The following is a 72089-nucleotide window of genomic DNA, read 5'->3' as shown; positions in this document are numbered from 1 at the left end:
GATGTCATTCACTTTGAAATACACCTTTGGGGAAGGAGTAGCCCATTAATCTCTGTGGCATGTCTTATAACTGCATAGGTTCATAGGTTCATAGGTTCGTACTAGGCTATCTGCCCTAGAGCATTTATAAGCCTAGCCAGAGTGTGTGTGGCTTTCACCACCCCTGGCCTCACACCCCTTAGGATGAGAATACTACACCCTTTAGGGTTTAGTTTACTGTGCCTCTGTCCAGTAGTGACACAGAGATGACCCCGTAAAACCTACGATCTCCCATCCACTCGTCAAGATTTCTCTTGAATAGAGTTAGTGAGGGGCTCTGCCTAACATGGATTGGGATTCTGTTCCAGAGTGTAGGGAGCCTCTGGGTTATGAATCTGTCCCTCCAGCACGTCCTATTTATTTCTGTGTTGAGGTTTAAGTCTCTTGCTGTCGTGGCTTTGATGGATTTGGATTTTCTGAAGTGGAGCATGTCCATTAATTCCGGATTGGACATGGCCTTGTACGTCAGGCACAGATCACCTCTGAGTAGGCGTATGCGACTGAATAGAGCTGGAGTTTTTCAGTCGGGCAGCATATGACATATGTTTAAGACCCTTTATCCTCTTGGTGAGGAACTTTTGGGGTCTTTCCAACTGCTGCAGGTGTCGGGTAAGATACATCCCAAATGGGGCATTGTACTCAATCATTGGCCTGATAAGAGAAGAGTACAGGAGCACAATGACCTCTCTTGATCTAGATGTGAAACCCTTCACGATAAGGTGGGCAATATAGAAGGTCTTCCTAACCACTTTGGCAATGTGAGTGTCAAATGAGAGGTTACTGTCAACCTGGGTCCCTAGGTCCCTGATTACCTCTTCCATACTTAATGGATTACCACCTATGTGATAATTTGTGGGTACCTTGTTTTTCCCAAAGGGTATGACTATACATTTTTTGGCGTTCAGCTTAAGGCCATGGCTCTGGCACCAGTTATCTGTTTCTATGAGGCCTCTCTGAAGGATGTTTGTGTCCGCTGGAGTATCAATTATGGCACCCAGTTTGCAGTCATCTGCGAACTTTGTCAGCCACAATCCTCCTATGTTTGCCTGTACCTCAGAAAAATAAATGCCGAACAAGAGGGGTCCCAGGACTGAGCCCTGTGGGACACCGCCTGACAGGCTTAGAGTCTGACATAGCTCCAGCAACTCTGACCCTGTGGGTTCTGTCCTTGAGCCAGTTTGCAACCCATCTTGTGACATATGGGTTTACATTTAAGCTGGTGAGTTTGTCTATGATGCCCGAGTGGGGTATTGTGTCGAAGGCTTTTGCAAGGTCAAGGTAGGCTGTGTGAACTGCCTTACCCTCATCAATGGCCTTAGTGACTGTTTCAAAACGACCAAGTTCAAAAGGCAGGATCTGCCCTTGACAAAGCCAAATTGGTAGGATCCAATGTCTGTAGGTCCCCAATGTCTTTGTTTATGAGTTCCATAATGATCCTCTCCATAGCTTTGCAGACCAGGCTCGTCAGCTTTATGGGCGGTAATTTCCAGGGTCTGTAGAAGCACCGCCTTTGTGAAGTGGGACCACTGTGCCGTGACGCCACTCTTTGGTAATGGTATCCTGTAGTAAGGCTAAGATTAAACAGCAGCCTTATGTGTGGGTTTAGTTCCTCTTGAGTTCATGTAGCACACAGCCTGGGACACCGTCCGGACCCTTTGATGCTGTGTTTTTAGCTTTAGAGAGGGCTCTCACCTGGGCATCTGAGATGTTAGGGAGGCTACACTCTGCTGGGATAGTTATTTCTCCTTTTGGGGGAGGGTAGAATTTGCACTGAGAATTTGCACTGAACCTGTCTGCCAGAATGTTGGCAATGTCAGTGGGTTCAGTGTATTTTGTGTCATTTTGGACTAACTCTGAGCATATCTGGGAGTTTCCACCCAGGTTTCTAACATAGCTAAAGAAGGCCTTGTGATTGTCTTTTGTGTCTTTTGAGATTTTTCTCTCAAAGTTGGCCTTGGATGATTTTATGAGTGATCGTAGTTTTTTGCTAGTACTGATCAGAGATGCCTTCCCTTTTAGGGATTTTGCTCTGTCATGTAGTAGCTTCCTCCTCCTGTTGTAAAGTTTGTTTATGGCTGGGGTCCACCAGACCGGACACCTGCCTTTGGGGGAATGGGTCTTGGTTTTATTTGGGATTGCATGATCCATGCATTCTTGAATGTGCCTGTAGAAGGCATTTGCAAAGGATTCAGCAGTGTGGGTTGTGGTTTCCACTGGCCCAGGGCCCTTCAAGGCTACCACCTTAGTCTTAAGAAGTGTGAAGTTGGCTTTTGAGAAGTTCTTCACTGTGGTCTTTTGTGCAGGGGTGGGATGTGGATTTCCAGTGAGATTAATTTATGGTCTGATCTTACCAAAGAGGGATATACTTCCAGTGTGGAGCATTTTGTCCCCATGTTTGTGATAATCAGGTCTAGTATATTGTCTCCTCTTGTGGGAATGGTGACTAGTTGTTCCATTGCATTTGAGTTTATGAATTCTAGGAACCTTTGGGCTAGGGTGTTGGGGCTTGAGTAATGTTCCCAGTCTATGTTTGGGTAGTTGAAGTCTCCCAATATGATGGTATTTGGAGAGACATTCATACTATCCAGTGTCTTCAGGAAGGCTGTGTGGGGTTCCTGGGTTTGAGAGGGTGGTCTGTAGCATGCTACAAACTGTAAGGCAGTTTTGCCTATGGTTAGTTGCACCTGGATGGTCTCCGAGCTCGATGCATTGCCACTAACCTGGAGGTGTGGGTATCTTTGATGAATATGGATACTCCTCCTTGTTTTGTGGTTCGTAAGTTTTGGGGCCGGAAAGCATGATATGAGGTAAAACCTGATAGTGCTGGGGTGCTCTCAGGAGCATTGAACCAGGTTTCAGTCACTGCACAGACATCAATGTTCTCCATACTGAGGAGGTGCATCTTGAGGTTTAGACTTCTGGCATTGAGCAGCATTACCCTTACTTTTTTCCACTTGTGTTTTCTAGGAGGTAGGTTTGTCATTTGAGCCTTGCCTAAAAGGCACTATGGGGTTAAGGCAGAGCCTTGGCCAATATCCGAAGCCCAGGGTGACAGGTGCAAGCCATCCTGCATGGCAGCGTGGCTTGTCAAGCATGTCATCCCAAGCAGACAGATATTGGATCCTTAGAATGACACCAGTAATTAAGCCAATTGTTAAAACTGATCATTTTGTCTTTGTACTGTGGCATCATTCTTGGTGAGGGTAAGATGCTGCTCAGGGTCAGGGTCATACCAGCCTGGGCTACATAATCAGAGAGCTCCTCTATGTCTCTTTTCATGTAGTCCAGGGAGTGCGTCTCAGGTCGTTTCACACGGCATGTACAATGACTGAGTCATATTTGTACTTGCTGTGGAGTGACCTGAGTGCTTGTGTTATGTGATTCTAGCTCCTGACAGGCAGCTTACTGTGACCTTTCCTTGTTCAGTCTGGGTGAGGGGACGCCAGTGTGTCTGACTATGGAGTCACCTATTACAAGTGTGTCTGGCATGTTGTTTGGCCTTAAGGGCTGTGACTGTTTAGCACACTGACTTTGTGAACTATGTGTTGCATGTGCTATGTCTTGAGGTGGTGTCTGCTTTGGAGGCCTCTGTTGTTTTGGTAGATTTTTAATCAGCCTCGAGCCCGAGTATGTTTTTGTGTGTTTATGTGTTTGGTTTGCAGTTATGATAGTTCTATGTGAGACTGGGTTTGTGGTGTGCGTGGTTACCTTCTCCTCCTGACTGGTCTTGCCAGTACTGAATTGAAAGAGCTCAGCCTCCAGTTTGGCTATATAGTTGCATCTCTCGCATATATTTGTATTTGTTGGGAGGAGGAGAGGGTTGTCTGTGTACATGAGACAACTGTAACATTGCCTCAAGATTCCCAGATTCACCAGCTGAACAGGAGAGGACGCCAGCAACTGACCCTTCGACATGCTAGAAATAGTGAAAAAGATTGCTGTGTAACTGAGTCAGAAAAGACCTATAGGGAAATGGGTACTCAAGGGAATTTAGGTGAATGAAGTACTTTCTTTTGTTTAAGAGTGCTTTACCTGTATAAAAATGCTTTAGGAGCAAGTGCTGAGCTTTTCAGACAGAGTATAGGCTGTTTAGATTGCAAGTAGAACAGTTCTAAGGGAAAAATTGAAGAGCAGACTTTACGGAGCCAGAAATAGTTTAAACTTGATTAACCGCTGCCTATGCTGCTCTATGAGCAATTTAATCTAGTCAAGCTAAAAAACTCGCTAAAAGCGGCAAAAAGCGGGCTCTATAGCAGGGGGTTGAAAAGAGCCAGAATTGACCCAAAATGGCCAATAAACTACAAGTTGCTGGGCTGGAACCAATCCTCTAGGGACAAATAGGTTGCTCAGTGCTCCCCACTCCCACTGGTGAACAAAGAAGCTTCCTCTTATCCAAATAAGGATATGGATAGCACAGGAACTAAGACAAAGCCCAGAGATCAGCAAAATCTGAAGACTGGACTATTCTAGTTCAGAAAAGCGGGAAAACAAGGATATTTTTTTGTTTTTTTTTCTTTTTTTACAGAGAAAGGAGAAAAAGATACAATAACAAACAGTAATGCGGTAGTGTGATAAACTAGTTAGGTAGGAGTTCTAATCCCAGACATGGAAATTGTGCGTGTTTGTCTGTGTAGGGAGCAATGCTTTTTAGGCTAGTCACACCCACTACAATTCAAATGCCCTACTTTGGCAAGCCTGCTGATGTCATTCACTTTCAAATACACCTTTGGGGAATGAGTATCCCAGTAATCTCTGTGGCGCATCCTATAACTGTGTAATGCTGTAGTATGATAAACTTGTTAGGTAGGAGTTCTATTCCCAGACATGACAAGTGTGGATGTTTGTGTTTGTTTGTCTGTGTAGGGAGCAATGCTTTTGAGGCCATTCACAGTCACTACAACCTCCATTGCCCTTCTTGGGCAAGCCTGCTGATGTCATTGTCAGTGAAATACACCTTTGGGGGAGGAGTAGTCCAGTAATCTCCGTGGCGCATCCTATAACTACGTATTGCTGTAGTGTGATAAATTAGTTAGGCAGGAGTTTTAATCCCAGACATAGTAACTGTGTGTATGTGTGTCTGTGTTTGCCATTTGTATTCTGTGTGGAGGTGGTTGTGAGTGTAACAACTGCACTCATTGTGGAATGGGTTTTGCAAATTTCTTATATGGTGGGCTTATTATATGTCACAATGTCCACCTTACAAGGATAACAGATGTCAAATAGCCAAGAGGCTGGGGTGCCAATCCATACCCCTACATGTGAAATCAAGGCCTGGCAAACAAAGTAAGCAACCCTTGTATTACCCAGAGAATACTCTCACCCCACATCTCATATACAAACACACTTGCCTAGTCAACAACCGCTTTGTTGGTAGTATCCTGCATATTGCCCACAGATAGTAACCATGGTGTGATTGTGGTGGACTACATAGGGCATAGCACCCTGTCCCATCATTATAATAGGCACATAATTGCAGACAGTGTGCCTTCACTATGTTCCCCACTGAACGCCTGAAACAACTGTGTTGCCATTAAATGTGACCCTCAAAGGACATACCAATGCCTTAAACACATGCCCTGTATGGACAGATGCCACCTGACGCCACGGAATACCTGTATCATGCTATCAATGTAGGCACAGGGTTTAAATTTTTAAACTTTTAAATCCCTTTAAATATTTTAAAATCATAATCAGCGTAACATCAGCTGACTAGCACAAAGCTATTTGAAAGGTTTGCTTATGTAATTAATTGATCCTCGCCTGGCGTTCGCATACAGTGCATTTAAAAGCTATTTGGAGTGCTTAAGGAATAAAGTGTTTTTTTACTGACTGCAGTTGCCGTTTTGTCTTCTAGCAACAGTTTCAGTTGTTTTATATTTTTTAACAGTATGTCGAGTCAAGGCAACTTTGGCAGTCCTGTAGAAGAACTACCAGCTTCCCTTCAGGCGGAAGGGAATGTGGAATCAAACGCTAATACCAACGATTCCAGTATATTAAACATTATTCAGAAACTTGCTCAGCAAGTGAACAAACTTACTGAGAAAGTAGATAAACTATGTGAACCAGCATCTCTTGGCCAGCATTATCGGCAACTATCCGGTAACCAACAAAATCAATCAGCGCTTGGTTTTAATAGCGCTAATGAAGGGAATAACAACAGTAACTCTTCTTCTTCCTTTTCTAACTTTCGCGCCACTACTTCCAGCGTACTCGGAGTCCTGCCAGTTACTGGAAATTCACCTCCTAGCCCTGCAGCAAGTATACCATGCGGACAAAGGTCTAGGAGCTCTCCGGCACACAATATACAGAGAAAGGTCTAAGAGAAAGGTCTGTTTGTTCTGATTCTATCACCAGTTCTGAACGGAATAATATGCCTGTACAATCGGTTGGTCTTACTGCTAACATCCCAGGGCTTATTGGATTACCTAACTTAACAGACTGCTGCGCTGCAAATAAAATAACCTGAATAATGCAATGCAACGCCAGGAAATGTGGAGTCCGGCTGGAAGATAATGGTATCTTAAATCTTTTGAATGACTTTGACCATGTTTTGCTTAAATATAAAAAGTATGCACTTGAAATTGATTATTTCAACGGATGCCTTAGACTGCAAATAGTACCTAAAGGGTTAAGAATATGGCAGTATCCAACAGGACTAGTCCCTAATTCCAATTTTCATCTAGAACTGATTAAACTATTTAACAAACAGGGTTTGGAGCTAATTGAATTAATGAAAACCCATTATGCTCTGTTTAATGAAGAATTGATAACATCATTTTTTATTGGATACATATCAATCAAATCCACATCTTTCTTCTCTTAGTTTGGTTTGAACATGAAAAAAAAAAAAAACAACGCTACTAAATAAAAAGAAAGCCAAACTAAAAAAAAAAAAAGATACAAGAGACTGTACACAGTATGATGAAGGGACAGCATACCTAGTTCCCCACCGGCTCAGAGTGGGAATAACCAAAAATAAATGGTTTACCCAGGGTGGGGTACTAACTTCCCTAGTGTCCACCTGTCCAATACTTAATATAGTATTAACATTGTAAACGGAACACAGATGTACCATCTAGACGCTCAATGATCTAACTTGATCAACCTACCCCTCTACATCCTATGCAAGCATCCTACAGGACAATCTGGATGGGCTTAGGAGGTCATTTAATAGTGGGCCATCTAATAACATAACAACAAGCAGTCAAATTTTCAGAGAGGAAGGGGCCAGAACAGATGGAATCAGAGCCAAATGGAAATAGCAGAATACAGCTCTTCCTTGAATTTCCAAGTCATTAAAATTCAACTATGTCTGTCAATTAGCAGACTTACTAGCTAAAGGCCTTACTTTACTAACTGTATTATTGATCTTAAATTATAGCAATGACCTTGGGAAATACTCTACTTGGTACTAATAATGAGAGTCCCCAGTACATTCAATTGCACAGTAATCTTGTGTTATTTGAAAAATATGTGAACTGATCTCAGGAATTTCTATTATAATAATAAACATAAAAGAAAGAGCAACCTGAATCCAGATGAACTAGATTGGTTGAATGCTCTGCAGAATTTTAAAGTAATGAAACCGGACAAAGGTGGGGATTGGTCTTTATGGACCAGTGTGATTACATCAATAAGATAGAAGCTATGTTGTCAACTAATGCTTATGAACAAGTTTATAGCCTGTAAAAGGGTAAAGGGCGGAGAATAGATTTAGACCAACTTAACTATTTAATTTTAACATCACCAGTTGTACCCATGAATGTGGTAAACCCACCTTTAGACCAATAGTAAGTGGTAAAAACAGCATGACTTATGCCTGTGCCAAAATGGTAGATAAACTTTTGAATAAATATGTCCAACTTGAACCCACTATTTGCAAAGATTCCTGGTCATTTCTGCAAGATTAATGAATTACCTTTTAATCAAAAAATTTGATTCACTATACTAGTAAAAAGATCTTTATACGTCAATCCCACAAGATTTGGGTATAGAATGGATATCACTAAATCTGAAAAATATGAATGTACCAGGCTCTGAGATTTGGCTTATTGAGGAACTATTAACAATAGTTTTGGCTCATAGTATTATAGTATTTAATGTTAAATTTTAAAGAAAGGGTAGCCTTGCAAACTTGGTCATGAGCTTGGGAAAATATGTTCTAGTTCAAACAGAAATCACTTCTAAAATAAAGTTCTAGATATTTGGATGACATTTTCATCCTTTAAATGCTAATGAAATAGCTTATTTGGATGTCTTTCTTACCAATAATACAGGGTAGATTTGAATCTAGAATATACAGGAAAGTTCTCTAACACTTTCCTGCATTTTACTATTCATCAAAAGAAATCAGTGGTCAAAAGTCAGGCCGTGAGAGCAGCCAGAATAATTAGTAATTTAGAAGACTTAGATGAGTGTAATAATCTAAAATATGTTTTAAATAGAGCATACCCATAGATAACATTATGGATGAGGTAATTAAAGGAATAATGGGTTTTACAAACCTATTTTACTGAGTGAACCTAGTGTACCCACCTGACCATTCTTCTAATATTAATTTGAATTTGACTGAGCTACCTTCCTACTGTTCTGATTTTCATTATTAAAAACATTTTCTATAAAAAATGAAATTAGGGATAAGCCCAAAAGTAAGACATGATAAAATTTTAAACAAATTTTGGATATTATTAATAATAACTCTAATATAATTTCAAGTCTCAAATTGCCCTTATTGTAAATACATTTATGTGACATACTGTAAAAATAAATGGGTTTGCCAGTTATGCCATTGTTTCTATGTGGGTAAAAACCATTAGGAGACTTGAGATAGAATATGCATGTGTATAATATTAAAAATGTAATGTTGAAAATGCATTTTAAATTCTGGATATTGGACCAATTAATACCAAATATCAGAGGGGACCAATTGAATTACAATTGGAATTAATATGGCAAATCAGATTGTTTTTGTTCAATCATGCCTATTTTGGCCTTATATAATATGATATATATTATTAGATAGAATAAAGCATTTAAGCTTTTATGGCTTTATATATATATATATATATATATATATATATAAATTAATATTTAAAATAATTTTTATATAAAATGTATTAAATATTATTCTCCACTAATATTAAAAGTATTTCCTTATTTTCTGATCTGTATTTCTTGCTTTATGTATAATAGTATGAATGGGATTGTTAAGATGTCAATTGACTTTCTCAAATTGTTAACTTTTAAATTTTAAACTTTAAAATCATAATCAGCGTAACATCAGCGCTATTTAAAGGGTTTGCTTATGTAAGGAATAAAGTGTTTGACTGGTCTTCTAGCAACAGTTAGTTGTTTTATTGCAGGGTCAACCTGATGTCCATTACCCATTCCTGCCACATGAGGCCAGGACTGGCACATCTGATGATAACAATCCGTGTACACAACATTGGCCAGATACCCTAGGTACAGCTCCACATGTCACTGAACATGCATGTGGGAAGCGTGCACATCTCAGACACCATCCATGTCATGGACTATAGAACACATACATGGCAAGCATTGCACAGCACTGGCCACACACAATAGTAACCCAGGTGACTGGATGGTGAATACAATACCCACCTGTGTAGGCCAATCCAGACACTACACCCCTGACCACACCGCAGACCATTGTCATGTGGCCTGATGGCAAGGTATACCCTTCACCTAGCCTTGTACAGCCTTCTGGCACAGTCAACCACTACACACCCATGAAGCAATGCACCCATGCATGTCAGTACTGGCACCCTGTGTCTCTGTGTGTGGAGTATGATGCTTTCGACAACATTCACACTCACTACAACTCCCATTGGCCTACTGAAGCATGCTGTCTGACGTCAGACACCCTCACATACCCTTTGCCCATATAACATTCGGAAACCCCTGTGGTGCATGTGATACTTGTTCATTACTGTATTGTGGCAAACTAGCTAGTTAGGAAGTTTATTCCTGACCCTGCCAACTGTGTCAATGTGTGTTAATCCCTGAGAGAGTGTGGCTGTGTTGACATTGACACCTGTTCATTTGGACAGCCATGTGTACTACACCTACCTTATTGCTACTATATTACTGTTGCAGATGTTACTCACCATCAGATATACCTTTGGACAGCTCCCCAACATGTAAGCTATGTGGCACATGGACTAACTGCATAGACATGTGATAGCAATGCATAGTCAATCAGGGGTTTGAAACCCCATACTGATAGGTCTGTGACACAAATATGCTTAGGTTTTACTCTGCCACCTCCTCCCTGATTTACTTTGTCTCTGCCTGTCTCTCTCACTCCCTCTCTGGTGGATGTGGAGATGTACACCTGCTTTGCTTAAGCAGCAGATTGTGTTTTGTAAGTGATGCTCATGATCAGCTGATGGCCTCTGCATGAATTGCAGTCCTTCTCTAGCTGACTGCATGTGGAACAGCAGTGGTAACATTCCCAATTGCATGGAAACACACTCCAATATCTAGGAACATCATGTTGATGTTGGGCCTTTTCATTCACTGTGAGCAGGACCTAAATCTGGTGTTTGGCAAACTGCATTACAGATGGTATTGGGATTTACCTCTAACAACATACACTGTGGAAACAGGCCAACAGACAGGAGGGGGATGTGCCAAACATGACTGCATAATGTAAGTGTTGCTCTTCTGCATTTGGAGTAATGTCGGTTTAACAGGGTGTGTGTGGATATGGCTGGTATATATGATTTAATACCTGTCATGACAGTGTTATGTGTTTGAGGAAACTCCCATCTGTAGGGTTATCTGCAGACTGGGCAGTGTGTGGAGCCTTTTGTTTCTTATGTTACTCACAGAACACCTATCTGAGAACTGCAGAAGCATAGTGTGAGAGTCAGTACATGGTGACAGCCATGAGAGTTACTGACTTCATATCCCTCATAGGACATATGTCACAATAAACCCTGGTATGACAGTAAATGTATGAGGTTATCACAGTAACATGGCAATATTGGGTCTATGTTTGTAGCCCCAGCCACATGTTTGTCAATCTTTGTACATATGTAATGCAGTAAGAGGTGCATATGTTCTGTACACCATTATTTATTGACATCATACCTGATAACAAGCCAGTCAGATATCAGACTGCTAGACATGTTATGTATAGTAGGGGTTGTTTCTGAGGACATAACTTGGGCATTCTGCAGTTGTGTGTACAGTACTGGGGTCTGTATACTTATGGTGAATGTTGACCATACCCTATTGGCTCACATGTCTGTAGAACCAGACACACACATGTCCCATACCACAGACAGGCATCGGACCACACTGTATCATGACCCAGTGTATGTAGGGTTAGTGCGTGAGTGGCACATATGAGGATGGTGTTTTTCAGACAGTCTATATAGTGTCATATTAAGCTTCTGTACCATATGTGGCTGTTGCTGTGTTCACATTGGTTGTGGGTATGCACTTTCTCACAGGTGTCTGTTACTCTGTGCTGTGACATGTGTGTAAAGCCTGCTATAATTGCAGGTACATGTGTATTTCTCCATACAGAATGTAGTCCAGTGCTGTGACAGCCTGCCTGTAGTTTACACAGTGCATTGTGACATGCCTAGCAGCCTAGAGTAATTACACAGTGTGCTGTTATGTCCAGTTATTTGCAAGACATACTGCTGCCAGGCCACCATAACTGTAGTGTATTTCTAACAAAGCAGTGGGATTCTGTACAGATGTATGTCACCAACTACTGGGTAGTATGTGGCCATGTGACCTCTGCACCCCCAGGGTATTATGTGTCATGACAGACTGGCGTGTGTGAATGCATAAACTGTGTGGACATATGTAGTCTAGTATTTATGTGATATACCCATGTACATGGCTATTAACATCCACATTGTGAGGCGTGGTCCACATGTCTCGCATGAAGGGGATTTGTGTACACCTCTGGACTGGCCACAGAGTGCCAGACTGTCCACATATATTGGTCATATCTCTGCTGTATTCCACAGGATCATTACTGTGCTAGCAGTGGTACTGTACTATGATGTCCTTAGGATGTCTGTTAGTAGCCAATGGCGCACATGTCAAAAGCAGATGTGATCTCCCACACATGTCTATTAAGACAACCCCTGTTACAGTATCAACAGTCTACATATATACCTGCAATACATATATGACATCCTCTTGCACTAAGAGGATGTCATGTATGTATTGCAGGTATATATGTAGACTGCAATACATACATGACATCCTCTTGCACTAAGAGGTTGGGACTATTGATGCTGAGGTAGGACTCCACTCCATGTTGTGGACATATGGTAAACATATATATATATATATATATATATATATATATATATATATATATATATATACACTCACACACACACACACACACACACACATATATATATATATATATATATATATATATATACACACATATAAAACACTCAAATATATACATATACACAGCAATATATGTCTACACATGTACAGATATATAGATACATATGCACATATAGTTGTGGATATATACATATATAGCGACATAAATAGGTATATCTGATTAGATATGTATGCACATATAGCTATAGATATCTACATATATATCAACATAAATTGGTATATCTGTACACACAGGATGTGCATACACACACACATATATATATATATATATATATATATATATATATATATATATATATATATATATATATATATATATATATATATACAAAGAGATCTACAAATGGCCACATATCTGTTGCACTATACAGATGTGTAGACATACATATGTATGAATATATATGTGTATGTACATGTAGACATATATCAACATATGTATATGTATATATCCATATTCCTGTCATGTGTAAACGTGTATCTCACTGTATGTATCTGATATGTGTATATTTAGATATAACAACGTATGTGATGCAACAGTAATAGCAATAACAAGTACTACACAATTGTGGAAGTCAAAGCAATTGTTCAATACTGTTCAATATGTGTAGTGACAGATATATTGGAAAACAACAACTGTCTTCACAGTTGTCATGACGTAGTGGTTAACTGTTATGACTATAGTGTACAAGGTCCTGGGTTCAATACCTGCAAGGGCTGTTTATTTTGTTGCTGGGCAGAACAAAGGCTGCTGGATACAGAGTGGTTAAGGCAGCTTTGAGCAGCTTTAAGCACATTTGCATGGGTGTGCGCAAAGCTAAGCGGTGCTAAGCTACGTTTAAACATACGGGTGCTTACATAGTGTAGGCTTCACTTACCAGTGCGCAAATCTGCTTACCTGTTAAATTGCAACAATGCTGACACCTCCTAAGCATGGCTCAGCCCTGGTAACCAGTGCTCACATTTCAGTCTGATAGGGTAATGACATCTGTAATAAGTGCATGTAATTCCATGTACAATACATGCATTTATGTGATGTAATTACAGTAGCAAGGGGTGTGAGTGTCATGTCTGGAACTCACAAGTATATATGACCTGTACAGCACTGTTTTCCTTGTGAATGTGTTACATACAAGGGTAGTAACCCAGGTTACATGTTGTCACACTGGCATGTAGTGTATCATGGCGGTACTAATGTTGACAGTGCTTTCCCAGGCAAGAGTGGAGTGCTAAATGTAGTACTGGCAACAAGCACACCTGCAGGCATAGCTGGTATCTGAGGCCTCATTGTCATGTTCCTGGTGTGTGAACTGTGTCACAGTATATATCCCCTACTGGATATTGATCTGACATGTGGAATGTAGGTGTAGACTACCTTCTGTACAGCACATGTCAGTGAGGGCTTCCAACATGTAGTAATGGCATACATATTGTTGTCAAACATCTATCTGTTGACACATTCATCCTACTGCATAGCTGCTTGCCAAGCTGATGTCTGTCAGTCCCTGTACAGATGTGCAGATGGCAGGTATCCAGCTTGAATACGTACAGACAACCTATGCTTGACTGACACTGACATCTCTGCCCAGCTGTGTTGTAACTGGCACATGTGGGAGACAACACCCTGTACACACCACATGCCACAGGTACCTCCACTACACTACCACAGTCAACAGAACATGCTTGGGTACAGGTCTCCATCACAGACACTAATCATGTGTTGTAATGCATGTTGCATACATTTTAACTGGATCACCTCAGTGGCCATTTGCAGGAGGCACCTAGAGGATTGGCTGATGCATGTCACTCTCACCCTGAGGGTCACCACAGTGGTGTCTGTTGATAGATTGCCTACTGGTACATGGCAGGTGGCATGATACCACTGTACACACATCCCCTACACTACCCATCTCTCCATGGACAATAGCCAGGTACACACCTATGACCACCTGCAGCGATGCACCCCAGTACTGACACATGTGTATGTGCGCATTACTGAGGATAGCAGTGTTTGTGTGTTAGTACACCTGCAGTTGGGAATAACACGAGGGCCTTCACAATCCCAGCAACACCCATTACCATAGTAAGATGTGGCTGCTGCTGTATCAGACATTACATATACCCTGTTACACTCATCTCCCTAATGGCTACATGGGCCTTGCAGTACCAGCACAACAGTGTTGTACAAATGGGTTGATCGGCATGGGATACCCACTGAGTTCTGGCAAGTGTGTTTATGTGTGCATGTCTGTATATCTGTAGGGTACAGCATTCTGAGGCCACAAACTCCTATTACAATACACACTGCCACACAGTAGTATGGATAGTGTTGTTGCTGCCCATAGGTGAGGCATGACAATGCAACACCCTACTATGCCTGTGGCATGTGCATTAGATGCATATCCCTGTAGTACCACTGTTGGGATATACAATGTGTTGTATTGCAGTCATGGGCAATGTGTGATGGTGGGTATGTCAGAGTGTCATCATGTGTTCCAGTGAGTACAGTATCCACTGTGGGATGTGGGTGCTGTGTACAATGTCATTACACCATGGTACACCTGATATATGTCCCATGTACCACTGTATGGTGACCACTGTCACCATCAACCATACAGGTAACTGATACCACACTGCAATCCAACCCAGTTATGCATGTGCTGTGTGCAGCCTATCTGTAACACACTGGACACACTGACAAGTTAATTAGCACCAATAGGCCTAGATCTCTCAGATGTGTGTCTGCCTATGTGTCTGTTAATGTGTATATGATGGTATGTCACACTATGTATTGTCCATATACAACCATTACATCCCCCATTACCATACTGTACATTTCTGGGAATGTTCTGCATGTAACATGTAACCTGGAACACACCTTACCCTAAACACTGTGTGGTGTGTGCAATGAAAGCCACACACTTCAGTAGCACTACAAACCTAGGTAGGGGTCTAGTCCCAGTGTTGCCAAGTAAGAGTGTGTGTGTATGTGGATGGGTCTGCATCAGGTTGCTGATTATACATGTCCCAGCAGGTCACCTGTCCATGTGGCACAAGCAATAGCTGTTATACAAACATGTGGCATGTGTTCAACTGTAGCCCAGATATGTCACAGCCATGGTGTCACCACAGTACCATACCCCTTGTGGAATATGACTGTAGACCATCCTCCTGCTGACACATGTACACCTATGACACAAATGGATAACATTATGGAGACCACAATCACCCAGTGTTACTAACAGCTATAATGCATCATTGCTGGACAGCTACATTACCTGACATGTATGCATTAAACATTACTCCTGACAACATGATACACTGCAGTACATTGGTGCACTGTAGTACAGTCACCATGTACATCAGAAGCAAATTGGTCTGTCACTGCATCGATGTTATGGATGACAGGGATGTGGCACAGGTATCATCATATGCACAGGGTGTGTTGTTGGTTTGCCAGAGACCGAGGGTGGGCCATAAGTTTGACACCATGTGTGTGGATGAGGGGTGTAATTAGTTGAAATGGGCATGCTGATGTGGTGTGTGTAGGTATGGGGTTGCCCTAGGTGTGTTCATATAGTGTGTGGGTATGCATGCACACAGTTCTGCCATGTGGCTTCCCTATACAGGTGTTTCTTGGACAGCTACAGACCATACCTGGCAAGGTGCCTATGGCCATGGACATGCAGACTGTGCCTGCCAGGGGTTCCATGGGCACATCCAGGTACAGGCCTCAATGTGCTACTCTCCCCTGATGATGACAGATGTCCGCTTTAACCAGGTCCCTCCTGGGATTGGCCAGGGCCACTTGCATGCGGCCTGCTGTAGTGTGGTGTAGACAGCACCCCCCTGCAGTGCTGGGGCTGGTACTGCCACTATAGGAGTGTCTTGGTGTCCTAGCACATCCACATTGACTGCCAGCTGTTGGTGTTGCTGGCCTACATTCACACGGCCGTCACCACACTCCCACCAAATGTTCAAGTACGGACAAACCACAGTCAATGAGGCCCACCATCTCACCCAGCCATCTATCCATGACCTCAGTATAATCACGGAGGGCACCAGACAGCTCATGGAAGTTGTCACTTGCAGATGTGAAAGCAGCCCTCTGCAGCCTCAGAACCTGTCTGGTGTACAGTTCCATACATGCCTGCACCCCATGACAGTCTGAAACATGCGCCTGATGGTACCAGTTGTGGTGCTTCTGCCAGAGGCATGATGACCAGTGGCCCTACCCCGAGCACCCTGGTACATTTGCCTATGTGGTGTCTTGCCAGACATCTGGCTATGCCTGCTGTGACCAGACACAGTAGGCATAGATAACACACTCTCCAGTGCACTGTCACCAACTGCCAACTGTCCCTGTGCTGTGGCCACTGGTGATGGGGTATGTATAGGTACTGTAACTGTGTGCAGGGTTGGGGTGACTAAGAGGGGTGTGTGAAATGATGGCACAGTTTCGGCCCCTGACAACCCCCTCGTGCCTCAACAGTACTATCATCATCTTCGGTGTCTGTATGGACACCGACATTAGATTGCATGCAGGAGAGACCCTGACCCACCTCACCACCTGTGGGGAAAAACAAGAAATGCACTTTAAGACCTGTACAGCATTGCATAACAGTACACACACACACACACACACACACACACACACACACACACACACACACACACACACACACACACACACACACACACACATTCCACATTAATACCTACCTGTCCCTGATTTTACAGACAGTCCAACGTTAATTCACATATGTTCCCCATCCTGCATCATACTTGATAACATACACTCATTAATACCACTCATTAACGTATCATTCCTCTAAATGCCTAGATGAGTGATCACAACACAAGACCTGTTACTCCATTACCTCCTTGACCTGCGTGGTGTAGGTTTTACATGGCCTCGCTGCTGTCATCCAGTGTTCACCCTGTGTATGTCCGGACATTGTGAGCATGGCCCCTATATGTTAGGGGCTACTACGCTCACTCCATAATGTCATGCACTGGAGTGTCATGTGCAAGTATTGCTCAGTACATGCCAGATCTGCTGCTCAATCAACCTATCATGTGGACAACAGCAATATATGGATACACTCCCTGGTGTTGTCTAGTAATTCTCCAATGCATCTGTAGTGCTGCATACATGGGTAGTCATTTGCCTCTCTACTGATTACAATATTAAGAGTATACTTGGTGCCTACTTTCCCTTCCAATGCATGTTCCATGCTACAGACCTTATTATACTATCAGCTGTCCTGTGATTACATATCAGACAAGTATTCCTGGTGTCTCATGTGTCAGTCCATGTCCATGTACTGCATGATCCCAAAGGGAAGTACTGCTGTATGAACAACTACACAATCACACATGTGCATACATGGACACCCACACAAACACACACACATCCTAGATGATTCAACCCCCTCTACTCCACCAGATTTCACTTACAGACAAAATAACCCCCCAGCCACACACACACACACACACACACACACACACACACACACACACACACACACACACACACACACACACACACAAACATATACAGGTGAGGTTGCACAAAGATAGTACCCACAGTCCTCCCATTACCCATATGTCAACATGCATAACATATGGTATTAAACAGCATGCAGTGCAGCTATTGTCAATCCATGCTAGCAACAATATACATGTGTGTGATGCATGGATTGTGTTAGTAGGTGATGCCCCTTCCCCTGGAAAGAATTACACCAATGTACACAGTATTGCTGTGCACATGTTCTGCACCCTGCCATGTATTGTGCACCAAAGCTCCCAGGTGTACAAACCATTGCTGAATGTGTATTACTGTGTCTGTTATGTCTGCTCTAATGCTCACAACCCCTATGTTTTTCTGTGACACATACCAGGGATGATATGTGGACAGATGTCATTTGTGAATGCCTGATGTCTGGTTTAGAGATCTCAACATCAGCGGTGCATGTATGACCAATCCAATACTATTACACTGACAACCGTCAGACTGTACCATGGCTATGGGGAGTGTACACACCCTTATTGACATGACGCACTCTTCCTTGATCTGCCATGGGACCACATCACCACATATATTGACAGTACATGAGTCTGGTATGTGACATATGTCCTGTACATTCACATGCAGTGTCTATGAAATGTGCTAGGTGTGCAGATGCTAACCGTGATGCATACACTCTGTGGGTGCATATGTGTGCACGCCCTTATCATGACGTTTTTTTGTGCCTATTGTTATGTGTACTACAGCAGTCACTATTCCTGGCTGGGGTATACTAGCATGGGCCATCTACGTTTGCCAGTATATGGTCAGTCTGGCCTACACATGTCCCCCAACTCTGCATGATTGCAAGGTCTACTCATGTGCACATCCCTTGGTGTTCACACACTGCTGTCACTATTGCTGTGGGGGTAGGGTTACATCTGCCACAGTTCCTGAACCTGACTGTGTGCAGATACAGCCATTCTTAGCATCCTTAGGATCCCTGCTGCAGTGCACTGGTGTGTCATGCTGACACACCCTCCCCACCTTCAGCCTTTTTGCAGATGCTTGACAAGTATGGCCTACACATGTGTCAGTTTGCAGTGTCCCATACACTGAACACCACATGTTACAGCCTAGTCCCAGCTAATAATGTGGACCACAGTATTATGTTATGCCATAATGTAGATCTGTAACAGTTGCCATTGTAATACTGGTATATACACTGTTGTTGCACTTTATAAGGGTGATGTTTCACACATGTCCCTACTGTAGGCCATGTGTCCCATCATTATGTTCATTCCTGTGGACACATTTCACAATGACAGGATGTTAGTTATCTTGCAGGTGTCTGACATACCCTTCAGATACCCCATCATGGTCACCACTGTGATGCAGTGCATTTAACAGCAACAATACGTGGCCATGTACGGCATGCGTTATGAGTAAATGTGTTAGATGAGTGCATGGAATATACCATAGCCATTATATGCACAGCTTTTTGGCAAGCATCAAGATAAACCATATTCACCAGCTACAGGCTGCTGCCTTGGTGGTATACCAGAGTGACCTACATAAGACCGTGAGAGATGTGATGTCAGTGGCCACAGCTGTGGCTTTGCTACAGGGTGGGTGCAGCATTACAGTACATCAACAGTACAAGTCCACAATACTACCGCTTATGCACATCTGTTTATTACTATTATGCAGCCTATATATATGACATCTCACATATGCATGATCTACCTGTACAGACGTGGATGCATACTCAACAGTGGTCTACTGATGTGCCCTGTGGCCTTACCTGCATGCTCCTCAGCCAGTGTGTGGGTAGCACCCACCTCCACAATGTTCTCTGCCAGTTGTTGGGTGTGCGGGCAGGCAGGTGCCATGAGGCTGGTGAGGAGCTCCTCAACACGTGTCGGGGGATGGATGGCATGACACCCCCTGTTGCAAGGTGATCCCCCTGGACTGCAGCAGCACATTGACGAGCATTGCGAAGCAGGTCGGAACAATGATGCCAGACCTGCTCATAACTGCGGTTATGCAGGCTGACATCAATGACTCTGTGGACTAGATCGTTCCACAGGGTGATCCCCTCCTGCTGCTCATGGGCAGCCCTGCCATACAGAACTGGATAGTACTGTATTAGGTGGTTCAACACAACTTCATTTTCCGCTGCTGAATACGCTGGTAGACGGCCATGGGACATCTTGCCTGAAAGACATAAAGATGGAAACAGGTCTGAGCAACTCATACAGCAAGGTTTCCATAGTTCTTAATACACATCTCTGTCACCCCCACACCATATCAGTGACAACACAACAACTCAGTAGGTATGGCTACAGTGGGTTTATATAATTTCATCGAATGCAGATAACATCGAAGCACCAAACACCGAACTCAAAACAGCAAACCCTGACAACATTGAAATGATGTCAACGGCAGATCCCAATGGGGACATAGAACATTAAGTGTTTAGGCAGGGGAGCAAGCCCCCCTGTGCCCCCACACACCCCACTACTTAAATATACCAACTCTGAGATCTCGCTACAGTGTAAGAAATGGAAATCTTCCATTTCCACACTGTACTGCACTGAAGTACAATCTCCGAAGTGGTATATTTAAGCGACAGGGGGTGTTGGGGGTGCAGGGGGTCTTGCCCCCTGCATGGTGCAAGTTGTTTTTAATCTTCACTCCACATGTCAATTTTTACCCCCATTTCAATATTTTCAGTTTGCTGTTTTGAGTTTGATGTTTGCAGCTTTGCTCTTATCTGCGTTTGATGAAGTGATATAAACCCAGCTACAGCTTACCTACTATTGGGACATATATTGTATTGTACCACACTTTGTGCTATGTGTTTGTAGCCATGTCCCCTGTGTGGACACTATCATTGCTGGGCTGTTATGGACTATTTCCCCTGCATGCCATTGTCAGGGCCACTATGGTTCCATATATGTGTGTGGTATGCTTGCTATGTGATTGCTGCACATCTGTCATTCTGTGTTATGGGGGATATCTATGCATGCTGTTGGACATGATCTGGGATTGTGTGGACTATTACTATCCACATATGTTCTATATCAGTGATGCAATGGCATGTTTAGGGAATAGTTGCCAGCAGAACCACTTCTTCCACCTCATCTGGCCATGTTACCAGGCCACATCATATGAGGGACCCACCCTGGGGCCTCCTCATCTACTGGTCCAGCACTACCTTCAGGTGATACCACCTCTGGGGATGTTGTACCCCCAGGGGCACACACAGAAATGATCCTGTCACCCGAGGTCAGGTCCAAGGTCTGTTCCATAGGGGGCTCCACAGACACTTGTGGGATGTGCTACAGAACCTTGAGGCACTCAGTACACATTTACAGGGTCCACATGCTGCTCCTGCTCAGCCCCCAGGCCAGGCACCTTCAGGGACATGGTCTGCTGTTGTGAGTAGCAATGGGTGGAGGCCTTGTTCCCATTGTTTCCATATGGGGGCTCATGGGGCTTCCACATCACATATCACACACACCATCCAGGGTGTTTACCCACCACATGTGTCATATACCATCCCTGTAGGCTGTCCTCTATATCTACCAACCCAAACCACCTCCACAAATATACCTGCTATCCTTCCCCATATTCATTCCCTACTTCACAGACAAGGGCAATGAGGTCCCACCAAGGGGTTCACATGTGACATACCCGTTCATGTTGCACACACTTACAGCTATATATATCTGTGTGTATTGCTATGTGGGCTGTTCCTTCACACATAATATGCAGCACAAAGAGGGAAAGACAGTAGGGAAAATAGCTAGGGATGTGCAGGAAGGGTGTAGGGAAAGTCCATAGCTGCCCATTTCTTCTACAGCAACAGCTGTGCATATACACTGAATTTGGAGATAGATTTGGACACTCATACCCCTGAGAGAAAGGTGAGGACAACAATAATATGTTGTTAAGCCAATTAGACCAGATTACATGCATCCAGGGGACATGTGTATGAAATGGACAGCTATGTATGGGGCAACATTTGTTTTTGGGAACAGATTGCCCTTTTTTTTCCAGGTGAGAGTGGGGTGTTGGGGAGGGATAGTAGGTATATTTGGGGAGGTAGGTTGGGTAGGTGAACAGACCAGACAAACAAGATGCATACAGGGGCAGTATATGACACATGTGGGGGGTAAACACCTTGATGGGGAGGGGTGTTGGGAAATCGGAAGCCCATGAGCCCCCTAGTGGAAACAGTGGGAATGAGGTCCCCACCCGCTCCTGGGGGGGTGAACCCCATCCTCTGAGGTGGTGCCACCCGAAGGTGGTGCAGGACCAACAGATGAGGAGGTCTCTGGTTGGGCCCCAGATGTGCTGGTGCCCGGTGCCACGGCCAGCTGAGGTGGGACAGGTGGGTCCGCCGGGACTCGCCTTCCCATACATGCTATGGTGTTTATGTTTTATCAACATATGTGGGTTAGTAATAGTCAACACATTCCAGGATTAGGTATAACAGCATGCATAGATATTCCCATTAACCCAAACACCAGATATGTAACAGTTGCATAGCAAACAGAACACATGCATATATGGGACCACAGTGGTCATTACAACAGCATGCAGGTACACTGATGGCACATGCCACCAATGTGGGAGTATTTCAACATAGCACATGCACAGAAACAGATTTAAATGATTATCAAACAATAGGACATATGTCCCAACATTAGAGTTAAATCAGCACAAACCAATTAAGTTGTGTATTTAGTTTATTGTTGCAGATATGTTGGAGGGGAGAGAAAGATGTCACTTAACAACTAGTATATTCCTGTAGTTCGCATTACTTTTCTAGTCAGTGCTGTGATCTGTACCTTACAAGTATTAGTACACTATCCTATTGCCTTAGTTTGGACAGTGGTATGGCTGTTGACAACTATATACATGAACTGGTTTTACCTGCAGTATACACCTCTTACCTAGTATAACTGTGAAGGTATTGTTTTTAACACTACCCAACTGTTTCTGCACATACTCCCAGATTCCAGGTTGATGTTATGCACATACCTATCCATCTCTTTTTGTACACACTCTGGGCATGTCTTCACCACATGCAGGTGAACTGGGACATATTTCCACTATTGTCCTCTTAAACCTTCAGTGACTTGTACAATGACAGGTTTGTTTTATTTGACATTATCCAAATATGTACAGGTCTGACAGTCAAGTTATATGACATGACATGCTGCCTCCATGTCAGAAATTGGCACACTGATATGGCAGGGGGCAGGGTAACAGTCGGCCGATATGGGCCAAATAACTGCACATTCTGGACATTTATTTACACTTGTGGGGTATGATTCCGCATACAGCTTACTACTGCTCCCAGGATTCGAACCATGTCTGTGTCTGCTAAAAATAAGACACTGTCCATCATAGTTGAATGTGCTATATAGGTATTGCTGTGTATCTCTTTTCTGATTTATGTCTATAATTCTCCTGTGATTTTACATTATGACCTTGTAATTACAGCACTCTTATACAGGATTTCCTAGACAGTTGTATTATGTAGTACAGTGTGGGTGAGAGTGATGAGTAATACCTTATTATTCTGAGCAACTGCAACACTAACGATGCCATAAAATGCCAGACTAAACAGTACCATACAGGATATCAATCTTTTATTTATAGGCACAGTGCTCGTATCTGACAGACCTGTGGGAGCAATGTTTGTTAGCATTACCTGCATGTTGCCACACAAATTACCAGTTTCCACATTAGTATTATGCAAATACATCTCACTCTGTCACTGTACACACTCTGCTGGGATCATCCCACTAGTTTTCCAGGAGGACGGGCAGTAGCTATGGGCTGGTTTACTGGACATTCTGGACATTTCTGTACACTTGTGGGGTATGATTCTGCATACCGCCTACTACCACTCACAGGATTCGAACCATGGCTGTGTGTGCAAAAAATACAACAGTTTATATTTCAGTTGAGTGTGCTATTTGGATTTTGTTGGCTGTCTTTTCAGTGTTTTCTGTCTAAGTTGCTCTCAGTTGTACTATTTGACCTCTTGAGATGACAACAATCATATACAGACATTCCTACACAATTTACTTATGTAGCACAGTGTGGGTAACAGTGCTTACTACATCAGTACTATTAAGTGATTGCAACTCTGCATTACCATATGATACCAGAGTGAACACATGCAGTCCAGCAGTTAGACCTTAATTGTCAGGCTATTATGCTTTTATTTACATACAACCTATATGAGACTCTTAATGCCCTACTCTCTGGTGTATGCAGTACATGCCTTAAACAATACAAGTTTTATACAGGCAATTAACTTACTGCTACTTTTAGATTTATTTCCAGTGACAGTACATGTAAGAGTATTACTAACCTGCCACATGAGTTGGCAATTATTAAACAGGTAGTGGACTGATACTTACACAAGGCTGGGACTTCCCCTGTCCTCCTAGCCTCTTGGATCCACTGATCTAAGAGATCCCCCTTTCGCCGCTTCAGGTCAGCATAGTGATGCCTTACCTGCTCACCACTTCGGGGTATGCCAGTGGCACAGGTGAAGTCACGGGCGAGATGGTCCCAGGCTTCCGCTTTGTATTGGGAACCCTGGTACTGGACCTGCAGCAGTCTCATGTCATGGTCTTTCACAAGGAGTGCTGCCATGACTCTGGACTCCTGGATGCTCCAGCACTATGCCCAAAAGTGCACACCCTCTCCCAATCCAGACATAGTGCCTACAAGGGGAAGCTACAACTGGTTATGAGATGTATTCCCTCTAGTTGGTTTTAAATAGGGCCAGTTTCCCACACTTTGCTGTGATTGGATAGTTTTGAAAAGTCTAAGCTATGGGCAAACCTGCTTATCTAAGGTTGGCATTACTTAAAGGGGTATACCAATGGGCAGACTGAGTTAGCTGGCCTACACATTGCTTACACCTGCTGAGCTGGGCTGTGCAATGCTTAGCGTTGCTTAATATTTGAGTTGCATTATACTTGCTTTGTGGCATTGATTTATTATTAATTACATGTTATATATGTGTTTGGTATCCATGATTCATTTGTACGTACACTGTATGGGGTCTTTGTGTTTATTAAGGGATTTTAACACTTTATTACAATGGCACCTCACATCTGGGCTTAATGCAGTACTCCAGTTCACATATTTATGTCATGTAGTTGGTTATACAATATAAAACTGTATACAGATTCCTTTTACATGTTCAGTTTGTATTTCCTATGGTGAGGATCTGTTTGGTGATACCTCAGTCTTATGTACTGCTGTGATGGCTTAGTAGTTAACTACTGTGACTATAGTGTACAGGGCCCTTGGTTCAAGACCTGCAAAGGCTGTTTATTTTGTTTCTAGGCAGAACAGTGGCTGATGCATACAGAGGGATTAAGGCACTTTTAAGCAATTGTAAGTGGGTTTGTGTGGGTTTGCACAAAGGTAAGCAATGTTAACTTCGGTTAAGTATGCTTACAGTGAGTTAGCTTCAATATTGCTTAACCTGTGTGCGCATTGCTTACCCCCATGTAAACAGGCTTAAACCAGCTTACTACTACTTAAATATACTTACTCCCGCTTACTACTGCGTAACTATTCTTACTCTTGCTTACTAGTGCTTACACCCGCTTACCACCGCACTAATTTAGACAGTGATGTCTAATGGTTCTTGGGCAGGTGGTAGATTTGGCAACTGGATGGATTTATCATTCATTACACATTTTACCTTCCATTTCTATCCTTGATTCCTGTGTACATATATTGTATGGGGCACTTGTGATTCTGTGGACTTTGCAATATTATGACAATGACACCTCACATCTGCATTTAATAGAGTACTGCAGTTTACAAATATATGTTATGTCGTAGGTTATGCAACAAAATAAATTCATCATAAAGTGATTTGACATGGAAAATGGTCTGTACTGGAGTGGGACTCAAACCGGGAATGACTGCTCATAAGGTGAATGCTCTGCCCACTACACTATTGCTGTACTGCTTAATTTGCATATATCTTGCTTTTTATCCTCTTGTGCCATTTAAGCTGCATTAACTGTAGCTAAACGATGGGTAAACCCGCACACCTGTGGTTAAATTTGATCTGTTTCATAAAAAATTTTTTTCTATTTAAATGTTGTAACTATTGTTCTTGTACACCTGGGGGGATGTTGCTGGGGGTATGCGAACACCTATAAGCGGTTTCGCTAATTCTTACTCCTACACTGTTGTTCTTGATTGCAGGGGCTTGCATATTCTGAGAGCTCTGCTCTCAGACATGCCCCCTGCACTCGTACATTCTCCATGTCCATTTAGTAGCTCAGGCAGCACACCTTTATTATTATGCATGGCGCGCTGCTGTCCTGCTCCTAAATGTCCGCTTCACTGCAGGACTAAGCTAGTCCTGCACAGAAGGATAGGGAATCCGGGGTTATGCCATTTAAGACAGTTAACACGTAACAAGTCACACAACATTTCCATCCAGTACTTCATGCAATGACATTGTCAAATTAAAATCTTGAATCACTTGCATGATCTCAGCATCTCCACTGCATGAAGTAATGGGTTGCATATTATAGACATGCATTACTGCAGAACACAGCAATAAAAATGTTTACTTGACCACTTAGTGCAATGCGAGCACTCTACTCCTTTGCAATTAACTTCTGTCACACTGAAAAAAAATGTAAACTTCTGTTCTCTGACATTACTAGAGTGCTAAACTCATGTTACACTATTTCTGTTGCATGCTGATTATTTCAATTAGTCTTTGTGACATTTCACTATGCACAGAAATACTGCTCACTACTGCTACAATGGCAAAAACGTGTATACACTCAGACTAATGTGGCACTAAGATTCCATTGTTATGCACTGGTAAAACCAATTAGTATGGTAAATGATTTCATTATTATGTGCTGGTAAAACCAATTAGTATAGTAAAAATACAGCATTCCATTACTATGTGCTGGTAAAACCAATTAGTATGGTAAAAATACAGCATTCCATTACTATGTGCTGGTAAAAACAGTATGTTGCTAATACTGCATCACATCTGTCTTCTACTTTGCACAATGACACTGTGCTATTGAAATTCTTTCTGTTTGAAAAAGCTGTAAATACTTCAATTATTTGCACACTGATCACAACAGATGTATCATGTTATCAATATGTTGTATGCTGGTCATGCAATTCTACTGTATGATACCACCAACCTAATTAACAATTTCCATGCACTGGTTGCAATAGCTTGACCTCATAAAGCAATGTGTTGTATGCTGATTGTTCAGCTCTGTCCCATGACATAATCAACTTGATTAACAAGGTATGCATGCTGCTTCAATTTCTAGTCTCTTCTTTGCATGCAGACATTATTAACCAATGTTACCTCTGTTGGAAGGTGCATTAGATGCTCTTGTTTAGTTGCTTACTGCTCACTACAGCTTTACCATGTGAAGCAAAATGTGTTTGCATCACCTCGATCCAGTATTTTACAAACTGACATTGTGTCATTGTGCTTATCTCTGGAAAATACATGAAAAAGTTTTAATAATCTTTACCCTGCTTACAACAGCAACACCATATAAAGCAATGTGTTACCTCCTGATTGTTCATCTCCAATGCATGATATCTCTAACTGAATTAGTTATGGTGCAAACAGCACCTCAGTTTCATGTACTAACTGTTGGTTGCACATATCTTTGTGAGCAGATCTATTAGAAGTTTTTTGGCCTGTCTTCTCTACTTCATGAAGCAATATGTTGAGCTTGTACATGTGCTCAAGCCAACACAATAACAAGGTTAGTCCTAAAGACCTTGATTTGACCAGTTAAAGTGTAAACAAGGAGAGGCTGGTTGGGTGACTGAAGTTCAATCTGCATAAGGATGGATAAATCAAAAGGTATCAGCTGTGAGAGGAAAGCTACACAAAAGGCCACTACATAAATCTACCTGCATGTTTGCACAGTTTATTCAATTTTTATCAACCTCCAGAGAAAAAAATGCATTTTTACAGCTTATTACATTAATTAAATGTTTTTACTAAAATTATAGAAGCTGCTTACATATGCAAGTAAACCTCCTGAAAGATGACAACAAATATAGCATATGGTTAGGAAAATCCTAATAAACTGATTTTTTTGTTAATTATTTATTTTAAATTGGTTTCATCATTCTTAGCAGTATATTGAGATTTTAATCACGGTAATCCTGAGTTAACACAGTCAAAGCAATTTTCACTTACAGTGGAAATTAAACAATACGTGTGAAAAGAGATGACAATCTTCCCATTCACCCTGATGAAGCAGTTACCAAAAGGTTTTGTATTGTATGACTGGACAGGGTTCCCTACTATAGAACCGTATTCTGAAGGAAATTTAATTTAAACATTTGAGAAATGCGGATGACTTGGTAAATTCAATTGTTGAATATTTTCTTGTTTTTAGGACTGGCTCAGTGGCTCCTGTATCTGCATCTAAACCATCCATTCAATCAGATGGGCAAGAGTAGGACATCCCTAGGCTAGGCCAGAAACCTACATTCCTGCCCTGGTAATCCAATTGCCTCATTTGTTTTTCCAATAATAAGAGACAGGTGGTAGGGAGCAGGCAACATTCTGGACCTGTGTAATAGCCTACCCATCCCCTTGTGGAGGACATGCCTCCCTTGCATTGGCTTTCCAATCTCTTCTCCAGCTGTCTGTTCCAGGGTCCATGCTTCTGCACCCTCCGTTGGCTGTATGTGTATACACATAAGCAGCAGATCCTCATGGGCTCATGCTTCACATATGCAACATGTCACCCAAGTGGTGAGCCAGAGTAAACTGCATTCCATCAAGACTGGCAAGCAAACAGTGGCCTGCCAGGTCAGCTATATCAGGTAATAAGCCACCAATCAAACTTGGGTTGCCTGGGTTTTATCCCTTTATTTAGGTATGTTTAAGTGGCACCACCACATAATCATAAATCATATAAAGCTCAAAATGTTAGACAACATACTATTTATATTTAAGCAGTCATTTTCCAATGCAAAAAATAATGGTACCCTGGAAAAGCTCAAAGTGGGTACAATAGTTGTTTTCATGTAAAGGGTTTTGAATTAAAAGACCACTAGTGTTGCAAAATGAGATGTTTTTATATTATTTTCACTTTTTGTGCTATATTAATATCCCTACAGCATTAAGTAGGCATTCTACTTTTTATTTTCTTCAGTCAAAATGACATAAAGAAGGATCTATATATATATATATATATATATATATATATATATATATATATATATATAGTGACATATTTTTTATTATTTTTATTATTATTTCTTTTTCTCTCAATGTAGTCTGTCTTATCAGAAGATGAGGTTATAACACCTTACCTTATCATTCAAGACCTTCTACATATTTACTTAGGGTGGTAGTACCCAGTGTTACAACTTACCTTGAAAAGCCCTAACAGAGAATTTAAGACTTCTTTAATTGCCACTTTCTGTTTGTTTGTTTTTGTCATACTTTAGCAAAATAAAGCTTAAATTAGATTTTTAGCAATATTGGGGAACAGTTTGCTGTAGTTGTCATCCCCCCCCTGCCCCTGTGTTCCACTCTGTCATTACTATTAGGCTTCTTCACTCTGAAATGACAGTGTAGGGCAGTTATGAATCACTAGCTACTCAGTAGGTGTACAGATCCAGAGGGTGGGAGTAAAGGTAGCTGTACCTACAGTAAACAACAAGTCTGTCTCTGGCTTGGCTTATTTGGCAATTGGTTTGAATGGCAGTAAAATATTTGGAAGCTTGAGGGGAGAGATTGTCTAGTATGAGTATTCTGAAGAGTAAGGAACCGAGAAGAAGAAGATGTAACCTGAGATCAATTGTAAGCCACATAGCCTCTGGAATAGTAAGGCAGTGGTGTTCATTCTATGGTACGTTAGATATGAATCAACATATTTTATTGGAGAAATAGTTTGAAGGGTGGCAGTGTTTTTGAAAGAGGCAGATGCAGGCAAGGGGAGACCATGTTCAAGATGAATAAGGAGAATACATTTTCCTGTAGGATCATAGGATCATAGGAAGTTAGTAGGCTGTTGGCCCCGAGGCCCTTACAAGCCTAGCCAAGAATTTAGCCCATGTTCCAACAAGTCAGCACCCGATACCCCTGTCCAGCAGGGACGCAGATGGAATCCCAGGGGTGTATTTTCTGTTACCCATCCAGTTATCTAGGTTGCGCTTAAAAAGGGTTAATGAGGTACTCTGATTGACATGGAGAGGGAGTCTATTCCACAGAAGGGGTAGTCTCTAGGACACATATCTGTCCTGCCAACAAGTTCTACTGATGTCACAGACCAGGTTGAGGTCATGCATGTAGGTTACTTGAGTGAAGCTTGACTTGCGGTTATGCAGCAGTCCCATCAAGGCGGGGTCTGAGATTGCTTTGTATGCCAGACAGAGGTCACCTCTGAGGAGTATGTATGAGACTGAGTAGAGGGACAGGGCTTTTAGCCTATCTGTGTAGGGCAGATGTTTGACTCACTGGATTCTCCTGGATAGGAACCTCTGTGGTCTCTCCAGTTGCTGCATGTGCTTTGTGAGGTACATGCCGAAAGGGGCATTGTACTTAGTAGTTAGTACTAGTTAGGCTGATGGGTCTATAATTTCCTGGATTGGTGGACGCTCCACCTTTGTGCAAAGGGATGACAGTAGCTGTCCTCCACTTGGCTGGGATGAAGCTGGTACTCAGGCTTTGGTTGAATAGGGTGCCTAATGGTGCTGCAAGTTCCTGCCTGAGTTTATGTAGGATGCAGCCTGGGGTGTTATCGCGTCCCCTGGAGGCTGTATTTTTTGCCTTTGAGAGGGCAGTGATGACTTGCTCCCTAGAGATAAGGGGAGGGGCAAGTACTGGGGATGTCCTGTTTTACTGATCGGGGATATCCTTGACCACCAGTTCTGAGCATATCTGAGTGCTTTCCTTGAGACTGCGGACATATGTCAAGAAAGTCTTATGATTGTATTTAGTAGATGTGGCCAGTTTGTACTCAAAGTTTGCTTTGGAGAATTTCACTAGTACCCTTAAAGTCTTATGATTGTATTTAGTAGATGTGGCCAGTTTGTACTCAAAGTTTGCTTTGGAGAATTTCAGTAGTACTCTTATTTGCTTGTTCAGGCTAAGGAGAGATTGCTTCCAATTAGACACCTGCTCCTTCTTGGTCCTGGACAGCATTTTTTTTCCTTTTATTATAGAGTTTATTTATTGTAGATGTCCACCAGAAAGGTTTACTCTTCCTTGAGGCAGATGATTTCATCCTATCTGGTATTCCTGAGTCCATGCAGCTATATAAATGCTCATATAGTGCTTTGGTGTAAGTTTGGACATATGTGCCAGTTCCTGTGGAGGGGGAGAGGGCTGTGAATCTGTTTATACCTTCCCTCAGGAGGTTGTAAATAGCTTTGGAGAAGTTTTTTTGTTTGACTCTAGCTGGGGGTGAGGGGTCAGAGGAGATGGTGACTTCGAAAGTGACTGCTTTGTGGTTGGATCTTACCAGAAATTGTGACACCGTAGGGATGCTGCAGTGGTTACTCATGTTGGTTTATACTAGGTCCAAGATATTTTGACCTCTTGTGGGGGTGTCAACCAACTGGTCCAAGTCATTTGCATTGACAAAATCAAGGAATCTCTGGGCATTTGTGTTTTGGCATGAGTATTTCTTCCAGTCTATGGTTGGATAGTTAAAGTCACCCAGGATCAGGGTAAAGGGTTGAATCTTGATAGATTTGAAGAGGTCCAGGTAGGTGGAGTGGGCATCTTGAGTCAGAATTGGAGGCCTGTAGCTAGCTATGATTTGAATAGGGGTCTTGTCAATTGTTAACTGCACCTGGAGTATTTCCTGTGCATCATATTGTTTGACCAGCCTAGAGGTGTGTATGTCTTTTATATATAATGCAACTCCACCTCCTTTTGTTTTGCTGCCCATGGTTTGGGGTCTGAATGAATGATAGGATGAGTAACCTGGTAAGGCTGGGGTGCTCTCTGCAGCTTTGAACCAGGTTTCTGTGACTGCACAAATGTCAGCTTCTTCCAGGGTTAAGAATGCTTGCAGTGAGTGCAGTTTCATGTTTAGACTTCTAGTGTTTAGCAGCATAACATTTAATTTACGTTTTGATGAAATTTTCATGTTGGTAGTTTCGACCTCATGGCATTGCCTAAAAAAGACACTATGGGGGAGGCAAGAGCCTTTGCCAGGAGCCTGAAGCCCAAGGGAGACAGATGCAGGCCATCTCTGGCAAAGCATCATGGCTTGTTAATCATGTCATCCCAAGATGTTAGGTACTGAATTCCCTTTGAATGACACCAGAAACTAAGAAGGTGCAGGTGATGGGGAAATTATCATTAAAAGTGGATGGGTGAATGGAGAAGAGGAGATATTGTTGGGAGGGTTGTAATAATGATGTCAAAAAGTGAACGGTGATTAGAAATGGGGTGGAGTCTAGTTGGGATATCTACTAGTTGGAGTAGGCATAGATTTGCAAGAAATTCAGTTATGCTTAATTGGGCCCAAAAGGTTTAGGTTAAAGTTATGAGGGATAATGATGTATTTTTTTGGTTTTATGTGAGAGGACAGAACTTTTTTTTTTAAATTGTGGAGTGAAGCAGGATGTGGTATATAGGCAATGGCCAGGTGAAGGTGCTGTGAGTACCTGACTGGACGTATAGTTAGTAACTGGTTGGAATCAGAGTCACTGAATGCATTGTCTTGGGAAATAACTAAGAGAGGATTTGTACAGTAGCATAAGAGCACCTGATGCCTGGCCAGGCATCAAATTAATTTGTTTACCCCATGAAGAAATGATGTATATGAGGATGGCCATCGTTAGCCAAGATTCGGTTATTGCAGAGAGATCAGGGGAGTGGGAGACCAGAAAAGACCCTATGCTGCTAATCTTGTTTCTAATGCTTTTACATGATAACAATCCTGACTTTGGAGTGTGTGGGCTTGTCAACATGAGAGGTGTTTAGAGATGATGCCAGTGTTGTGGGAGGGAGAGTAAACAGGATGATTTGAGAATGGAAATGCAAAAAGTAGGTGAGGTAAATAGAAAAAAATGCGTACAGTTGCTAGAGGCATATGTTCATAGGTTCATAGGTTTATAGGTTGGTAATAGGCTATCGGCCCTAGGGCCTATACAAGCCTAGCCATAACAATTCCCTGGCTATTTCTTCCCACACTAATTACTTCCCTGGACCCCTGTCTAGCAGGATGACTGACATGATCCCCGGGGTGAATTTCCTTTCTCCTATCCAATCGTCAAGGTTCCTTTTGAAGAGGGCTGAAGAGGCGCTCTGCTTGACATGTATGGGCAGTCTATTCCAGAGTCTGGGGAGACTCTGGGTCAGGAACCTATCCCGCCAGCATGTTTAGTTTATTGTGATGACAAAGTTTAGATCCCTGGAGCGTGTGGCTCTGCGGGATCGGGATTTCTTTAAGTGTAGCATGTCCAACAGCTAGGTTTTAATGTTGTCAGATAAGGGGCATGTGAGGTGGGAAGAGTGACTGCTGTAGAATGTAGAATATCAGGATGAATATTAGGATAAGGCTCAAGTGACAAATATTATAGTAGTGGGTCAGCAGGTGATGATCGGAGGTATGAAGATGCACTTTGTCTTGAGCTTTTGTGTCTTGAGTGGAGTGTGGAAGTTAGTAGAATGTCTGAGCTAAGGGTAAGTGTTTGCTTGAATGTATTTTGTGGCTTTGAAATGCTGGTCAGGTAATGTGATTTGTGTGTGTGTGTGCGTGCGTGCGTGCGTGCGTGCGTGTGTGTGTGTGTGTGTGTGTTACAGAAAAATTACATTTTAGTAAGCAGTGGGCTGTTGAGGAATTTGGGATGGGAGGAATGATGAGGGCTACACCCCCACACTTGCAAGTGTCAGTCAGTCTACAGTTGCTCAGTACACCTACAAGGTTTGCCCCTGCCTGAGAAGGATTACTAAACAGATAGCCAAAAGCAGTTAACAATAATAATAATAATAATAATAATAATAACAACAACAATAAGAAGAATAAGAATAGTAAAACATGTTTGCGTGAAATAAAAGTCAGATGGGATACTTCATATTAGAGAAGGAGAGTGGATACCTAGTGTAGATGGAAACAAAAATATTAGAACCTGTGGGAAACAGGGAGGTTTGACAACAACTGAAAGCTATCAGCTTATTGTCTCTCTTAGTAGCATCCACGATAGCTAAGACAGCCAAAGCACTAAACTGCAGCTGTGGCTTTATTAAGGAGCCCTTTTCATGAATTCATAATTTGTGAGAATATGATGAAAAAGTATAGGTAAATCTTGCTACACTACATGCCTTAGTTCCTCTGACAGAAGTTCTTTAAGGCTCTTTAGCTTCACTTGGCTGGAAGGAGAAATGGTAATTAAGGCATATACAGGTGCAGCCTGTTTGGCACTGTCTTACGTGTCCTAAAATATATGAAAGTGAAGGAAAGACCTTATCAGACAAACTAGAAAGAAGAGAGCAAACTGATCAGATAAGGAGAAATATAAGAAGAACAAGGATGACAGCAATAGGAACAGCACTACAGCAAAAAGTGCAAATACAAAAAAATATAAGCAGCATTAGAACAAACAGCATCGTGTGTAGTACAACAATCTAACACAATCTAGCAAAATGATAACTTATCTAACTTTATTTGCAACTGGCTGAGTTCTGCACTAGAATATTGATCAAAGCTAATGAAGATGTAGGTTATGAGCAGTTGGTTGTATAAAATGAATTTATATGAAAAAGCATTTGATGATTAAATATGTATTGCAAATGTGTAGTGAATGTAATAATATTAAAAATATTATAGGAGTGTACATAAGTTAATATTTATCATGGGTAGGACATCATTAGAGAGAATAATGCATAATGAGATTGTATGCCGATAATGAAATGTATGTCTTTTAGTTTGTATTGGTATTTACTGGGGGTATATCTTTAAGGTTTGGGTAGTAGTTGTTTACATTTGGAGTTAATTGAATGTATTTAAACTTATTAACACAGTAATTAAGGGGATATAAAAAGGCTGCTGGAATTGTATGAAGTTATTCCTTAGAAGGCTGATGGAGCCGAGGTACCAGGATGAGATGAAATAAAGAATATGCAGCCACAGCAGTGTTTCCAGACTGTTTATTTTTCCAATTTGAGGAGAATTCCTATGTTCCCTCTGGGGGACTGTTGGTGTGTGCCATTTCAAATTCCTCAGACCACACATATTCCTTGGTTTCCTCTGGTGTAGTCCCTTCATCCACCATGGACCAAAAATTAGACATGTCCTCTGTGGTTGGTGGAGTGTCCTTGGTGGGCATGGGTGAATGGCTCTTGTCAGTCTCAGAAGAAGAAGAGAGGACTGCTTATCTGTCTAGCTAGATTGGTTCGCAGTGGATGTCCTGGCAGGAGTCTGCCTAGTGTAGTCCATGATTGCAGCAAAAAAAGAAAGTAAAGTTAAAAATTTTACCTTGTTGTGTCTCTCTGTTATATTAATTTATTTAGCCAGGGCTTAAAGGTGGTCTTTGCACTTTTCTCTGGGATTTGCTGCAAAGAAAAAAAGTCTTCTTTTTTTTTTTTTTTTTTGTGAGTGATAACACAAATGAATGATTATTTTTTTTTATTTTTTTCCTTTTTGTTGGCCAGTTATCTCTCTCTCTTAGTGGAGGACTCATGTGGTATATTATTTATATTACTAGAGGAAATCTGGTCAGGGCATCTGGCAACATCCCTTACAATTTGAACATGCATGCAGTGGCAGGAGGAGGAGAGGCGTGGTGAAGGGGATAAAGATGACAAAAGTCCGAAAAGGTTCAAAGGGGATGGAGATGGGCAATGTTGAGAGCAAAAGGAAGACAAGAGGAGAGAGCGGGATTGTGGGTGATGGCATAGAGAAGAAGGACAAGACAGAGAGGAGGGTTGCAGGGGAGTGGTGGCATAACAAAAGAAATGACAAGACAGAGGAGGGTTGCAGGGGGGAGCGCTATGGCATATGTTGGCAGAGAATAGCGCTACAGAAGAAAACAAGAAGAAAAGTAAAAAAAGAAAATTTACAGTAAGAATACAAGCAAAAACTGACAAAATATTAAACAGATATAACTTATGGGACTATGTGATAAAACCTTTAGGAATAAGGCTGCATAAATAAGAGCATTGTTTTTGGTCAAATAGACTTTTGGGGACATTATTTTTGAAACTGGAGAAGGAATGAAGTTTTTGGGACAATATAAAGTAATAAAATATTTTTTATGGAATAGTTATATAATTACCTCAAAGATAGAGAGTTTGGAAAGGAAAATAACAATACAGTTTCAAACCAACATGGAGAAAGAAGACTTGGAAATTTTTTTAAAAACAAAATGTGAGACTGTGAATGACTTAAAAATATTAAAGATGAAAGCAGATTGTGGACTGGAGGGTGTGAGGGTGTGGTCAGTTTAAAAAATCAAAAATGAAAAGTTAAAACATGTATCAGGTGTCATAAATGTTTTGAGATACTGGGGACAAAGACTTTTTTGTGGGTCTGAAACACATTTAATTGAACAGTGTGAAAAAAGACATTGCATGGAAAAAGCCATACTGGAAAAAAATGATGGACAATGTTTTAAATGTGGGAAACAATGTAATTTTGGATGTATTGTAAGGAAAAATGTGTATGAGGAAACTAAAAATAAGATTTCAGGAAAATTATGATGAAAGTATAATTGAATATGTGACAGAAGTTGAAAATGAAGTAATGAGTGATGATGAAGAAGGTATGGAAGTGTAAAATATAACAAAAATAGAGAAAAGGCAAAATGAATTGTTTGTATAAAAGGAATATAATATACAGGATGAAGAAAATGATGAAAATGAGGAAGAAATTGAAAGAAAATTGAAAGGAGGAAATTCTATAGGAAAATAAAAGAAGTAAAAAGAAAGTATTTGACAACAAATTTAAAAGAAACATAATATCTGTAAATATAAATAGTATTATTTGCAATGTAAAAAAGTTAATGGTATATGAATGCTGTGAGAAAAAGTAATGCAGGTGTTATATGTTTAAATGATGTGAGAAATGTGAAAAAAGAAGATTAATATAAAATATTTATGGGGAGAAAAAATGACAGACTTTTGATGAGCAAAGATGTTCAGGATTAGTAATGATGATAAAAATGAACAAATTAGAATATTAGATCATGTAGTTGCAAAAGCAGGAAGAGTATCTGTAGTAGATATAATGACGAAACAAAAACCTATAAAAATTATAATGACATATGCATATACAGACAGCTATTCATCGGCCATGTACCATTGATCAGAAATTTCACTGAAGAGGCATATCAATGAAAATAATCTGTGTCTGTATAACACTTTAAATTCTCTGCATTACCATTACCATTACCATACCATTACCATTACCATTACCATACCATTACCATGCCATTACCATTACCATACCATTACCATTACCATACCATTACCATTACCATTACCATTACCATTACCATTACCATTACCATACCATTACCATTACCATTACCATTGCCATTACCATTACCATACCATACCATACCATTACCATTACCATTACCATTACCATTACCATACCATTACCATTACTATACCATTACCATTACCATTGCCATTACCATTACCATTACCATTACCATACCATTACCATACCATTACCATTACCATTACCATACCATTACCATTACCATTACCATTGCCATTATCATACCATTACCATTACCATTACCATACCATACCATTACCATACCATTACCATTACCATACCATTGCCATTACCATACCATTACCATTACCATACCATACCATTACCATTGCCATTACCATACCATTACCATTACCATTACCATTACCATACCATTACCATTACCATTACCATACCATTACCATTACCATTACCATTACCATTACCATTACCATTACCATTACCATTACCATTACCATTACCATACCATTACCATTACTATACCATTACCATTGCCATTACCATACCATTACTATTACCATTACCATACCATTACCATTACCATACCATTACCATTACTATACCATTACCATTGCCATTACCATACCCTTACCATTACCATTACCATTGCCATTACCATTACCATACCATTACCATTTTATCTACTGCTACAAGGGTATTCACAAAGTGTCTCTTCCAGTAACAGCCTATAGCAAAGTATTCATATTTTGCCATACTTAGACAACTTGCTTATCTTTGAAGAGTCTTTTTCAAAGTGTCAGGAATCTCTGACTTGTGTGAAGTCTCTCCTTCACATACTGGTTTTCCAGGAGAACATCATTTCCATAGGATTGTTTTCCTGGCAGTGTCTCCTAGTTAGCTCAGTTCAAAGAGCTTTTTTCCACAGGGAAAAGTAGATCTATGTCTACATCTGTTCCTGAGTTTTTCCATCCAGCTCAGGACTTCGACATTTCTTAGGGTACTAGGCTTAATAGCATCTATGATTCTTAAGATTCCTATAGCCATACTCCACATGAGGAAGATTCTGTGGTACCTAAAATGTATATGGTCCCAACATCAACACCCCTTGACATTTTAGTTCCCAGTTCTGGGATCTTTTTTGGTGCCGAGACCAGTTTTATCTGAGTCCAGGTTTCCCGTTCTCCTTTCCAGCTCCAACCCAATCTGTAACAACAGATCACTCAGAGTTTGCATGGGGGGAAAATGCAGGGTCTTTAGAACAAAAAGTACAAGCCAAAACACATAAACATAAAATATACATTGGCAGTTATAAATACAGTCTCTCTCAATCATCTGTGGTTGCCAGAGCTGCTACTAGTGATTTCAGACAATACTACAGTAATATGGTGCTTAAACAGGATGGCTTCAGATTATACCCTCTGTGCAGGTTAGCAATGGTAGGCTGGGATACAGCAATATAAGCACACTTTTACATAACAGACATCTTACATGTGTCAGAGAAAAACATTGTGGTAGACTAGCTGAGCAGGACCAGGACAGACCTTTTTGAATGAAAATTGTATCAGGGGTCTTCCAAGATTTGATACAGGTGTGGGGAACACCTCCGACAGACCTTTTTGCCTGTATTCACAACAAACAACTGGAAAATTTCTGTTCCTTGCAAGCAGGCCAGGAAAAGAGATGATTTTTCATTCCCTGGAAAACATTGTTCCTGTATGCCTTTCCACCCATTCCACTAACATCAGTGTTATTCTGAAGATTCAGATGGTCTCTCCAAAGATCATTGTGGTGACTCCCTTCCCTTCTTGCCCAGCCAACAGTGCTTCTTTCTTATTTTGGAAATGACCAAGGGCAGTTACTGCAGTCTTCTTCCTCAAAGACTGGACCTACTCATGCAATCAAGGATACACCCCAGCTAGAAACAACTTCAACTAACTGCCTGGATTATAAAATCTTAATACCTTTTAGGTACCTATTTACTGAGGATGTGCAATAGGTATTAAAGGTTGCAAAGAAACCTACTACTAGAAACTCATCCATTAGTAAATGGAAAATATTTTCTAGTTGGTGCCAGAATAAGAACAAAGCCCCTTTTAAAGATAGCATTTCTCTGGTTTTACAATATCAGATTGAGTTATTATCATCTGGCCCTTTTTAATTCTCTGTCTAGGTTCATTTGTTGGCCATTTTAGCACATCTGCCCATGACTCTCCCTCTTTCAAGACATTTCTACAACAGATGCTTTTGAAATGGGCACTGTATACTCATCTGCCTAGAATACAGGTGGATCCTCCTTGGGATCTTAGTTTTATTTTTGAAAAATTAACACTTGGGTGTCTGAGTTGTAAGCTCTCTTGGGGGAGCAGCCTTATCTCACTTTCCATAAAGCTACGGTTTCTTTGAGAACTAATCCCTCATTTATGCCTAAAGTGGTATTCAGGTTTACTCTGAGCCAAGCTATCCATTTCACCGTCTTCTTTCTAGAACCTAAAAATGAGAGAGAGGGTATACTTTATAATCCGGGTGTCCAGAGATAACTCAAGTACTATCATGACAGAGCTAAAATCTTCAGAAATTCTGATCAGTTATTCATTTCTTGTGATGTAAGAAAGACAACCTGTGTCGATGTCCCATACTATTTCTTCTATTATTCCCATATAATAAATCAATTCTAGGCAGGGTCAAGGCACATTCTACTAGGACCTTGGCTTTATCAGTTGCTTTTTGGAAAACAGTGGACTCTAAAAGTATTCTACAAACAGCAGCTTGGCCTTCTGTACATATATTTGCAAAGCACTACAAACTAGACTCCTTTTCTAGGTCCAGAGCAGGCTTTCCTAGGACCATTCCCTGGGGATCATGGATCTTCATTCTTTCTCCTCCCAGGGCTCTTAAATTATGGTATTCTACCCATTTAGCTAAGGCTACTGCAGCAGTGATCAAATGACAAATATAGTGTAGCTATTTAAGTAAACTTACTATAACAGTAGATGTTCAAATGATCACTGCTGCAGTAGCGGATCCCTCTGCCTCCCCCTTTTTGGTATGCTTTTTGCTGACAGGTACGGACAATGAATGTTATTTACCTAGCATTGTCCTCTTTCAGGGCTCTAGCTGCCTTCTTACAGTTGACATGAAAGCTCTGAAAGGCTTAGCAACCAAACTGTTGATTTTCTCCACTGCCAGCTTAAGCTATCAATGGTCTGGGAACATGGAAGGTGCCCTGAAGTTGTGGAAGATGTTAGGCTGTTATACCTCATGAAGGATATAACCCACATAGCTCAGACTACAGCAGAAGGGATCATTTGAAGATCTACTCTTATAGTAAGTTTTATTACACAGCTGTCCTATTTACTAGTTCTCATTTAAAGGATATACTAGTAACACACTCCAGCTGAAAGAGACGGCTACCTAATTAACATGCTCAATGATCTGCTATACTTTAAAGAGAACTACATGTAGAAAACTTAAAGTGTTAAAAATATGCTTAAAAGCACTTAACTGGCTGCAGAAAAAATAGAAATATGTTAGATATGAAATGAAAATGTTTCATATATTACATATGAAATTAAAATGCTACATATGAAATCATGTTGTACTCACAGGTTAATGTCGGGGGGGGGGGTAGCAGCAACATCCATGTATTCTGAATGTAAATAAACTTTAAGATATTCCTTTTTAAGGACAAACTACACTATACTTTTCCCTCATTTCTTGGGTAATTAAATATTGGACCAGCAATTTATACTCAATCTATTCTAAGAAAGGATTTAATTAAAGTAAGGTTTCTCCTTCTGTCTCAACCCATTTATTTTCAAAGTAAATAATGCCAGACTAAATTTAACAATGAGAATAAGCACAATATTAAAATGTACTCAAAAATTTACAGACTGGGCGAAAAGACACTTATCTTTCTGAGTTACAGGTCTAGCCTTTTTTGGAGAGTGAGGATCAGGGACTCCTGTATTCAAAAATCAGTCAGGACATGGGCCACCATAGACAGTGATCCTTTGTTTTACTATTGAAATTCAATTTTATTTTTGTTTATTTATTTATTTATTTTACATTTGATTACTGGGTAATGTCCAACTGGGCCAGGCACCCATTTTCAGCAGAGACCCAGAGAGGAAAGCTCCAGAAACTATACGATAGTAAGACAGTGAAAAATAGCAGTAAATATAGTAAAAAGTTACATGTTACAAAAGTGAAATAGAGAAACAAAGGAATTTACAGCAAAATACAGCACAATAAGTTACATCGTTAATAGTTGCACAGAAGAAGTGTATTTACATGTTCACGTGGCACATCATATTTATGTTTTTTTTGTTTTGTTTTTAGTATTAAGGTAATTGTTAATTCATTGGTGGGCAGAGAGTAATTGATATAAGAAAGACTGGACAAGCAGGGGGTGAGATGACTCTGTGTAGAGGTACTTAGCCTGGGATAGTGGAGGAGCATAGCCAGTGATTAGTAAAGTGTTCTTTTAGGGGTTGCTTGAATATGAGGCTGTTCGTGTTGCTTAGGATATTTTGGGGTAATAAATTCCAGGTTCTGGATATTTTGTTAGAGTAGAGGGGAATCTTGGGTATTGTGGGATTTATTAACCTTTAGAAGCAGTTTATCAGATGATCGAAGAGTGATAGGGTTAGTGTTTGCTTGAACCAGGTCTTTAAAAATTGGGCAGTTATTGGGTTTATGGACAATGCTATGGGCAGTGGTTAGTTGATTTAGGTTTAATAGGTTAGATAGCTCAAACCAATTGAGTTGTTTAAGTGCCAGGCAATGGTGAAATCTGTGTGGAAGGTTTGCAGCAAATTTTGCTATTTTGTTATAGCACATTTCTAGATTGTTTAGATCAGTCTTGCATATGTTAGTAAAGATTCGTGAAGAGTAGAAGAGGGTGAGTAGTAGGAAGTATCTGTCTGTGGCTAGTCTGGAGTTGTTGGTTAGCTATAATTTGGCTTTGTAGAATGAGCCAAGTTTAATATGGACTTTTTTGATTGTTAGGGCTACATGTTTGTCACATTTTAGACAGTTATCTATTGTGACTCCTAGAAGTTTAGTTTGATCGACTGGTTCAATTTTGTGCAACTGGAGGAGTAGATGGTGAGTATGGGATACTTGTTTTTGGTTTTATTGTTGGAAAAGAAAATAAGCTTAGTTTTTTGGGGGTTTTAATTAGAGTTGATTTTTAAGGAGGTAGATTTCTATATCTTGGAGTGATTTTTGTGTTTTTACTTATAGTTCAGAAAATGAGGGAGCAGAGCAGATAAGGGAGGCATCATCAGCGTATTGGATGATAGAGGCTAGTTGGGTTGCAGTGCTTAGGTTATTGGTGAATATGATGAAAAGGAGACGCCCAAAGGTGGAGCCATAGGGAATGCCAACAGTGATATGTAGGGGGGAGGTTATTTTCCCATTTGATGGACTGCTGTCTGTTAGAAAGACAGCTGTGAAACCAGGCTAAGGAAGACTGACTGAGGTTATACGTTGCTAGTTTGTTGAGAAGTTTTTGATAGGAAACTGTGTCAAAGGCTTTAGACATACCAAGGAAAATAGAAGAAATTAGTTGGCCTCACTTTTTGAGGAGGTTAACAGTGTTGGTGAAACTTATTAGTGCAGTATTTGTACTATGTTTAGGTTGAAAATCATGCTGAGAGTTGGATAGGAGGTTATTGTTAAGTAGGTAGTCTAGGGGTTGTTGATGAATACATTTCTCTAGGATTTTGGCTAGGGGAGAGAGAATAATGATGGGGCGGTAGTTAGCAAAGTCTGTAGAGGGGCACCTTTATGAAGGAGGGTAATCTGTGATATTTTCCAGAGGATAGGTACGTATTGTTCTGAGATTGTGTGATTAATTAGTACTGATACAGGATAACAGATGGAGGATGCAGCAAGTTTTAGGAAATCATTTGGGAGCTAATGGACAGCTGGAGATGAGGGCTTTAATTTCGTTAGGAGCTTTTTTTTATGTAGCTAGTTTGTATGGGCGTAATAGTGAATTAGTTAGGATTAGAATCAGTAGAGCTGGGAACTGTTAGGGGTGAGTTGGTATTAGTGTTAATAAGAGATGTAATAGATTTGATGAAATGAAAATTGAACTGGGAGGCTAAACTATCAGTAGTGTTGGTGGTTGATGGTGATGGGGTAGTGGACCTTCTACTATTAATACTATGCCAGAGTTATTGTGGGTTGTTCTCATGTTTTTATGGGATGTGAGGAAGAAAGATTTTTTGTCAAGGTTAATTTATTTTTTGGCTTGAATTTTTTAGTTTTTGATAAGCGATTTGGTCATCTTTGTTTTGGTACATTGGTAAATTGACCAGGCTCTAACTCTTTGTTTGAGTAGAATTCTGGTTTCACTAGTTAGCCAAGGAAGTTGTTTAGTTTTGGTGTGAATTTTCCTAATGGGAGCTAAGCTGTTTAGTATTTTGAGGAAGGTATTAAAGTATTGAACTACGAGATCTAACTGAAGGCATTTTAAGGGTGTCCAGTGCCAGTCACATTGCTGAAGGACTGTGTTGACTAAGGTAGAGAAGACGTTTTTTTTTTTGTTATGGATGTGCTTATATATGATATTGTTGGGGTGTGTGAATCCTCTTCCTGAGAAGAAAGGTTGATCACTTAGGGTGTCTGGAAGGCGGCCTGGTAGGTGCCCTAGGTTGAGGATATTTATTAGTATTTAATCTAATGTTGATTATTTTTCAGAGTCTTTATAAATACGAGTGGGAGAGTTAATAGCTGAGTGAAGTTATAGAGGTTGTTGAAGTTGGAGGGGTATTCAGAGAAACAGGTTAGCCAGTCAAGGTTGAAATCTCCTAGGACTATTGTTTTTTGGTTAAATAGTTTATTTATTATGCTTCTTAGGTTGAAATTGATAATTAATAGGTCAGAACTGCTATTTTTTGTATATGGGAGGTTGTCTGAGAGGTTGTTGTGGTCATGAGTGCATAGGTTAGTGGGAAGGGGGTGAGCAGGGAAGCTGAATGAATTTGGAGGCTTGGGGCTTGGGTTTGAATGTATATCTCTATTCAATTTAATTTGTGATAGAAAATGTAGCAGGAGGTGTATGAGTCTGGATAACAGTCTGTAATATTTGATTGAAGGGAAGGGTGGTGGATTGGTGTGGATGTATTTATAACTAAAGAAAAGTGTATTGCTGTTGTTATACAGTTGTGGAGAAATGAGAATGTTTATAATCAGTTGGTTGAGGTTTGAATTGTGAAGGTGTGTTGGAGAGATAGTTTATAATGTGCAGAGTGTGGTAGGAGGTAGCAATGTGAGCTAGGAAGAGTATAAAAATAGGGGAAAAATAGGAATTATAGAGTACTTTGCAAGCATTATAGAAGAGGTACAAGGATAAGTGAGGGAGTTAAGGGATAAGAGCAAAAATAGAGTATAGGATGGTATATTGGGGAGGGGTGGGTCTGGAGATGTAGTCGTAGGGAGGTGTTGATGGGTGAAAGGGGAAGTGGGTGTGGAACAAGATGAGGAGCATACTAGATAAGATAATTGGATTGGAGGAAGTGGTTAGAGTAAGTATAAGTTTAGGGAAAGTGGGGTGGGTGGGAATAGGAGTAGGGTAGGGGAGTGGAGTGAGCCTGAGTGAAGCAAGGGTGAATGGAGTGGGTTGAACCACAATGTGGAGTAAAATCAGTGAGAGAGACAATCAGTTTAATGTGTGAAAAAGCAGGAAAGAGTGATTAATTTAGTGTATTACACCCTGCTGTAAGTTTAATTTCTATAAACAAAGTAAATTGTAGGGGTTTAGGCAGACTAGTAGCTATGGGTTTATCTGGGTGCTTTGAAATGCAACTATTCTAACCAGAAATGCCAGCTGGAATAGAAATATAATAGTGAAAGACTGTTTTTTGGGAGGAATTTTGCAGAGCAGATTGCTATTAGTGTAGAAGCCAAAATATGAGGGGGTGGGATGGGTCCAGAAGTGTGCATGCTCACGTAGTGGCTTACAATAAAATACGTATAAGTACAAGTTAAGACCTACACTTCTGATTTAGGAACTTTTTTTTTTTGTGGATGCTAGACCTTGCCCTATGCAAAGTACATCACCTCCTGGAGTTGTTTCTGTCAGCTGTTGCTTACTAGAAGAAGGATAGCTAGGAATATATGACTTTGGGCTATAAAACACTACAGAAGAAAATGAATTTCTTGATATAGTACAATAGGTGGGGAATGAGGAAAGCTAAGACAATTATAGCTTAAATAGGTTTAAAAAACTTTTTTTTTTTTTTTTTTGATTTTTTTTTTTTTTTTATTTGGTTTTTTTTATTTATCTAAATAAATAAAGTAAAAGTTCAAAGTGTGTTGTGCATGCGAGTAAAAGGAGTGCAGGCGGTCAAAGTGCAACATGTGCATGTGCTATATATGACATGGAACCTGAAAGAACAAATTTTTTTTTCATTTTCGTGGTGGTTCATGCTGGCATTTGGTATCGAGGTGCAGTAAAAAGGAAGTGGAACAGAAGGGGCAGCCTTTATAGTGCTGGAACGCAACTGTGTATTTGTGGATTTTTCATTTGGTTACTAGTAGGTTTAAAAAACTAACACAGACAGTAAGCAACAGAAACATGCAGTAAAATACTTGTAAATTATGTTGCTACCCATTTCTGTTCACATACACTAAGCATTTCTCTTGACCAAAAAAGCATGCAGTGAATTACAGCAAATGCAGTCTTTTCTAATGGGTGGCCGTACAATTCTTAAATCAGCACAGTTCTAAACAGCAGTTAAATATACATGGTATCATGAGCTGTAAAACAGGAGCAGTAATTGAAAGGCAGTCAAATATACATTACAGTAAAATATACATTACATGGAAACAGATATGCATAGTAACAGTTACATCAGGAAGTAGAATAATAATAATATCCCCTCTGCTGAAAATTGGCTTCTGGCCCAGTAGGACATTCACCGGTAAACAAATGTAATAAATAAATAAGTATATCATGTGACCAGCACTAAAGAATAAGACCCAGTATGAAAAGAGTTGCAAATTCCACATATGACAACACTAACACAATGTCACTATTTTAAACATCAAATAAACAATCAAAATCTCAGAATTCACAATGACAGTGAAGAAAAGCATACATCAGTATAATAACTGGGATATTTACTTACACTGCGAGCACACTACTTGAAGGGTCAGTATGCTTTTGCTATGATGTGTGTTAGGGAATGTTTGAATATTGTGCCAATTTACGAGGGATATATGTAAGCTCTGTTAGGGCTGCTGATTGGTTGGGAACTGATCAGTGGAACAGAATGCCGCCAGCATACCTCTCTACCTCTTAGAATAAGAAATCTGGACAAAGCCAAGAAAAACATGGTACAAATAGGAACAATTTTTAAATATTGCGCTTACAAACTTAGAAAGTTGATAGAATAATAGGTTTTGCATTAGCATGAATTTTCTGAAGGGTATGAAGTCTAAAACTCAAATGCCTGTCATTATTTTCTAACTTCAATTTTTAATGATTTGCCACTAATTTGCCAGAAAGCCACAATTTTATGAAAAATGGACTAAAAATATAAGGCAAAAATCTGGACATTCAGTGAAAATCTGTACAGTTGAGAGGTATGGCTGCCAGGTAGAAGGGAACAATTTTAGAGATATATTTAAAAAGATCTCCTTGTGAACCACAATGTAGAGTAAAAGCAGCAAGAGAGACAATCAGTTTAATGTGTGAAAAAGCAGGGCAGAGTGATTAATTTAGCCTATTTCACCCTGCTGTAAGTTTAATTTTTATAGACAAAGTAAATTGTAGGGGTTTAGGCAGACTAGTAGCTATGGGTTTATCCGGGTGCTTGGGAATGCAACTATTCTAACCAGAAATGCTGGCTGGACTAGAAATATAAGAGTGAAAGATTTTTGTTTGGGAGGGATACTGCAGACCAGATTGCTAATAGTGTAGAACCCAAAATTTGTGTTGGGGGGATGGGTCCAGTAGTGTGCACGCTCAGGTAGTGGCTTACAATAAAAAAGTAAAAGTACAAGTTAAGTCCAACACTTCTGATTTTAGAAAGTTCTTTTTTTGGATGTTAAAACTTGCCCAATGCAAAGTACAACAGCTCTTGGGGTCATTTCTGCCAGGTGTTTCTTACTGGAAGGAGGATAGCTAGGAAGATATGATTTTGGGCTATAGAAAAACTGTGAACATACTACTGGATGGGGTTGGAATGCTGTTGCTATGATGTGTGTTAGGGAATGCTTCAGTATATATAATATACATATATGTATGTGTGTATATCTCTCTCTCTTTCTCTCTCTCTCTCTCTCTCTCTCTATATATATATATATATATATATATATACACACACACACACACACACACACACACACACACACACACACATATATATATATATATATATATATATATATTTTTTTAACAATTATCATTCAGCATTACATAAATTGTTCAAGTTATGCATTCCCTGACATTTCATTTCTTCTCAAGAACATTATTCTGCATTTATTGTTCCCACAAATTCCATTTAACTCTATGTAGTTTGCTTCTCCCCTTTTTTAAACACCCTACATCCATGTCTTTTATTTATTCTACAACATTCAGTACTTCACTTACTGTTGGTTTATATTTTGATTTCCATGTTCTAGCAATTGTTTTTTGGCAGCCAATAGCATTAAAATGATTAAGTACTACCATGTCTAGGCAAATGAGTTTCTGTATCCCAGCTCAAATGTACAATTTCCTTATTTACTGTAATTTGTTCCTCAACATTTCTGACCAACTACCCTGTAAGGAATTTTTAAATTCTGCAAACTTGTTGCATTCCCTGTTGTACTTCTCTTTCCCACCACACCACCAGTATTTGCTAACTACCTTAGGAAAAATTCTCTGAAGTCTGCTTGGGGTATAAAAATGCCTATGCAAACAATTCCATGCTAAAATCCCAAACCTTCTAGACTTTGTTTCATTTTTCAGATCATACAACTATTCCTCCAGTACTCCTTTTATATTGGCTTTCCATTCTCACTTTGCAGGTTTTTCTAACATATTCTGACTGAATCTTATAGTTATGTGTTATTTTATATACCCTACTAATTATCATTTTTTCAAACACCATTATTGAATTATAACTTGTAACATAGGCAAACTTACATTTATATGAAAGTAATCAAACCATATTCACAAGTTCACATTTACAAACATTATACATCACATATATTGTTAGATATCTCATAATCTAAGCAATATTACATAATTTATTCTATTCCTGTCTTCTCTTAAACCTCATTCCATCTTCAAAACATTTTTCTACATGTATTGTTCCCACAATTTCCATTTTTTCTATGGAATTTACTCCTATCCTTTTCTAAAGATCTAACTTCCTGTTCTTTTATCTCTGTTACAATATTCATTCTTCGAGTATAGTTGGTTTACATTTTGATTTCCATTTCCTCATAATTGCTTTTTTGGCAGCCACCAGAATTATACTTAACAATATGTCTAGGCAGTTCAGATCCTGTATCCCAGCTCAAAAAAATATTTCTATGTGAAACTCATTTGCTCACCCAGAATTACTAACAGAGTACTCTGTAGGAAATGTTTAAAGTCTGCCAACTCATTACACTCCCAAAATGTGTGTTCCCAGTTATATCTTTCTTCCTTAATACTCCTCTAACATTTGTGATCTACCTAAGGAAAAATACTTTGGAGTCTGCTTGGGGTATAAAAGTATCTATGCAAACACTTACAGGCATTTTGTAGATTTTGTTGCATATTTGGGAACCATACATATGTCCTCCCATTATCCTTTTGTGAATTGCATAGCTAATCTCTTCCACACATTTTCAGAGCTTCCCTGATTGATTCCTATAATTATCATGCAGTATTTTAGATGTACTACTAAGTATCCCTTTTTTAACAACAGCTTCTGTTCTATGTTCAACTAATACAGGTCTTTCATTTACGATTCCCCTATCCCTTTCTCTTTGTCTATACTCTGACATCAGTACCTGATAGGGAAGGCTTTCCTTCTCTAATTATTTGTTCCCAATACCTTGGTTCCTTTGCCATCTTTCTCCAGTAAATTTCAGCCCTCCTTGCCTATTCTCTGTGCCCTTAATTGCAGTCATCCCTATCAGAAGAATCTCCTTGCTCGATTCCCATATTGGCTTAGTTCTTAGTATACTTTCTGCTACTTTATTAATATAATATTATATATGACTGTTATTCTTCTTAAGGAGCTGTGTCCAAAAACATTCTTTCCTCAATTCTTGAATTACCCCCTGCTTCATTATCACATTACCATCCCTTTCCACTTTGAATTCTAGCTTTCTGTTTGTGTTATGTATAACAGCCTTAACGGTATAGCTCTAACATATTCCTTCAAATCCAATAATCCTAAACCTCCTTTTTCTATTGTTAGGATCAACTTATTCCACTTGACTCTTGCCTTCTGCTCCTCCAAAATAAGGTCCTTCAACTCTTTATTAATTACTATTCATGACTTCTCTGATTGATAAAAATATGTCTGACCTGTGTATAAAACTAAAGGGAATATAAACATTTTTCATATTAGTATCTTACTATCCATAACTTTAGGTAAGAGCTTCCAGTTTCTCAGTTTTTGTATAATCTTTTGTTGCCTACATATCCTTAGCCACTATAACCAGATCCTTTTTAATCCATGCTCCTAAATATTTAATTTTATCATGCCTTAAATATGAGCATTTCTGGACTAATTCTTGTGTGAGTACATAGTTCATAGCTATAGCCTTTGTTTTAGCTTCCTTATTTTTATAGTCCGGAAAAACCTGGAACTGCCTCAAAATATTCCACAATACTGAGATTTCCTTTTCTGGTTCCATCAGGTGCAAATAATATCATCTGCAAAAAAGCCATATTTTCTTGAACACCATACAAATTATATCCTTGAATTTCTGAGTCCCTTATTTTCTTTGCCAATGGTTTTAAATATAATACAAACAACAAAGGGGAAAGAGGACACCCCTGCCCTTGTTCCTTTGTTCAGATATAACCTATCAGAGAGTAACCCTCCCAGTTTGATTTTTGCCTCTACTCCCTCATATAACCTTCTAATTTACCTTATTATTGTATCAGGAAATGCAAATGCTTCCATTGTCCTACTGATAAAATCCACTTTACTCTGTCAAATGCTTTCTCTGCACCAAGACCCACCAATAACAATGGCATTTTCTTACCTTCTGCTTCCCTCTGGATAATCATTGTATTATTATTGTTGTCAAATGTGTACCCGCCCTCCACAAAACCGCATTGGTACATCTATCAAGTTTGGCATCACCTTTGCCCTTCTTTTAGCCATTATAGACAAAAACATTTTATAATCATGATTTAAAATTGAAATTGGCCTATATAAAGCTTGATCAGATAGATCTTTACCATCTTTAGGCATTACAGCCACCACAGCTTTTTTCCAGGATGCTGGCGCTTCCCCTTCTTTTAAAATACTGTTAAACAAATCCTTCCAGAACTGTATCACTTTCTTCCCTCTTCCAGACTTCTGCAGGAATACCATCTATTTCTCAAGACTTTCCTGTCGATTGGCCCTCTAGTTACCATTTTTATTGCATCTCCTCCTATCTTAACCGTTAGTTGTAGAGCCTCATCTACCGCTAACCTTGGCATTTTAATCCTTCTGTTTGTGTTTTTTCTTGATTTCTCCACTTCTCTGCTTTATACAAATGTTAATAAAATATTCAAAATATCTCTAATATCTCTACATGATCTCTGGTTATTTTTCTTGTTACAGGCTCCCTAAGTATGGCAACAAGCCTTTCTACTTTCTGTTGTCTAATTCATTGTTCCAAATGTTTTTGTGCTCTGGAGTTATCAAAAAGCAGTTGCTTAATAGCAATCTTTCCAAACTTATGCATGTTATCCAGGTATTCCCTTATTTTCTCTTTAACATTCAGCAGTTGCTCCTCTTCTTGTTCTATGAGAGTCCCCTTATTTTGTAATACTTTAATATTTGCGAACTCCTCTAAATAATCTTTTTCTTTTATTTCTACCCTAATTTTAAACTACACTTTCATTTTATCTCGCTCACTAGCTATAACTTCTAGAGTACCTTCTATCTTCCCTTATAACTCACAAATAATTTCCAATACCCATTCCTTAAATTCCTTTCTTTTTAACAGGTAGGTGGGAAAGCACCAGTGTCTCATCTCTACTTCATCACCCTACATTTTTATTTTAGCAATTATTGGCGCATGATCTGAAATAGTTATTAGATATGCTGCAAAGTTTTCAATTAAATGGACATGTTCCTGTGAAATATGATTTCAAGTCTAGCCCAGTTATTGTACCTCAGGGAATAATATGTAAAACGTCTCCAAATTCCTACTACTGAAATCATGTCTTTCATAACAAATATTTTCATAAATTTCTTCATATTTTCCCTTCTAGGCCCTATAGTTACATCCTCATTGTTGCGAATCAGATTACAGTTCCCACCTATAAGTACTATTCCCTGCTAAAAGCTAATTATTTATCCCAAAAGTTTTTAAGCTCTAAAATAGCAGGTTTAGGTGGAATATAAATACATGCCAGTGTAAGCCTCATCCCTTTTTTCCACTTAAAATTTGTTATGAGATTAAGCCAAGGGTCTTAATCCTGGCATTCACCTATGGAAAAGTAAGAGAAAATGTATCACCTCTACATATGTTATGATCTGTGTATTTTTATACCCCACCCTCACCTCAACAACCCAAGATTAAAGCCTACTAATGTAAACATGCTTTTGTCTAGCTTTTCTTCTTTTTTGCAATGTAATACCTACATTTCATAATATCAAAACAAGAAGAAAGAGAAGAAGAAGAAAAGAAAGCATCTGTTTACTAATAACTTTATCACATACAAGAACAACTACAAATACTTTATTATAAAATGTGCAATTTCTATAGTGAAAAGTTTCATAGAAATACTGTTAAGAAAAGAAATTGTTTTACTTAGCTTTCTCCTTCTTCTTCTTCTTCCCTTTCCTCAGAGTCCTTCCAAACATTAATGATATGAAGTGAGTGAATGCTTTTCAGTTCTTCACAAGTTTAACAAAGTCAACAAAAGTCCACTCTTTCTACTTATTTGTATACAGCCGTATTTCACAAATGTGACTGATACTTTGCAGTCTCACATGTATTTACTAATTTCTATGCTGCTGGTCTTTATCCTGTTTATCTTCATTTCCCAAATCCAGATCCTGGTTCAATTCCATTGTACTCCTGATTCTTCTGGTCTACCCCTCTGCTTTTCTCTGTCTTTCAAGCATTTTTCTTTGAAACAGTGGAAAAGGTTTCACTGCCAAAGTCTGTCCATGTGATTTGTTATCAGAAGAATGAGAAACTGTGTCTCCTTCTGCTTGATAGCTCCTTTTTTGTTCGGCAAACTTTTTCATTTCCTCCTTAGCCTGTTCTGTATCAATAAATGACTTTCATCTTCCAGGAAAATATATTCTGAAGATAGCTTGAATCTCACACCTGCTTCTTGGCAGTCCTGATTATGGGAACACATTTATCTCTTCTGCCTTGTGTACAGTGACTAACCATTTCCCACAAGCACTCTGCTGTCTCCAACTTTCAATACTTTGGCCTTTTGCACAGTTTTTTCAGGATCAACTCTTTCTGTTGGAAGTTTTGCATCTTTAGTAATAAAAGTCTCGTCTGCTTTCTCATGGCCATATTTGGAGCATTAATATGGTATGTCCTTTCAAATAACAGTCCCTGCTGTAGAATATCAGCCTACTTTCTTGTCTGTGCCTTCATAAAATTAACTGGGTCATTTTCTTCTAGTTTCTCTGGTACAGCCCCAAATCTAAGTTTTTCCCTGTGTGCTCTCTCCTTTAATTCTACCATTATTTGAAACATCTGTTCTTTTGCAGTTTCATACTCAGACAGCCTTTTCTTCATTTCAGTTTCTGATTTTTACTCTTTTATCAGCTCATCTGAATATCTGTTTAAAGCTTCTTCCATATTTTTCCAGCCTTATGTTATTTGAGTTGATATACTTCTTCAGTGTTTTGTTTATTTTTATCTGCTCTGAACACATTTGACTTACTTTTTCCTCTAGAATGCTGGAAGCAGTGTTATGCACCAAAGCTGGAGCCTGAACTGCTTTTTGCTGAACAGCTGCAAGATTCTTCCTAGTCAGTGTTTTCTTTTTACCATTTCTAGTTGAATTTCTTTGAGACTCTCTTAGTTTCCTCTTTGTATTCATCCAGGCAGTGTACTTACTAGCCAGTAACTTAATTTTACTCAAGCTGACAATAATACTGGCTGCTGTTTCTCAGTCACTTTTTTCACACTGGGAGAACTGAAGTTAAGCCATTGATCAGTGTGTGAAATCCCCTAATTATCCCTTCTATTCCAGACTCAACCAGAACTGGTCTTTCATTTATCACTCCCCTATACCTTTCCCTTTGCCTATACTCAGTTATCAACCACCACAGGAAAGGCAGTCTCTTATTTGCAATCCAAACTTCTGTTTAGCTTCATCTTTCTCTATTACCTTTTCCTCCTTAGCATTGTCTACTTTGCTAATTTTCACCAATAAATTCCAACACCTCTTGCCTATTGTAAATGCCCCAAGCTGCATTAATACCTATTGGTAAATTTACTTTCACCATAGCTGTGCTGGCTTAGTTTCTAAAATACTTTGCGCTGCTTTATAAACATAATATTCTGTATATCACGTTCTGTTTGTGTTATGTATATGAGCTTTAACTGGTGTCCTTTCAAATCAGGTAAATGTGGAACTATTTTGCTCCATGTAAAGAAGCATTTTTCTCACTTAACTCTTGCTCTCTTTCTCTCTTAAGTAGATTATTTCAGTTCCTTATTAATTATAATCCACAACTTATCTCCTGGTTGATAAATTATATCTAATCTGGATATAATATTAAAGGGATTAGAAACATTTCACAGTTTGTACCTAACTATCCACATCCAATGTGAAAAGCTTCCAGCTTCTCAGTTGTTGTATCATCTTTTCTTTAGTCTCCTCTTCCCACATATCCTTAGTTGCCATACCAGAATAATTTTTAATCCATTTAACCAATTACTCCATCTTTTTATACCCCCATGAATATGGGTATTGCTGAACCAATTCATATGTGAGAGCATAGATTACCACTATAGCCTTAGTTTTATCCTTTTCTGGGTATATCTAGTACAAAATAATATTGTCTACAAATAAGGCCAGTTTTTCTTGATTCTCTCACCAGTTGTATCCTTACATCTGTGAATCCCATGTTTTCTTTGCCAATGGCTTTAAGTATAAAGCAAATAACAAAGGGGAAAGAGGACATCCCTATCTGGTTCTTCTGCTTGCCAGAGAGAACCTCAGTCTAATTCTCACCTCTGTCCCATCATATATTATACTAGAAAGAGTCATACATACACAGCTATGAACTACCTTCTAAAAACTACCTTTTATCCAAATAGCATGGATTTAAACCCTTCCGTAGCACCACCATTGCTGTTATATCCTTTGCCAACATATCCTCGGATTCACTAATCTTCCATGCAGGACTCGTGTAGTACTGCACGAAAGTGCCTGTTTTGGAGCAGGATGGCAGCGTGCCATGCATATTAAGAAGGCACACTGCCCGAGCTCCTAGGCTTACATGGAGCATGTACGAGTGCAGGGGGGTGTGTCTGAGAGTAGAGCTCTCAGAATAAACACGCCCCTGCAATGTAGAACAGCAGAAGGTGATAAGAAATGAGCGAGATCGCTCATAGGTGTCCTTATATCCACACCAACAGTCCCCCATGTGTACAACAGCAACAGTACATAAAAATCAAATGAAGAAACTCCTTTATTTTATTTTAAAAATCTGAGTACAGCTAACCATAGGTGTGCAGGTGTGCCCATCACTTTGCTACGGTTAAAGCAGCTTAAAAGACTGAAGAGGATAACAAGGAAGATATATGCAAATGAAGCAGCACAGCAATAGTGTAGTGGGCAGAGCATTTGCTCAATGAGCAGACATTCCCGGTTCGAATCCCGCTGCAGCACAGTCTGTTTTAGATGGCAAAGTATGTTATAACCAATATTTATGTTGCAAAACCCATGAAAAACATATAAGTATGAACTGGAGTACTGCAGGAAATGCACATGTGAAGTGTAAGTGTCATAATGAATAAGGCACTAGTAAGCAGGTTTAAGCACAAATAAGCAGTAGTACGCATATGTAAGCACTAGTAAGCATGTTTAAGTGCATTTACATGGGGGTAAGCACTGCCTACACAGATTAAGCAAAGTAGAAGCTAACTGAGTGTAAAAAACTGTAAATGGAAGTAAGTATTGCTTAGCTCCACCCAAATCCGTGCAAACCTACTTACAACTGCATTAAAGTGCCTTAACCACTCTGTATCCAACGGCCCGTGTTCTGCCCAGCAACAAAATAAACAGCCTCTTCAAGACTCAAGCAAAGGACCCTGCACATCACAGACAAAGTTATTTACCACTAAGCCATGCCAGATATAAAGAAATCTGATGTTTTCAGAAACATAACCTCCAGTCCAGGCATGCAACAGTACAGAGAATGTATACCAGCATCTAGATGTATGTGTGTGTAAATATATTAATATCTAAACAGATACAACTTATCTATATATGTATATATATATATATATATATATATATATATATATATATGTGTATGTGTGTGTCTTTTGGCTTTTTTCCCGGTAAGGGGTCGCCACAGCAGAACTCCGGTCCGCTAATGATTGGCAGTAGATTTTTACCAAATGCTGAGGTGCCAGCTCGATGCCCAACCTTCAACGAAGGCACGCCCATTTACACACGCATATCTTTCGAACGCTACCCAACCACGGGGAGGACATGCAGACTCCACACAGAAGGTACTCCCAAGCCACGCTGAGAATCGAACGGGAGAACCTCTTGCTGTGAGATAACAATGTTACCGCCATACCACCGAGGCATTCATAGATATATATATATATATATATATATATATATATATATATAGATATATAGATATATAGATATATCTATATATAAACATATATATATGCAAATGCCTACATCAACACATATATGTGTCTACACCTACATGTCTAACTATACACAGCAAGTTACATATACAGACATAGTTATATATATATGTGTATATATATATATATATATATATATATATATATATATATATATATATATATATATATATATATATATATATATATATATATATATATATATATATATATATATCTACATAGATATATATGGCCATACATCTGTAGATAGCAATGGCAGGTTAACAAAAATACATATGTCCACATACACCATTAATGGGGATGAGAGGCCCCACACACTATACGTCTTGTAAGAATAGGCATCACACCCCCATAGCCAAACACGTCCACCCTGAAATACACTACCAGGTGTTGCAGATTCCATAACCATGACCTGACATGACATGGGCACAAGATGTTAACAGTACTACATCCCAACTGTATGATGTCAGGCTGGTATTGGTAACATATCATGCAGTACAGGCTGCCTCCCATAGGAAACGTAAAATGTGGAAGACATCAATATCTCCAGGAAACAGATTCATAGACACAGATATGCAGATGGAGGGATTCACCATATAATTTCGAAATACTGAAAGCCCGAATTTCAGTATTTCGAAATTACATAGCCGAAGACACCAAACACCAAAGCCCTAAAACTGCAAAATTCAAAATCCAGACACTACACTACAGATACAGCACACACAAACACATCACTTCCCTCCAAGTCAAATATAATATTCTACACTACAGATTAGCAGGGAGTCAAGCCCCCCAGCACTGCCCATGTGGGGGGCTGCGCCCCCCCACACCCCCCTACTTATATATTCTAGCTCTGAGATCGCACAGACACACACAAGCAACTCACTCCTACACATTATACACACCCTCGCACATATACATCACAGTCAAAACACACACTGACAGACACTAAAGCCCCTGACCAATGGACATACACATACATACATACATACATACCCAAACTCACATCTTACCATTCACACAACACCACACCAGAAGCGCTAATTCAAAATCTCCGTATTTCAGGATTTTGAATTTCGCGCTTCCAGTTTACCGGTATTTCAAGATTTCGGTATTTTAATTTCGAAATACTGAAATTCAGAATTTCAGTATTTCGAAATTAAAAAGGGAACCCAGATACAGATATATATATATATATATATATATATATATATATATATATATATATATATGTGACTGCACATACACACACAAATATATGTACAGTAAGATACATATGTAGAAGGTGCACACAATATGGAACAGCCACTATGCCTACAGTTAACACCTGAACAACTGGACACTGTATGGGCCACCCATACAAATGACATCCGCTGCCTGCAGCATATACCCACAGGGAGGTCATAGAAAAAATTGCCATGACAGTGGTGATTGGAAGTATGACACATGTGTAATCATATCTATATGGCTATCTGGATAATAATATGTACATATATTTCCACGATATGTTCTGGACATGGAGTGTAGCCTTACCCCAGCCTCTATAGTCCTACAGTCATAGTGCAAGGGGATGTCAGGTATGTATAGCAGGTATATTAGTAGATTATTGCTACTGTCATTGGGATTGTCTTCACAGACATGGTGTGTGTTGGAGGTCACATTTGCTTATAACATGTGTGCCATTGGCTACTGACAGACATCCTAAGGACATCATAGTAAAGTACTGCTGCTAGCACATAATGCCCCTGTGGACTGCATCAGAGATATTGGCCAATATATGTGAACATTCTGACACACTCTGTATAGTTCAGAGGTATACACATAACCCCTTAGTGCTAAACATGTGTACCATGCTTGACAATATGGATGTAGGCAGCCATGTAGATGGGTATAACACATAACAACTGGAATACATTTGCCACCATAGGTTATGAATTCACACACCCCTGTCTGGCCTGATACATAACTGCTGGTACAGGGGTGCCATGGCCACTTACTACCCACTAGATATTGACATACATCTGTACAACTCTGACATACATGACTGTTAAGGGGGGGCACGGCAGCAGTACATCTAGCAAGTATCTGCACATGATATCTCACTGGGTAAGTACACTAAGCTGCTAGGCTTGTAAAAATGCACTGTGCAGGCTACAGGCAGACTGGCTCAACACTGGCCTACATCTCCTATGGGGGAATGCACATGTACCTGCATATATAGCAGGCTCTACAGGCATGTCACAGCACAGGATAAGATACACCTGTGTGAAAGTGCATAACCACAACCAATGTGAACACAGCCACAGCCACATATGTTACGCTAGCATAATATTACAGTATATGGACTATCTGTTTGACACCATCCTCATATGTGCCACTCACAGACTGTCCCTACATATACTGGGCTGCTACACAGTTTGGTCTGATGGCTGTCTTTGGTATGGGACATGTGTGTGTATGGCCCTACAAACATGTACGCCAATATGGTACCATACAGTGGAGCAGCATGTAACATCAGATAGGATGGGACCTAGAACAATGACATCTACCACAGTCTGTACACAGACTAAAGTACATATTAACAATGCACACACTGTCGACATTCACCATAAGTACACAGCCCTCAGTACTGTACAAACATTCACAGAATGTCCAGGTTATGTCATCAAATATAACCCCCTACTGTACATAACATGTGTAGCAGTCTGATATCTCACTGGCTTGTTATCAGATATGATGACACTAATTATGGTGTACAGCACATATGCACCACTTTAAGCACAACATATGTACACAGGATGACAGAGTTGTGGCTGGAAGCACATAAACAGGGCCAATAATGATGTGTTGCTGTGATAACCTCATACATTTACTGTTGTAACAGGGTTTGTTGCAACATATGTCCTATAAGGGATATGAAGCCAGTAACTGTCACAGCTTTCACCATCTACAGATTGCAATCCTCACAGTACCGTCTGCAGTCCACAGATAGATGTTCCATTGGTAACACATGAAACCAAAGGCACAACACACTGCCCTGTCTGCAGATGACCCTGCAGATGGGGATTCCTCATAAACATGGAACTGACATGGCAGGTATTGAGACATGTAGGACAGTCATATCCACACACACACTGTTAATCCAACAGTACTCCAAATGCAGTATAGCAGCACTCATAGTCTGTAGTCAGGTCAGGCACCCCCCCCCCCCTGTTTGCTGCCCTGTTTCCACAGTGTATGTTGTTAGAGGTAAATCCCCAATCCATCTGAGATGCTGTTTGCCAAACAACAGATCTAGTTCTTGCTCACAGTGAATGAAAAGGGCCAACACCAACATTATGTTCCTAGATATTGGAGTGTGTTTCCATGCAGTTGGCTATGAGAATGTTACCACAGCTGTTCCACATGCAATCAGCTAGGGGAGGGCTGCAATTCATGCAGAGGCCATCAGCTCATCATGAGCATCACTTAAAATACACATGCTGCTGCCAAACAAAGCAGGTGTAGGCCTCCACATCCACCAGAGAGGGAGTGGGAGAGGCAGACCGAGGCAAAGCCAGGTCAGAGAGTGGTGGAAGAATAAAACCTGAGCAAGTTTGTGTCACACATCTACCAGCACAGGGTATGAAACCCCTGATGACTATGTAGTGCTATCACAGTTCTATGCAGTTATTGGATGCACCACATGGGTTACCTGTTGTGGAGCCCTCAGAACATACATGTGATGGTGACTGACATCTGCAACAGGGATATGGTAGCTATACAGTAGGTGACGTACACGTGCTTGTCCGCATGAACAGGTGCCAGCATCAACACAGCCACACTCTCACAGGGATGCACAAACATTGACACACTTGGCAGGGCCAGGATTACAACTCATCAGTAGTGGGATTGCCACAACATATCACTGTGCAGGTATCATATGCACCACATGGGTCATATGGGGGTTGTATGGGCAAAGGGTATGGGGAGGTGTCTGACATCAGACAGCATGCTTCAGTATGCCCATGGGGGTTGTAGGGAGTGTGAATGTGAACATATGCACCATACAACACACACACAAACACACAGGGTGCCAGTACTGACATGCATGGGTGCATGTCTGCATGGGTGTGTGGTAGTCGACTGTGCCAGATGGCTGTATAAGGCTAAGTGATTGGTATACCTTGGCATCAGGCTACATGACAATGGTCTGCATAGTGGCTCAGGGTTGCAGTGTTTGCATTTGCCCACACAGGTGGGTATTGTATCCCCAATCCAGTCACCAGGGTGACTATTGTGTGTGGCCAATGTTGTGCATCGCTTGTCATGTTTGTGTTCCTTAGTCCATGACATGGATGGTGTCTGGGATGTGTACACTTCCCACATGCATGTACAGTGTCATGTGGAACTGTACCTGGGGTGTCCGGCCCATGTTGTGAACACAGATTATCATCAGATGTGCCAGTCTTGCCCACCTGTGGCGGGAACTGGTAATGGGCAGCAGGTTTACCCTGCACCTACATTGATAACATGCCAACAGCATTCCGTGGTGTTAGTGGCATCTGTCAATACAGGGCATGTTGTCAGGCATGGTATGTCCTTTGTGAGTCACATGTGATGGCACCACAGGTGTTTTAGGTGTCCATTGGGGAACATGGGGAAGGTGCGCTCTCTGCATGGACGTGCATATTGGGCAGATGGACAGGGTGCCATGCACTCTGTAGCCCACAACTATCACCCCATAGTTATTATCAGTAGCCAGTATGCAGTGTACTACCCACATATTGGCTGTTGCCTAGGCATGTGTGTGTGTAAGAGACGTGTTGAGATTGTGATCTAGGTAATACTGGGATTGCTAACTGTGATTGCCTGGCCTTAATGTCACATGTATGGGTTTGCACTCCAGCCTCTCAGCGATTTCACATCTGTTATCCCTGTATGGTGGACATTGTGATATATAGTAGGTCCACCATATACAAAATATGCAAAACCCACTCCACAATGGCCATAGGTGTCACACACTCACAACACCTCCGCACAGGATATGTGTTACACAAACACCTGTCATGTCTGGGAGTAGAACCCCTACCTAACTAGTTTATTACACTACAGCACTACACAGTTATAGTACGTGCCATGGAGATTACTTGACTACTCCTTCCCCAAAGCTGTATATCACATTGCAAAAGAAAAAAGCACTCAGATAGCTGCTGCTCGCCCACAAACTCCTGTAATAACACAGCACAGCTGTGTTATTACAGAAGTTTGTGGGCAAGCAGCAGCTATCTTGAGTGCTTTTTTCTTTTGAATTGTGACTGTTTGGCACTTGGTCCGTGGTTGTTGCTTTATTTTTGTATATCACATTGTATGACATCAGCAGGATTGCCAAAGTAGGACATTCGAATTGTAGTGAGTGTGACTAGCCTAAAATGCATTGCTCCCTACACAGACAGTGACCCACACACACAAAACATCCACAACTGATATGTGTGGGTATAGAACCCCTAACAGACGTCTATATCACACTACAGCATAGAGCTGTTATAGGACAAACCACAGGGATAGCTAGAGCACTCCTTCCCCAAAGGTGTATTTCACAATGAATGACATCAGCAGGATTGACAAACTAGGCCATTTGAAATGTACTGTGTGTGACTAGCCTAAAATGCATTGCTCCCTACACAGACAGTGACACAAACACACAAAACATCCACAACCAACATGTGTGGGTATAGAACCCCTAACAGAGGTCTATATTACACTACAGCATGGAGCTGTGATAGGACACACCACGGGAATTACTAGAGAGCTCCTTCCCCAAAGGTGTATTTCACAATGAATGACATCAGCAGGATTGACAAAATAGGCCATTTGAAATGTACTGTGTGTGACTAGCCTAAAATGCATTGCTCCCTACACAGACAGTGACACACACACAAAACATCCACAACCAACATGTGTGGGTATAGAACCCCTAACAGAGGTCTATACCACACTACAGCATGGAGCTGTGATAAGACACACCATGGGAATTACTAGAGAGCTCCTTCCCCAAAGGTGTATTTCACAATGAACGACATCAGCAGGATTGCCAAAGTAGGCCATTTGAAATGTATTGTGTGCGACTAGCCTAAAATGCATTGCTTCCTACACAGATGGTGACACACACACACAAAACATCCAGAACTGCCGTGGGTGGGGCTAGAACCTTACCACATTTCTAAATCACACTACAGCAGTGCACAGTTATGGCATGCACTACAGAGATTACTGGGCTACAACCTTCCCAGAGGTGTATTTCTAGGTGGGTGACATCAGCAGCCTTGCCAAACTTGAGTATATGAATTTTAAGGAGTGTGAGTACCCTAAAAAGCATTGCTCTCTACACAGACAGACACACACATACTTGCTATGTCTGGGATTAGAACACCTACCTAGCTACTTTATCACACTACAGCAGTACACAGTTACAGGAAACACTATGGAGATTACTGGGCTATGACCTTCCTAGAGGTGTATTTGTAGGTGGGTGACATCAGCAGCCTTGCCAAAGTTGAGTATATTAATTGTAAGGAGTGTGAGTACCCTAAAAAGCATTGCTCTCTATACAGGCAGGGTCAGACAGACACACACACTTGCCATGTCTGGGATTAGAACACCTACCTTATTACTTTATCACACTACAGCAGTATGCAGTTACAGGAAATGCTAAGGAGATTACTGGGCCACAACCATCCCAGAGGTGTATTTCTAGGTGGGTGACATCAGCAGCCTTGCCAAAGTTGAGTATATGAATTGTAAGGAGTGTGAGTACCCTAAAAAGCATTGCTCTCTACACAGTCAGAGACAGACAGATACGCACACACACACAGTTGCCAAGTCCGGGGTTAGAACTCCTACCTAACTAGTTTATCAGACTACAGCAGTACGCAGTCATGGGATGCGCCACACAGGTTACTAGGCTGTAACTCTCCCAAAGGTGTATTTCACATTGGATGACCTCAGCAGGCTTGTCATAGTAGGGCTATGGGAAGGGCAGTGTGTGCATGGGCCATAACCTATTCATCTAGGGGCTGACATGCCGCATGCAGGCACACACAGGGTCATATGTCACAGGTACATGTATACAGTTGCTAGATGACTACTTCCTTGTACAGTCATGTTGCACAGCTGGCACGTGCACCACATAGTCTGTAATGTGACAGATACTAGTGGCTAGTATCTGCAGTGAGTGACATCTACACCTCATGTGTTTGGGGCTCTTTGGCTGTATGCTGGGTGGGACAGGCCTGGATGGCTCCTTGCCACAGTCATCCTCTTCCACACATCTATGTTCGTCAACCTTTGGCTTATTATAGTGTGTTGTCCTGACATATATGTCTGTATTCATATCCACTGTGTGTGCAAGGCATGAGTGGTGCATACTGATGAGTGTCTGCACTAACAACTGCAACTGCCAGATATGTCTGGTCCACTGGTGTTTGCAGACATGGCCTTCATGTGTTTAAGTGTGTGAGCATGCCCAGGATGACCTTTCAGTATGTTGTTGACTGACATTGCCTTCATTTCTCTAAGTGTGTGAGCATGCCAAGTATGGCTGTCTGTATTGAATGTGTGGATCATGTCCAGGTAGTTTGTGCTGCAGTGCTGACCTTTGTGTTGTACACGACAGGTAGCATGCTGTCTCTGCAGGGTAACCATCGATCATTTGGTTTTGACTGTTACTACATTTCTGCATAGCAGGGGGGCACACCTGACTGATTCTGCATTTCTACACAGGAGTGGGGGGCACACCTGACTGTTATTACATTACTATGTAGGATGGGGGGCACACCTGACTATTTCTACATTTTTACACAGGATTGGGGGGCATACCTGACTGTTATTACATGACTATGTAGGATGGGGGCACACCTGACTATTTCTACATTTCTACACAGGGTTGGGGGGGCACACCTGACTGTTATTAAATTACTATGTAGGATGTGGGGGGCACACGTGTCACTTGTACACATTTGCTATGACTGTACTGGTATGTCAGGTACTCCATTTCATTCTATATTGCTAACTAGCATGCTGAATAGAGGCATACCACTGTACTACAGATCGTGGCTTTGGTTGCCCTACATATTATTGTCTGATTTCCTACCCTTCAGAACTAACATCCTACTGCCTGCCCTGCTGTGGTCTGTCTGTGAAGGCCTGGGGGAGGTTAACCATAGCCATCATTCTGGGGCCATGGCACAGGCTCTGTTTGGGTTTGTCTACACCTGTCCTGCTGGCTGAGACTGTTGTTGGGTATGTAAACTGTCCTGACTGGCATGTGTGGGTCATATGGGCACACATGTCACTCAGCATATTTCCTGCAGTGGGTTTTGTCACCCTGTGTAGTACTGGATACTATGGTGACTCCAGTATGTGTTACAGATGTCATGGTGCCACCATGGGTGTCTACTGTCTGCTGCCATAACATTCAGCCACCCAATTCCCTTGCATGCTGACATCCATACCATAGCTACAGGTAACAACACATTCTACTCCATTTGGCAAATGGTAGGTTGATTGACTTAAGGTCATGCCAGACTTATGGATGGTGCTGGAGGGCTGCCTATGTTGGATGCACATAGAACACTTCCTATACATGGTTGAGCACAGGTAGTGTCATGTTTGGCATCTCTTTTACTGTATGTGCGAGTCAGAGAGAGGTGTCATTCCCTGAGTCCCTACTGTGTCAGTGCATGTGCTATGCATTGCCTATTTGCCAAGGCCAGGGCATACTGGGCATGCCTCATTCTGCCTACTGGGCAGGCTCAGGTTGTTCCTCCTCTGGGAGACTCTGTACCTGTGCAGGCCTTGGCATTGGTCGGGGGCTATGTGGCCCTGCCCCATGCTGTTCCAGCTGAAGCTGTTTCCGCAGGATCACATTGTGTAGCATAGCACATGCCATAACAATTTGGGTACATGTAGCTGGTGAATACTGCAAGGCTCCACCAGATGTGTAAAGACACTGGAACCATGACCTGAGCACCCAAACACATGCTCTATTATATGTCTGGCCTGTGCGTGTGCCTCATTATGGCATTGTTGTTCAGGTGTGTGTGCATTTCTGATGGGTGTCATCAGCCATGGCTCTAGTGTGTACCCAGCATCCCCCACTAGGTGACCGTAGGGGATGTCCCCATTGGCAAATCTCTGGTTCAGCTGTGTCAGATGCCATATGTGGGAATCGTCATAGCTTCCAGGGCAGCCAGCACACACATTCATTATAATGCCCTGGGCATCATATACGACCTGGCAGTTGATGGAGGGGATGCCCCTGTGGTTGATGTAGGCCCTACCCTGCTCATATGGTGGTGCTTTGATGCATATGTGTGTGCAATCTATAGCACCCACTACCCCAGGGTATTTTGCTATTTGGTGGAAGAGAGGCATATTGCTAGTCAACACCTCATGGGTGTTGATGAAATATAAGTTATTATTAGCATGTGCTGACATGGCATCCAGGAACTGGTGGAATACTCTGGATGCTGATGCCTGTGAGATCCCCATGATATCCCCAGTTGTGCTTTGGGAGGTACCTGTGGCTAGTATACCTAGGCCTACACATGCCTTGGTATCCACTGGGATGGGTTCCCCTCGGTCAGTTTGGTATGTCAGGTGTGGCCGGCACAGCTCAACAATTTGCTGTAGGAGGTCTCTGTCCACCTATTGTGCTCCACTATCTCCAGCTCATGTAGCCCCTGGTAGGTTACCCTGGGTTTGTACACTCTTCTCTGTCTCCTCACTGTGGGTTGTTTGGCAGCATTCACATCCTCACCACCCTCAGCTTCTTGCACATGTTGTTCTATGTTGCCTGCTGCAGCCCTTCTCATTTTGTAGGTTTGTTTGTTAAAATTTTCCCACTTTTATACACAAGTGGTATAGAGTGTGGGAAAAACCAGAGGGGAAGGTGTTTGCTTAGTTTATAGTAGTGTCCTGGGCTGGGCTGGTCTGCTTCCTGTGTAATTGGCTGATTCTGATACATTTCACCTGCCAGCTACGCTAGTTCTCCTTGATTACCTTCCTACTTCTATTTTCACTTCCCATTGCCTCCCTGTTTAAGCCTCTGTGTGCGCCGTGCAGAGTGCACAAATGTGCACACTGCTGCTATTTCCTGGTTTAACTTCTTTTTTCTTCCTGTAAAACCTGGTCCACGGTGGGCTCACCTGCTTAGGCTTTGTAAAGAGTGCTAGGCAGGTTTAGACACACCCCCTAACTTAGCTGTGCTAAGCTAGGAGCAAACCTGAGCCACAGGGCTCCAATCTGCTTACAGTATGCCTGACACACCCCCCATGATGTCACCTACCTTCTAGACTTGCACCAAGCTATTCCTACTCTTACACTGTTGGGACCTGACTCACATCCTGAGGAAAACTGGGATTCACTATCCTTCCCCTCATTTGCATAGGATTGCCTGCTAATGTATAGTTACATGTCTCACACTGAGCCTCCCCCCTTAGCAACCACTACTCACTGGCCAGGTTGTCTTCTGCCTGCCATTGACTTGCCTGTCAGAATACTGATTTTAGCTAGAATGGTTATTTTAGGTATATTTTATTATTTTCCGCCTGATCCCATTTGCGCGCCACTGCCCTATGCTTAAACAGCCAAGATCGAGTAAAAAAAAGAAAAGTTTTTTTTTTTTGTTTTGTTTGCAATGCCAATGGCCTTATACTTGGCCATTGGCATGCTTACTACTTGATATGCAGCCTTTATTTGGAGCTGTCATAGCTCCGTTTTGGATTTTGCAGACATGTACTTGGTTACTAACCAAGTACATTTCTGCAGATAACACTAATCTTGCACGGACTGTTGCAAGCTTCCTGGATTGCCAAATCACCTCATTTGCATGGATTTCACCTGCAAATGAGGTGATTTGCATACCAGGGCTTAGTCAGTGCAAAGTTAGTGCAGGTGCGCTCGTGCATGCCCCTGCGGGCTGTTCCTGGATTGCACTGCATACATATTGCCTACTCGAGCTCCGTGCAAGCTTTTGAGAATCCGGGGGATAATCAACAATCATAGAAATATTGGTCATCTAGTCTCAGCCCTTTTTCTAGACCTGTCAAAAGCATTCAATATGGTCAACCATAATAAACTCCTCACAACACTATCTGACCTAATTATGAGCACCCTCTCCATGCCTTGGTTTAAAGATTACCTATCAGGATGTCAACAAGTAGTATTATGGCAGAACCAGCTATTCCCTCTACTACCAATATCCTTAGGAGTCCCTCAGGGCTCTATACGTGCCCCATTACTTTCCTCCCTATTTACTAACCAGCTCTCTACCACCACATCCAATGTCTCAGTAGTTCAGTATGCAGACGACACCACCCTTATATGTGCAGCCCAATTATTACATGACCTCCATTCACTAACCCATGAATGTTTCTCCCTTGCCGAGACCAGGTTCACCAATTCCCAACTTATCTTAAATCCAAATAAAACAAAACTTCTCATCTTTGGACCTGGCAAATCCCCTCCATGTGACAACTTTTTCATAATATCCTCGGACAATACCAGGATCACCCCACTTCCCATACCAAAATCTTAGGAGTAGAAATAGACAATAACCTCAGATTTGATATTCATATAGCCCAAACTATCAAAAAAGTGCACATAAAAACTTGGACTTCTCTATCAAAACAAATCATATCTGATTAAACATACTAAATCTATCATAACTAGGACACATTTACTGTCTTCCCTCCTCTACGCTACCCCAGTACTGACTAACTTTCACAAGACTGACCTAAACAAGCTAGAAGCTTGTTACAACAAAATTGCTAGATTTGTAACTGATACCCCTTATAGGACCCACAACTGTATTGCACTCAAACAGATAAATTGGCTAGAACTTCCTTACCTACTAAAACTCAACCAATTAATGCTGGCACACAAGCTATACCACTACCCAAATAAAATCCCAGCACTCCAGACACTAGTTACACCTTATTCTACAACAAGAACCCTAAGATCAACAAGCCAAAATGACCTACAAGTCATCAAATACAATAATGAAGCTGGGAAATCCCTCTTTGGCTATTCTGTCTCAAAAGTATGGAATAACCTACCTTGCCACCTCACATCCAATACCTCCACCACACAATTAAAAAAACTCCTCGAGGCTCACTTTACGCATTTTTGGTTATGCTCCTATAATCCCCCAGTATAAATTATTTATCTACAACTTGTTCCCACCCCAAAAATAATACACCCCATTACTAAATAACCCTTATGTTCATACTCAGTCACCTAAATCGCATTAATTCACCATCAACAATCCTGTATAAATCTCACTATTATCTGGTTTCAATCTATGTTGTTCTATATAATAAAAATCTTACATCAGTAGAGCTAATGGCTGTATTACATCTACTACCTAACATACAAACTGGTCTCCCTATCTCACAATACCCTTTTATGACTCCAATGTACTATTACCTTGTATTTTCATTTTTTTAAATTGATTGTATAATTTGCATCATATTATGTACTCTTGTCAGTCTATTTTTTTATTCTATGCACTATTGCATTTTATGAGATGTTTTTATGTAATATTAATGTGCTTCTTACGTAAACACTAAGTATCTAACTGGAACTTTTCTCCCTAGGCCTCTGCTGAAAATTGACCTGTCTCCAGTCGGACTTTCCCGGTAAACAAATGTAAAATAAATAAATAAATAAATAACTAAAATAAATAAATGTATCTTCTTAATTAACCCCATTATTCTGTTAGGAAATTCAAACACTACCATTGCCCTACTCATAAAATCCCAGCTGACTCTATTTATCACCTTTTATTTATAAACCTCCACCAGCAATAGCAATGTATTCTTGCAGTTTATTTCCCTCTAGATTGTTTTATTAATATTGCCAAATGTTTGCCTCCTCTCCACAAACCTGTATTGATCAATATCAGTTTTGGCAACACCTTAGCCATGTACTTAGCTGGTAGAGACATAAACACTTTATAACCATGAAGCAGAATTGAAATTGGTCTACATGAAGCTGGGTCAGAAGGTTCTTTCCCCTTTTTGGGTAGTACAGCCACCACCGTTTTCTTCCAAGATGGAGGTACTGCCATTCCTTTCAAAAAAAATAAATAAATTAAATTAACCTTTTGAGATCTTTATCACTTTCTTCCTTCCTAACATTCAAATGTCTACTAGATTACCATCTATTCCTGGAAACTTCCCTGTCAATTGATTGTACATCACCATTTTTATCTCATGCCATCCTATATTAGCTATTAATTCCTGAGTCTTCTCTTCTAGCTTTGAAGTTAAGTCATGCATTAACATTTCCATTTGTGCTTTTTTTTTTCCATTCCTCTGCTCTACCCTGGTTCTTATAGAATTTTCAAAATATCTTAATACTTCTGTAATGTCTCTGGTTATTTTTCTTGTCATGGGGTCCCTTAATTTGTCTACACTCCTTTCTCTTTTCTGTTCTGAAGTCATTGTGCTAATAGTTTTTTAAACTTTCTAAACTAAAGCATATGATCCAAATACTCCATTATTTTCCCTTTAGCACTCAGCAATTGCTTCTCTTCATGTTCTGTAAGATTCCTCTTCATCTGCAATACTTTAACCTTTGGTAACCCATGTAGATAATCACTATAACTTCTTTCCCATATCTCTTTTTCTCTTATTTCTACAGTATTTTAAACTCCATCATCAGTTTTTAGACTATCTATTCTTTCTGGAGAAATTTCTCTCCTTCCTAATAACTCCTGAATCAATCCCACTACCCATTCATTAAGATACTTTCTTTCAATGGCTACATGGGAGATCTTCTTTCAATGGTTAAGTGGGAAAGTGGCAGTGTCTCCTTTTCAATTGATGAGGCTGGTAAGACTTATGGGCCTGTAGTTTCATGGATAAGTAGTTGGGCCTCCTTTGTGCAGGGGAATGACTGTAGCCATCTTCCATTCCTTTGGCACAAAACCTGACTTAAGGCTCCAGATGTAAAGTGATTCAAGTGGACCAGAGAGGTCATGTTTCATGCTATTTATTAAACACCCTGGGATGTTACTGGGCCCATCGATACAGTGTTTTCGACCTTGGAAAGTGCATTGATTACCTGTTCCCAGGTAATGGTTGGTGGGATTGTGTTATGTGGTATTTCCTTTGGAGTATCGGGGGGGGGGGTGGGAGGAGAAATTTGGGCTGAACCTGTCAGCCAAAAGGTAGGCAATGGCTTCTGGTTTTATCTTTTTTTAACTTCCCCAAGTCTTTAGTGTTCCTAATACCATGATGGGAGTGGACACCATTCCTAAGTCCCTGGTAGGACAAAGGCCTCTGGTTCAGTGTGGGTGATGCCATTTACAATAAGTTCTGCACATTTTTGTGTATTTCCTCTGAAGTTATGGACATAGCTATCGAAAGCTTTGTGGTTGTCCTTCGTCTGAAAAGCTATTTTTTCTTCAGATTTAGTCTTGAAGTATTAATTAACCCTCATAGCTGCCTGTTTAGATTGGTCAGGTGGTTTTTAGTATGTATGGCTTTTCTTCTTCTGTGTTTGGCTAAGATTTTTTTCTTTTGTTGTATAACTGATTGATATTGGGATTCCACCAGGGTGGTTTGCCTTTTGAGATTGTCTTATTCTTTGTAAAAATCAGAGCTCTGTTGGCAAGGATTGCTTAATGATAGTTTATTGTAGTGAGTAACATACAATATAATAGCAGCAGATATAAATGTCACAGCAGCATATTCAAATGGTATACAGCAGCATCAAATAACTGAAAGAACAAAAGTCGTTCCATAACGATATCTGAACAAGTCTTGTACCAGACTTCAACTGACTTCTCTGTCCTAAGCATGCATATCATATTACTTCAGTCCAGTAACTTTCCTCAGGGAGCTATATCCAACTTCCTTAACCTTGGTTCTCAGGCCTTGTGTCTAACTGTATATTCTTTATCTAGTTCCCATTGCAAGTACATATATCTTACTCTTGAGAAAGGAACATTCTGTAACTTTCTCTTGAAAACTGTTATTTCTGCACATCTCATGATTAGCCAGCAAGATTATCTTTTTCCTTCTACTAACTGTCTTTCCCTGAAATGGCATACATAAATGAAAAGCAAGTCTGATTCTATATTTTTAGGCCTGTTTTGCTATTCATTCTGCCTTATGACTAACCACTTCTTTTAAGTGAAAAGCCTCAATCTAACATTTTTTAATACAAATGGGCACAGCTCGCTCTATACAGCTATCAATACGGCTGTAAAGATATTTTGTAAATAGCTCAGTGTGTGTGTGATGGTGTTTACTGGGTTTGGGGGTGCTTGGAATTTAGCCAAGGTGTTGCATAGTATTAGCCATGGAGTAGTTCCTAAAGGTTTTTGGTTTTGCTGTATCCCTGGATTTAATCTTTATTTGAAGTAATACTGTCTTATGGTCAGATCTGACAAGCAAAGATATTACAATGAGTGAGGAACATCCGCCCCCTCATGTTTGTGATTACAAGGTCAAGGAAGTTTAGGAATTGCTGGGCTTGTGCATTTGAAGTGGTGAATCCCAATCTATAGAGGGATAGTTGAGATCCCCCATGAATAT

Source organism: Protopterus annectens, chromosome 13.part0, assembly GCF_019279795.1.
Source record: "Protopterus annectens isolate FY-2018-M chromosome 13.part0, PAN1.0, whole genome shotgun sequence".
Classification (NCBI taxonomy): Eukaryota; Metazoa; Chordata; order Ceratodontiformes; family Protopteridae; genus Protopterus; species Protopterus annectens.
Note: the sequence above shows the minus strand (reverse complement) of the source record.